Source organism: Papaver somniferum, unplaced genomic scaffold, assembly GCF_003573695.1.
Source record: "Papaver somniferum cultivar HN1 unplaced genomic scaffold, ASM357369v1 unplaced-scaffold_115, whole genome shotgun sequence".
Taxonomy (NCBI): domain Eukaryota; kingdom Viridiplantae; phylum Streptophyta; class Magnoliopsida; order Ranunculales; family Papaveraceae; genus Papaver; species Papaver somniferum.
Genome location: NW_020620492.1, coordinates 2,613,736 through 2,664,459, shown reverse-complemented (window position 1 = coordinate 2,664,459; position 50,724 = coordinate 2,613,736). Strand labels below are relative to the sequence as shown.

The 50,724-nt window shown below is 36.5% G+C and overlaps 5 protein-coding genes, 1 non-coding gene and 3 pseudogenes across 7 annotated transcripts; 7 read left to right on the top strand and 2 right to left on the bottom strand.

Moving 5' to 3' along the window:
• Window positions 1-11,477: 11,477 nt before the first annotated feature.
• On the top strand, window positions 11,478-12,909 carry LOC113329124 (annotated as a pseudogene).
• Window positions 12,910-13,332: 423 nt separating this feature from the next.
• Window positions 13,333-14,360, top strand: LOC113329162 (BURP domain-containing protein 3-like). The gene is made up of 3 exons (XM_026576128.1): window positions 13,333-13,392; window positions 13,494-13,606; window positions 13,732-14,360. The coding sequence occupies exons 2-3, from the start codon at window positions 13,513-13,515 to the stop codon at window positions 14,358-14,360; spliced, it is 723 nt and encodes a 240-aa protein (XP_026431913.1). The 5' UTR covers window positions 13,333-13,392; window positions 13,494-13,512.
• An 8,391-nt stretch (window positions 14,361-22,751) lies between these two features.
• Window positions 22,752-24,505, top strand: LOC113329001 (BURP domain protein RD22-like). Of its 2 annotated transcripts, none has more exons than XM_026575979.1 (4): window positions 22,752-22,854; window positions 22,936-23,041; window positions 23,168-23,254; window positions 23,384-24,505. In XM_026575979.1, exons 1-4 carry the CDS (start codon window positions 22,813-22,815, stop codon window positions 24,337-24,339), a joined length of 1,191 nt encoding a protein of 396 aa, XP_026431764.1. In that variant the 5' UTR covers window positions 22,752-22,812; the 3' UTR covers window positions 24,340-24,505. The 2 variants fall into 2 exon arrangements, with proteins under 2 accessions (XP_026431764.1, XP_026431763.1); XM_026575978.1 differs by having other exon boundaries at window positions 23,168-23,260.
• A 45-nt stretch (window positions 24,506-24,550) lies between these two features.
• On the bottom strand, window positions 24,551-26,074 carry LOC113329279. The gene is made up of 5 exons (XM_026576237.1): window positions 25,914-26,074; window positions 25,657-25,818; window positions 25,344-25,565; window positions 25,097-25,242; window positions 24,551-24,958 (listed from the first exon to the last, which is right to left on the bottom strand). Exons 1-5 carry the CDS (start codon window positions 26,024-26,026, stop codon window positions 24,765-24,767), a joined length of 837 nt encoding a protein of 278 aa, XP_026432022.1. The 5' UTR covers window positions 26,027-26,074; the 3' UTR covers window positions 24,551-24,764.
• Window positions 26,075-32,138: 6,064 nt separating this feature from the next.
• On the bottom strand, window positions 32,139-32,495 carry LOC113329161 (uncharacterized mitochondrial protein AtMg00810-like). Its single transcript, XM_026576127.1, has one exon. The coding sequence runs from the start codon at window positions 32,493-32,495 to the stop codon at window positions 32,139-32,141; it is 357 nt and encodes a 118-aa protein (XP_026431912.1).
• A 9,576-nt stretch (window positions 32,496-42,071) lies between these two features.
• Window positions 42,072-45,391, top strand: LOC113329224 (40S ribosomal protein S4-3-like). The gene is made up of 5 exons (XM_026576186.1): window positions 42,072-42,205; window positions 43,903-43,980; window positions 44,061-44,241; window positions 44,393-44,490; window positions 44,758-45,391. Exons 1-5 carry the CDS (start codon window positions 42,203-42,205, stop codon window positions 45,190-45,192), a joined length of 795 nt encoding a protein of 264 aa, XP_026431971.1. The 5' UTR covers window positions 42,072-42,202; the 3' UTR covers window positions 45,193-45,391.
• On the top strand, window positions 43,232-43,395 carry LOC113329296 (annotated as a pseudogene).
• LOC113329346 lies at window positions 43,535-43,613 on the top strand. Its single transcript, XR_003349847.1, has one exon. It is a non-coding gene; the product is annotated as a small nucleolar RNA snoR14 (small nucleolar RNA).
• Window positions 45,392-45,809: 418 nt separating the features above from the next.
• LOC113329295 lies at window positions 45,810-45,952 on the top strand (annotated as a pseudogene).
• The last annotated feature ends 4,772 nt before the right edge of the window (window positions 45,953-50,724 follow it).

Below are 50,724 nucleotides of genomic sequence, written 5' to 3'. Positions count from 1 at the left end.
TTTTTATGTTTTTGGGTATTTATCTTGTGTCTACAGGTTCTGGATCATAAAGAAAATTGAGCCTAAGAGTTTGGTGATTTCATAAAGACTTGGAGCTAAAGATTAAAGCAAAAAGAACAGAAAAGAAGACAATTTTATTTTCGACAATTTTAGTTTAGGGTTTGTTTATTTTCTTTTAGAAAAAAAAAAAAAAAAAAAACTATATTAGGATTTATTATTTTTGTAATTTTTCTTTTCTTTTTGGACTTTTGCACTTTGGGACTTTGGGACATTATTTTTTTTATTACCCTACGGAAGGATACTTTAAATATAAACTATTTGCAGAGAAGGAAGACAATTACGATATTGTCTCTGCACCTTGGGTTCGTACACTTGACATCGGAGTCAGTGGCCCGAGTTGACTACAACCAATTCATCCCCCGTCTGGAACGGAAGGTAAGATTCTAAATACTCGTGAATCCCCTGTCAGCGAGTTACTGGACTCCTTCGTATGCATATATGTTGAGGACTGAATACAGACATTTATTTTTCTAGTAAAGGGAAAGGCCTGGCCATACAAGATAAGGGTTCGGATTTCATCATCATTCTCTTCTTGCCCGCTTTAGGAACACGTAACCTACGCGAACCTAAGCTTAAAATTTTTACTAGAACGATACCGATAGGGTAACGAGCTTAACAGGAAAGTCATTCGAAAAATATTGGTTACTCTTTTAAGCATACTTCGAAGTTCATGACTGTTTCTGTAAGTTGAATGCGTGACTGCGCCGCCTTGTAATACCGGTGAGGCCTTGGGTATCAAAGCTCCACCGAGCTTCCCTCGCCTCTATTCAACTTACTTTAACTCGGATGGATTCCAGAGGGGTTTGCTTAAATTGTAACGAATTCCCGTTCGAAGGATTAGAAGCTGGTCTAGAAACAATCTAAGTGGAGTCATCATGCTTTTTGTTTGCTAGAAATCAATAGGTTTGATTTGGTTGAGTCGGCCTTGATCTGTGTTTGCTTACCCTTCCAATTTAGAAAATTCTATTGTATGCCTGAACGTAAAAGAGACGCACTAGGTAGATTTTTAAAGAGAAACCTAGTAGTTCTAAGCGTCTCGATTACCTTAATCTAGAGAGTACGACTTTTGAAGAGTCTTTTGAACGTCCTTTGACTGAGGAGAGAATCCATGTTGCTCCGATAGCGCCAGAAATGGCAACTTTGAAAGCTTTGTTGAATCCAACTAGGACTACTCGTCCCTCATGTATCAGGTTAGCTGAGACGGAAGCAACTTATGAACTTAAACCTGGGACCTTACAGCTGCTCCCAATTTTTAGGGAAAGAAAATGAAAACCCCTATTTCCATGTTAGGGACTTTGAGGAAATTTGTAGTACCCTCAGGATTAGAAACCTAGATGATGATGCTTTGAAACTTAGGTTATTCCCCTTTTCCCTGAAAGATAAAGCTAAATCGTGGCTATATAGTTTGGCTTCCGGGTCAATCGAAACGTATGAACAACTTACATCTGCCTTTTTGAACAAGTTTTTCCCTAGGCACAAAACATCGTCTATTAGGACGCAAATCTGCACGTTTTCTCAACAGAGGGAGAAACTTTGTATAGGTATTTGGAAAGGTTCAATGATTTATTAGCCCAATGTCCTCATCATGGTTTAGAGAAGGTTAGGTTAGTTCAGATCCTTTATGAGGGTTTAGATTATCCCACCACAACCACAGTAGAATCTATGTGTACTGGTGGATTTGAGAACCAAACAGTTGATGACGCGATGACATATTTGCATGAAGTCGCCGAAAAGACCCAACAATGGGAAAGTAGTAGGGGACCCCAGAAAACAATTCTTCTCGGCAGAGGAAACGTTAATAGGGTAGAAGGAGGCTATGAATCAGATGCCAAAATTGCTGCTATAGCGAAAAGGTTAGAAGCTTTAGAAGTGGGTAACACTAGTGGTAGATTGGAGCCTTTTTGGGAAGGCCAGAATAATGAAGAGCAAGCCAATGCTCTATATAATAACACTAGGTTTGATAATCGTCAGAAGTTTGACCCATATTCAGAAACCTATAATCCTGGTTGGAGAAACCATCCGAACTTTTCATGGTCTAAGGGCCAGAGTCAGGGTCAGTCTAATAATTCTAATGCTCCCCCAGGTTTTGGCTACACTAGGAATACATCAGGCCCAGAAAATAAAACGACTAGCTTAGAGGAATCTATTAAGATGTTAGCAAAAACTCAGGAAATGTTAGCACAGAGCCATGTTAGTTTTCAACAGGAAACCAAGCAGAATTTTCAAACTAATGCTCAGAGCCTTGCTAAGTTAGAACTTCAAGTCGGCCAAATAGCTAAGACCTTAAGTGAGAGAGATAATGGTAGGTTCCCTAGTCAGACTAATCCCAATCCTAGAGGAGTTCATGAAGTAGGTACAAAACCATCGAATCAATTGAATGCTATTAGAACCCTTAGGAGTGGTAGAATAGTAGACAATCAGGTAACCATGCCCGATAGTGAACATACTGTAGTTCACCCCTCAGACCACTAGCTAAGGAAACTGATAAAATTTCTGATGATGCCAACTCAGTTCCTGAGAGGTCTGATTCTGTGCCTAGAGCCCCATTTCCTCAGCTATTAGTACCAACAAAGAAGGAATCGAACTTTAATGACATATTGGAGGTTTTTAAGCAAGTTACCATAAACCTTCCTTTATTAGATGCAATTAGGCAAATTCCTGCTTATGCCAAGTTCCTTAAGGATATGTGTACGCGAAAGCGAAAACTTAGCGTCCATAAGAAAGCCTTTTTAGCTAGTCACGTAAGTTCAATTATTCAAAACACTACAACTCCAAAGTACAAAGACCCAGGTTCCCCTACCATTGCTTGTACAATAGGTAAACACCGGGTAGAAAAAGCTTTACTTGACTTAGGAGCCAGTGTGAACCTACTTCCGTACCATGTGTACTTACAGCTAGGACTTGGTGAAATGAAACCTACTCAGATAACACTGCAGTTAGCTGATAGGTCTGTTAAAATTCCTCGAGGTGTTATTGAGGATGTCCTTATTGAGGTCGAAAGTTTATCTATCCAGTGGATTTCGTGGTCCTAGATACTCAACCTGTCCCTGACCCAGAGAACCAGATACCTGTGATTTTAGGTCGCCCTTTTTAGCTACGTCGAATGCGATCATTAACTGTCGAAATGGTGTGATGAATTTATCTTTTGGTAATATGACTATAGAGATGAACATTTTTAATGTCAGTAAGCTACCTTATGAGCTAGATGACACATGTGTTGAAGAGGTGAACATGATAGAAGCCTTAGTTCAGAAGTCATTACCAAACATTTTATTTGAAGACCCATTAGAAAGTTGTCTATCCCATTTTGGTTTAGATTTTGATGACGATAGCACTATTGAACAAGTGAATGCTCTATTAGATTCTACCCCTGTGTTAGACACTGATAGATGGAAAGCTAGGTTCGAACCGTTACCAGTTTCTGAGACTACCCTAATTCCTTCTTTAGAAGAGCCCCCAAAGTTGGACCTTAAACCACTACCCGATACTCTACAGTATGTGTTTTTAGGCCCATCTGAGACTTTACCTGTGATTGTAGCTTCCGATTTGGATAGTGATCAGGAAAGTAGGCTAGTAAAAGTACTTCAAGACAATAAGGAAGCTTTAGGGTGGACTATAGCAGACATTAAGGGTATAAGTCCTACTGTGTGTATGCATCAGATTCATTTAGAGGAAGACTCCAAACCTTCTAGGGAGATGCAACGTCGACTGAACCCTAACATGAAAGAGGTAGTTCGAAAGAGGTGCTTAAGTTGTTAGATGCGGGTATTATTTACCCAATTTCAGACAGTAAGTGGGTCAGCCTGTTCAGGTTGTCCCCAAGAAATCAGGTATCACTGTAGTCCAGAATGATAATGAATTAATCCCAACCCGAGTGACCACGGGATGGCGTGTGTGTATTGACTATAGCAAATTTAACAAGGTCACAAGGAAGGATCACTTTCCTCTTCCTTTTATCGACCAAATGCTAGAGCGATTAGCTGGACATAGTCACTATTGCTTCTTAGATGGCTACTTCGGTTATAATCAGATCGTTATTGCCCCAGAAGACCAGGAGAAAACCACTTTTACCTGTCCCTTTGGTACCTTTGCGTATAGATGCATGCCTTTCGGGCTTTGTAATGCCCCTGCGACTTTTCAGCGTTGCATGATGAGCATATTTTTTGACATGGTAGAACGGTTCTTAGAGGTCTTTATGGATGATTTTTCAGTGTTTGGTTCATATTTTGATGAGTGCTTGCATCATTTGACATTAGTGTTGACTAGGTGTAAGGAAAAGAATTTAGTGCTTAATTGGGAAAAATGCTATTTCATGGTTGAATAAGGAATTGTCTAAGGGACATCGTTTCTTCAAAGGGTATAGAGGTAGACAAAGCCAAAATTGACCTTATTAAGACTCTACAGGTCCCAAAAACCGTAAAATATATTAGGTCATTCTTAGGGCATGCAGGTTTTTACCGTCGATTCATTAAGGATTTTAGCTTGATTTCTAGACCTCTTTGCAATTTTCTTGCAAAAGATGTTAAGTAATTCTTTGATGATGCTTGCTTAAAGGCTATTGATAAGCTTAAAACTTTACTCACTACTGCCCCGATAGTCCAGGAACCCAACTGGAACCTACCCTTTGAGATCAGGTGTGATGCTTCAGATTATGCTATAGGCGTTGTGCTATGTCAGCGAGAAAACAAATTACTCCATGTGATTTACTATGCTAGAAAAACTCTGAATGATGCCTAAATGAACTATACAACTACCGAGAAGGAATTGCTAGCCATCGTGTTTGCCTTGGATAAGTTTAGATCCTATTTATTAGGTTCTAAGATCGTAATCTATATTGATCATGCTGCTTTGAAATACCTTTTTTCTAAGAAGGATACCAAACCTAGATTGATTAGATGGATCCTTTTGTTACAAGAATTTTGTCCAGACATTAGAGACAAAAAGGGTGCAGAGAATGTGGTAGCAGACCACTTGTCTAGCCTAGTTGTTAGTTCCCCTAATAATTCCCTTCCTATAAGGGACAGTTTTCCTGATGAAAAATTGTTCTATGTTTCCCAATCACCTTGGTATGCAAATATAGTGAATTATCTTGTTACCGGTCGAATTCCTCAACATTGGGGTAAGCAAGATCATTCTAGGTTTTTAGCCGAGGTTAAGCATTTCTTTTGGGACGATCCTTATCTGTTTAAGTATTGTCCGGACCAGATTATTAGGAGATGTGTATCTGAGAGTGACCAGTCTAGTATTATCTCCTTTTGTCATGAACATGCATGTGGGGGTCATTTTAGTGCTAAGAAGAATGCTGCTAAAATTTTGCAGTGTGGATTTTACTGGCCTTCGTTGTTTAAAGATTCTCATAGTCATTGTGTTTCTTGTGAGAGTTTCCAGAAGTTAGGAACCATTTCCCGTAGAAATATGATGCCTTTGAACCCTATTTTAGTGATTGAGGTCTATGATGTGTGGGGCATTGATTTTATGGGTCCATTTCCTATATCGTTTGGCTATCTTTACATACTTATCATTGTAGATTATGTGTCTAAGTGGGTTGAGGCGGTTCCGTGTAAAACGAATGACCACAGGGTCGTAGTCCAGTTTTTGAAAGAAAATATACTTACACATTTTGGTACGCCGCGAGCTATAATTAGTGATGGAGGTTCACACTTTTGTAATAGATTTTTTGCTCTTTTAATGAAACAATACGGTATTACCCATAAAGTAGCAACCCCATATCACCCTCAGACTAGTGGTCGGGAAGAGGTTTCCAATAGGGAAATTAAACGTATTCTAGAGAAAACAGTTAATCCAAATAGGAAAGACTGGTCGTCGAGGCTTACTGATGCCTTATGGGCTTACTGTACTGCGTTTAAGACACCCATTAGGAATGTCACCATATCATTTAGTATTTGGCAAGGAATGTCACCTTCCTGTTGATTTAGAGCATCGATCCTATTGGGATATTAAGAACTTAAACTTTTCACTTGACAAGGCAGGAGCTCAAAGAAAGCTCCATCTCAATGAGTTGGACGAGATTCGTAGAGATGCATACGATAGTGCTAAGGAGTATAAGAACAAAATGAAACTTGTGCATGATAGAAATATTTTACGAAAGTCATTTTCTCCAAGTCAAAAAGTTCTTCTATATGACACTCGGTTGCATCTATTCCCCGGGAAGTTGCACTCTCGATGGACCGGTCCTTTTGTGGTCCGTACTGTTTTTTCTCATGGCGATGTTGAGATTGAGACACCATATGGTAGTAGTTCTTCGCAGGTTAACGGTCAGCGATTGAAGCCCTTTATAGATCCTTTTCCTACAGGTGATGTTGAGGAGGTCCCTCTGGAGGACCCTGTTTACCTTGATTGACCATCGAGGCGATTTTGTATGTTGTATATTATTTTTGTAGGTTTTTGGTTACACTTCACCCAGGTACTATCTTTCCGACTTCTCTCTTTACTATTTCCTCATGTTACTTATATTTTTGGTACTGTTCTTTAATTAGAAACATTGAGGACAATGTTAGATTTAAGTTTGGGGGTGGGGTAGAACTTTTTGTTACCTTTTCGTTGCAATAAATAAATTCCAGAGCCTAGAAATTTATCCTTATTAAGGATGGCACTACCCAATCTAAGTGGATGGAAGCATTTTGGTTGTAGGAGTTGAGGGACCAATCTGATTAGATGGAAACATCTAAAGAGTTTATTCATAAAAGCACAGAGCTCAGGTGTTAGAAATAACATGGTAGTTTCGCCATGTCTCATTAAGTCCTTTTCACTTCTATTTTTATTTTTTTATTTTTAAAATATGTTTCTCTAAGTGATTAGGTGGGGCTCACGATTCAAGTTGTTACCATTGCTAGGGTGAAATAGAGTGATAGAGATAGCCATAAAAAAAAAAAAAGAGAGAAATTGAGACCAGACCATCAGACCAACTGGAATAAATTCAATAAAGTTGACCACTGGAATCCTTGTATATGCCAGTTGTGTTGACCTAGAGTTAGGATTATCGACCACTGGTACCCTTGTATATGCCAGTGTGTTGATATTAGTCAGACCGGTGTCTCAGTCCATTAGGATAGGTTCATTATGGCAGTGGCCTTCAGACAGATATGAGAAACACCGTTCACCTTAGTCAACATCAAAACCATCTATGTTTTTCTATATCCATCTTCTTAATCTATCCATGTGATTTGTTTGATTCTGAGTTTGGATGCGACTATCTGAGTAGAGCTCTGTCACTTTATATGAATTTTAGTATGCTTGAGTGTGAACTCGTGTACATCAATTGGAATTTCACATCAGGGTACTTCCTCCTGTAGTCAGTAAGTATGCCAACCAAGGAGATTCTTTAGTGCCTTCTAAGGTTCTGTGTAAATAGCTAGGGTCTGGAGTATAAAGGTTTTGTGGGTATACCTCTGGTAAGCCCTCCGGAGACAACGCTCCGCCACTAGAGACACCTAGGGGTTTAAATTAGGGTTGTCAATGGGTACCCATTACTCGGACCCGGAACCGGACCCGGTATATTTGGGTCCGGTTAAGGGTCCTAAAGTTGGACCCATTAGCTACTTAGGACCCGGCGGGTAATTACCCGATTGGACCCGAATTTAAACGGGTCGAAACGGGTAATACCCGTTGGATACCCGCGGGTATCAGGTACCCGTTTATTCACTCTTTTATTCATGTTTTTAGCAAAATTACAAGTATTTTTGCTAGTTTTAGCTTTGATATTTTACTCATTTAAATTTTTTCTCTTACATTTAACCTTTATTTAGTACATTAATAAGAAATAATAATAAATTTTTATAAAAATTACTTAAATCCAAGCCAAAAAAAGAAATATATTAAGTTTTTGAGGTTTTTTAAATAGTTTTATTAAGACCCAATGGGTACCCGGAACCGACGGGTACCCGGGTATTTAAACGGGTCCGGTTCTGGGTCCACAAGTTTAGGAACCGGATCCGACCATTATAAGTAGGGTCCGGGTCCGGGTCTAGTGATACCCGGGAGGACCCGGACCCGTTGACACCCCTAGTTTAAATGTTTATTGCATACGCTAAATGCAATCCACGATGCCTGCGACGGTGAGTTAGGATTTTATTGTTGATTTACTCGAGGACGAGCAAATAATAAGTTTGGGGGTGTTTGATAGACACATTTTCGTGTCTGATATGATCTCAATTCTATGTATTTTTAATGCTCAATTTTGTATTTATTTGGCTTTTTATGTCTTTGTAGGTGTTTTTGGAGAAATAAGCTTTTGCGGCGAAATTGGCTCGAAAAGTGTTTTTTGCGCTCGTGGGAGAAAATTACTAAAGGCACACAAGAGGAATTGCTAAAGGAACCCCTCAGTTGCATAAGGGGCAACTCATTTCCATGGCGACTACTATCGGCACCCCATCAGAGGATAGGGGGCGCCCCATCTTCTTCCCAGCTTTTTGGCGGGAAAAGCAAGTTTGAATTTTAAGTTTTCTGCGAAATTTTCGGGGCAGTTTCTGATCAAGATTTTCATGGATTCGGTATTGGATATGGGTCGCTTTGGGCATGTACATCAAGAAACGGTTTCTACTAGGTTCAGAATCAAAGAGATAGAAGATTTTCACGAAACAGGGATAACGATTCTCGGGATACATTTTCCGAGTTATATATGGTAGTTACGTGGGAATTGAGAGGAGAGTTTCACGGGATTTAGATTGCTATTAACTTGTTACCTCAAAACAGAGTGTCTACATGTGTTGAAGTCGATCAGAGAAGGAAAGTATCCATAGTTATCTCGATGAAACATGGGAGGAGAGTTTTTCTCGTGTTTGGTTTTTGTTATTTTTGGAATGGAAAGTACGTGGAGTATCAGTGAAGACAGTATATGCTGTGAGATTTGATAAGGTTAGGAAGTTGTAATTGAACGGGAGCCGCGTAAGAAAGAGAAAGAGAGAAACTTCCGAGACTTTTGCTCAAAGAAAAAGAGAGATATAATCGGTATTTCTTTGCCATGTATGATATAAAAAAGAGTTGTTCGATTCCCACAGAGGATAGTAGCAGAGAAGCGTAGGTGAAAAGTTGCAGCAATATTCACCTGCTGCTGGTGAAGAAGAGAAGCTGAAGAACATCGGACAGAGGAGGACAGTCGCGGAGGCAGTCTTATTCAAACAACACAACAGAAGTATCGCTGTTCAACAGATCTCATATATCACAAGCTTCTCATCTTTTCTCTGTAACAGTTCAAAACCCATTGTAACAGTCTGTTTGTAACGCCTTTCTAGCGTTGTAAACTGACTGTTTTATTAGTTTTATCTTGTTTTTCACACTTTTGAGCTATAAACACCTATTTTGAGAACGTGAATAATATGAGGAGTTGAACCCCATTGCTGAGGCGATAGAGGAAGCTATTTTTCCAACAAAAAGCGGTACAATCTATTTTATTTAATTTATTGCAATTATTATTATGATTATTTGCCTTGAACTATTATTGAATATGATTTTTATTTGAGTGATTGTGATCTATTTTGATGGAGTATGCTTAATTTATAGACTCTTGATGCTTCATACTTGGTATTTACAATTATTACTTTTGAAAATCTATTAGTTGCAATATTTTAGAATCAAATTGAACGAGAAAATTGCATGAATATAAATTTTTGGACCAAATCACTTTGCACTTGGAAAATAGTGGAATCTCAGCCTCAGTGTTCTTTTAATATTGATACCAACTTTGTCGATGTTTGTTATAATTATTAGCGAGTTTCTATTTAGTTTTGAATTTAAGTCTAAAGTTATCCTTCACAAGTTCGAGAATCGAATCACTTTTTACCACTATCTACAAATCACATCAGCTTCCAACTAGTTAATGTAATACACTTTATCCAATAATAATAATAATAATATTTATTAAAAAAAATTCTTTTGTTTTTTTTCTTCTATTTTTCTTAATTATTTTTTTTAAAAGTAAAAAAAGAAATATTAAAATTTATTTTTTTTATTTTTTTCTACCATTTTCTTTAAAAAAATAGTAAATATTTTTAAAATAAAAGGTTTTAATTTTTAAAAAAAATTTACTTTTTTTAAAAAGAATTTAATTTAAAAAGGAAAACAACAAAAGAAAAAAAAGATATAAAGTTAAATAAATTTATTTTTTCAAAAAAATCTAAATGACAAAATAAATAATAGTTAAATAAGTTAATAAATTTATTGAGGGTATTTAAGTAATTTATATATCCTTGAACACCTTTATCACCATACCCTAGTGAGGGTAATCATTTTGTAGGCCCTAAAATTTTATTATATGCCCTGAAACATGGTTGATGAAAGCATGAGAACGAACTTGTGACATGACTAGGAAATTGCTGCCTCAGATCATCCAGCCGAAGCATAATATGTTGTGGTTGTTGTATGTCCAGCAATAAATGAACTTATAGGACAGTTTTCCGGGCTTAAACTAGGCCCAAAACCCCATACTATTAAAACTTCGACATTTACAAATGGGACCATTTCCATATACGCCAATTTCCCAAAAACCAACAAATGGGACAAAAACGTTACCACTTGTTCCCATCCTCCCACTGATCTTTAGTCTACATGCATATGTAATGTAAATGCTTGCAATAGCCAAAACAGGTATGTTCATCTTCTTCGGGGCCTCCCAAGCTGCAACTTGATGTACTACTCCCTCGTTCCACTTTAGATAAGTGTTTAGGTTATGTTTTTCTTCCACATTACTTGAGAGTTTTCATATTTTTCTCGCAAAACTATCAACAATACCCTCACAATTTTTCTTGGAACCATAAGTTTATTTTTTTAAATACACTAATAGTAATTAATGTTTGAAGACTTTTATCAAGGACATAAATAGAATCTTTTTTATATCTCTCTCAATTTCTTAATCTACGTGAAAACTCTCAAAACATCGTCTAAATTGGAACGGAATGAATATTTTTCATGCATTCATGCATATCCAATAGAACCGCTATTATTACACACACATGAATTATCTACAAGTATTTTCTTCTTTTCTTTTCTTTTCCTTTCTTTTCATAAATACAGTGGGTCACAATTTATGGATGTTGCCATTGGACGGTCACGTATGCATTTAAATATGAGACTTACATTCTGACACGCTTTGGCATATTATAGCAAGTAGTAGCACACTTCTAATATGGAACTTATTGGCCATTTTGATGCTCAGCAAGTTGAGTGCGTGTTAGCACTATTCATAGTCCTTAGAATTGCAAGACAAGGCTTCTTGGCCTTATTTCAATAATACAACTCAGTAGGTAGGACCTTCGATGGATTATTGCATGTATGGATCTCAAAATATCAAGCCTATAAATTACTCCCCAAATCTTCTTTCATATCATCATTCAATCAATTGCTCTCTGTTTCAGAAGTTTCATAACATGGAACTGCTTCTTCTTCTACTCATCTCTGCTTCTTGTATCTTGGTGATCTTACTTACTTATATTTTTGTTTTTGATACAATATTGGGAGTCTTCTTTTTATATTAATGCGGGGTATGCCTGTACTGTTTTAATTGCATGGTGTTGCAGGTTGGAGTTGTAGGAAACCATGCTGCTGCTCTTCCTTCTGAGATCTACTGGAAAAACAAGCTGCCAAACACTCCCATGCCCACTATACTTCATGAACTCTTGCATCCAGGTTTGATTCTAAACCTCACTTGAAAATTTTCTCAAAAATCATGCATAATACTTTAGTCTCTTCTTCGGTCTTAAGTTCTTGAAATATTGTGGTTTGACAACAGATCAAGAAGGCAAGTCACTGAATGACAGAGTAGGAACCTTGCGCGTCTCGGATAATCTCTACGATGTTAAATACAGCCCAAATCACAAGCCGGTGACTGACAGAGTAGGAAGCTTGCGCGTCTCGGATATGTTAAATACAGCCAAAATCACAAGTCGCTGACTGACAGAGTAGGAAGCTTGCGCGTCTCGGATAATTTGTACGATGTGAAATACAGCCCAAATCAAAAGTCGCTGACTGACAAAGTAGGAAGCTTGCGTCCCTCGGATAATCTCTACGATGTTAAGTACAACCAGAAGCACAAGTCAGTGACTGACAGAAATAGGAATCTTGGATAATCTCTATGATGTCAAATACAGGCCGCCTCTCGGGAAAAGCACCATTCCCAACGGGGAAAACCTCAATGCTGCAATGAATAGTCCAGGCGCGTCTCGCTTCTTCTTAGAAAAAGATTTATATCCCGGAGCAAAAATGAACTTGCACTTTGTTGTAAGTACTAGTGGAACTACTTTCTTACCACAAAAGCTGGCTAAGGTGACCCCATTCTCCTCTAGTAAATTGCCAGAAATCTTGAACCAGTTTAACATCAACCCGAAATCACAAAAAGCTGAATTTATCAGTGAAATCATTATGGTATGTGAAAAACCAGCTATGGAAAATAAAGAGAAGTACTGTGCAACTTCATTGGAATCACTTGTTAGATACGGTACGTCCAAATTCGGGGAAAATGTTAATGTGTTTACCACGGTTATTAGCGGTGATAAAGGGAAGAGAACACGAGCGGGGAAACAACAATATGTAGTAGGGTCAGGAGTAAGACAAATTGTTAGTGATAAGTTGGTGTGTGCCATAGCCTACCTTATCCATATGCAGTTTTCTTTTGTCATGCAACTGCAGCACATACAGCACAAGCTTCAGTGGTGCCTTTGGTTGGTGCGAATGGAACGAAAATCAAAGCCACGGCCGTTTGTCACAAAGACACCTCGAAATGGGATCCTGACCATGTAGCTTTTCAAGTCCTCAAGGTGAAGCCTGGTATTGTTCCAATCTGTCACTTCCTTACTGTGGATACTCTTGTCTGGGCTGGCAAGAACAAGGAGAATTGAGGATATGGGACGATGATGATGAACTGCATGTAATATGCCTAATGTGCATGGTGTATACGTGCGTACTATTGCTTATGTATTTGTATATATGTATGATATGGGGATTGAAAGATTGTATTTGATGTTTGATCGGTTTCTTAAGGTGTAAAACTAAGGTATCTAATGAAATAAATTATGTTGAGTTTTTCTCTAGTTGGGAGTTTGCTTAAAATATACTCCACATGTTAAATTCACACTCTTTCTTCCATCAAAAGAATAAATAAAATATTTTCACCTACCTCTGTAAAAGAATGTGCACTATTGACATTATTTCAGTAAATACATGACCGTCCATTTTTATGGCTCTCCAAATATCAAGCCTATAAATTACACTCAAATTCCTTCTCTCATTTCATATCATCATATTCCATCTAAAACTCTTTTTCACAAGTTTCGTAACATGGAACTGCTTCTTCTTTTACTCATCTCTGCTTCTTGTCCCTTGGTGAGAATACTTACTTACATTTTTGTTTTGATCCAATATCAAGAATTTCATAGGTTTTTCTTCTTATATTATAATGTGGCTTGTGCCTATTTCGTTTGCAGGTTGGAACTGTAGGAAGCAATGCAGCCTCCTCTTCCTTCTGAGATCTACTGGAAAAACAAGTTGCCAAACACTCCTATGCCAAATATGCTTCGTGATTTCTTGCATCCTGCTGGTTTGATTCAAAACTTCACTTACTAAAAAAATTCATGCAAAAGCATATTTTTCAGCGCACCCAGCACTTAAATCTCTTCTTAGTTCTTAATATTCTTGATATGTCTCTTTTTTGTTTGATAACAGATCTAGAAGGAAAGGCATCGATTGACAGAGCAGAAAGCCGCAACATCTACACCCTAACACAAACAAAAGCTATCTTCGAACAGGAAAAATCCCAAGAATACTCAAAAAAGCTGCCTTTGCAAAAGTTAAACCTAAGCCAGCCTTTGCAACAGTTCGCGCTCAGCAAGTACAGCATAAGCACCATTCGAAATGACAATGCTGAAACAAATAGACAACTCATAAATAGTCCAGCCGCGTCTCTCTTCTTCTTAGAGAAGGATTTATATCCTGGAGCAAAAATGAACTTGCACTTTGTTGTAGGTACTCCTAGTGGAACTACTTTCTTACCGCAAAAGCTAGCTAAGATGACCCCATTCTCCTCCAACAAGTTGCTAGAGATCTTCAACCAGTTTGCTATTAAACCAAAATCGGAAGAAGCTGAACTTGTCAATGAAATTATCATGGACTGTGAACAACCAGCTATAGAAAATGAGGAGAAGTACTGTGCAACTTCACTGGAATCACTAGTTGAATATGGTACTTCCAAATTGGGGAAAGATGTTAACGTATTGACTACAGTAATTGTTGGTGATAAAGGGCAGAGAACAAGGAGGAGGAAACAAGAATATGACTACAGTAATTGTTGGTGATAAAGGGCAGAGAACAAGGAGGAGGAAACAAGAATATGTAGTAAGCTCAGGAGTAAGAAATATTATTAGCGACAACTTAGTTGCGTGCCATAGCATGCCTTATTTATACGCAGTTTTCTTTTGCCACGCAACTGCAGCACATACTACAGGGACTTATATGGTGCCTTTGGTTGGTGCGGATGGAATGAAAATCAAAGCTACGGCCGTTTGTCACAAAGACACCTCGAAATGGAACCCAGATCATGTAGCTTTCCAAATCTTCAAGGTTAAGCCGGGTACTGTCCAAGTCTGTCACTTCCTTACTGAGGATAGTATTGCATGGGTTGCTAAGAACAAAGACAATTGAGAATGACTATGAAATGTAATGTAATGTGTTGTGTGCTCAATAAAATCTTGTAACCGCTTAAAAGTGTTTGATAATGAAAGAGTACGAACCATAGCTAAATCTCGACCTCGATAATTACCACCATATCTTTGTTTACAATTAGTGTCATCAAAGAACTCCCCAAACTCATCGATAATAACCGCTCCCAGGAACGTCCGCCCTTCATTGTTGCAATGCATATGAAATGCAGCAAAATATTTCTTAATCCCTTCATCATCTTCCACATATCTAATTAAACATAAATCACACCATTCACAACATAAATTGCAAGGAAAACTACATGGACAGAAAAATTGGAAAATGGAGTCGGTTATATTTGTTTGGTGGTACTTACTTCATTTTGAAATTTTGAAAGATATCTGAAGAAGGATCCAAACCCTGAGACAAGAATGGTGGTTTTTTCTTTAATCTGCGTTTCCTGTGTAGTTAATTTTGAAATTAATTTTGCAACTACATCCATATAGAAATATGATCGGAAATCTAAGTAATCATGGTGGAAATCATAGAATCATTCATTAAAAACAACAACGAATACCAAAAAACTTTGAGGCGTACAAAAGGAATAAGCCACTGTCTAAGCGGATACCCATAAATTTTGAGGCATACAGAAGAAATAAGCCAATAAGGAACTACCTAAGGTGTGGTGATAAGGGGTGTCCTTGATTTTTTAATCTTTATTTGTAACGTTGATTTATTTTTTCTTTTTTCTTTTCCTTTTTTTTTTCTATAGAGTTTGTCACATGGTTAAGTATGGGAGAAGCACTAAATTTTGGCACGATTGGTGGTTGGAGAAAGCTTCTTTAAAGGAGAAATATTTGCGTCTGTATAAAATTAGTAGACAGAAAAATGACACTGTAACGGGTATGATGAATATCCATCTTTGTCTTTTATTTTCAAGGGAGCCAGACCCCGCAGAAATGAAAGAATTGTGGGAGATCAAATGGTTATTTTTTTTCTTTTTTCAATTAGCATATAAATGCTGATTCATGTACACTAAATGAACCATAAAAGATTAATGTTAGAAAGAATAAACAGATAATAAGAATCAAGTGAACATTAATCACAGGGAGCAGATATATAAGGTGGGTGGTGACGAAAAATTCAATTACACAAATCAATTTAAATTTTAAGATAACAAAAAGGAAACGAAATGGAAGATGTTACTAGAGTGCAAAGTGGAGTAACCCAAATAAAGTTTTAAGATGCTGAAGTAAACTGGAAAAAGAAAATGCAGATTTACTTTATCGGAGGTTGATTTATAGCGAAGAGACAAACCTAAGTACGGTTTCACTAAATGCGGATTTCAGATGCGATTGTCTTCACGTATGATAATGCACACAGTTCAGCAAACTAGCCTCCGGCTACATGTGGGTGAGCCCTTTACTTCTTAATCACCTCTATCTAGATCAGATACACTCACTGACTTGAGGTTACATTTTCGGACATCGTCTCTAATTACTCTTCATGTATCGATCTCAATCTCCATATCTTAGATACAAGAGGAATAACTTTTCAGTGTAGTGAATTCAATACCAAAATCCTAAGCCAATGAGTGAACCATTTGAGTATCTGATATTGAAACTTTAGGTCGCTGCGGCTAGCTAGATGAATTATTTGCATTATGCATGTATAACGAACAATTCAGTAAAATTTAGGTACACATAAAAATAATCATTAAGGATCCCCACCTTACACCCAGTGTTTAAGTCTTAAGAAACCTCGCTCGAATCACGTGGAAAGTGTGTGTTTCATTAAATGCAGCAAATACTCGGTCTCAGCACAATCATTGGCACTCTTCACAAAAACATGTTTGTTACTGTAGCCAACCACGAGAACATATATGATTTTCTCAAAATTTTCAGAATTAGGTAATCAAAGTACCATAATTGCACGGGACAGTAAATTTATAGCGGAGACAAATATTAGAAATCAACGGTTATCTGGATTTTGTTTTTTTATTTATCTTTTATTTGAAAGAAGATTTATTAATGAAGCTAACTTTTAAAACAACATAACAATAAGATAATATTGTACAACAAACTAAACTACGCAAACCGCCAAACTAAACTACTTAAAAACCATGTAGAGAGAGGAAGGGTGGCCGCCACCGTACCAGGAACAGTAGTGGTCCCATTTTTTGTTTTGTTTCTCTCCACAGGGTTTTAGTGTGGTCTATTTAGACTGTTCATCAAGAGTTTGTACTTAATAGCATTCTCTTGCGTATTGTCATAGGTTTGCACTCCCAAATGCAATACCATCCTTGAGAATTGTAACTATGCTCCACAACACAATTTCAACTAATTTTTACTTAGTAAATACTTCAATTTCTTGACTATTTCTTGACTAGATCTCTATTCATTCCATGACAAATAAAGGCTCTGACTCACAAATTTTTCAAGCCTTCAACCAAATACACACACTCCACTTCATGCATAAGCAGTAAGCCAAAAGAAAAAGACAAATGCACCAACGGAGCTTAATTTTAAACTAGGTCGTATCCATTTATTTATTGCACACTTAGGGGTTACACACTCTTCTTGTTCCAGATTACCCGATTCCTTTACAAAATCAAGCTTTTATAGCTTTACAAAATCTATATACAAGTAACTGTCAGGCAATTACAGATTTACTTTACAAGGCAGTTGGCCAACTGTGCCAACTTTCCTAACTATTCTCCTAAAGCCAAACAGGCCCTTCCAATCCTTTCAGAGAGCATAAAGTAAAAAAACTTCCGTGTAACCAATTCGAAACCGTCAAGGTCATGTGCTCGGCACATGTCATCCATCCTTGTTGCACAATAATTGTGTTTGCTAGCCAAAGTCTCGCAATCATTGATAAGCATCATTTTCCCAATGATGCAAGTGTGCTAATGCAAGTCTTCCTTGCATGCTTGCACGCCTCATGTATACAGTTCACATGCCAAACTCATTTAGCATCTTTTGATGCTAATTTTGCATCTTTGGACATGTCCAAACCCCATATGCCCTGCATATCTAACCTTGGCCAAGTTACTGATAATGCGCAATTGTTGTGCATTTCCACTTGCACAGCCATGTCATAGACCTTCGCCACCAGCTGAACTTGACGTCCTTTTCGATTTTTTTTTGCTGTAGGTAAGCCTGAATTTGTTCTTCAAATTGCCACAATGTAGTATCCTTCTTCCAAGAAGATTCGGAGTTTGGAAAACCATGGCACTTTATCAAATAATAAGTTCTCATATTTTTATTGCTTTTCCGCTAACCTCGATCATCAAGTATAGCCTCAACTTGTTAGTCGAATTGTGATCTGATTATTGGTGGTGCACGCTTCTCTTGTTGTCTCGAAGTGTCCAACAAATCAGGATGGTACCTTTACAAGAAGCTGACATGAAAATAGGGATGCACTTTCAAGCGTTCCGGCAAAACGAGTCTGTAAGAAAACTTACCAACTCTTTTCATCACTTCGGAAGGACCATCGTACCTTGGAATTAGGAATTTATGCATTTTCTTGCTAGAAATCTTCTTTCAAGTTTAGGGCGTTAACTTCAACAACACCATATCTCACACCTCAAATTCCACATCTCTGCGAAGTAAATCAGCATATTTCTTCACCCTTATCTGCGCCTTTGATAAACTATCACGCGCTTGCTCAGTCATCTCCGATTTAGACCTTGCATAGCGATATGCAGCTCGACATTAGCCTTGCTTCTTAGCCTTTGGCACCTCATTAGGTGTTAATGGTTGCTTCCCTGTTGCTAACTAAAAAGGACTCAACTCTATTGATGAACTCTTGTAAAAATTGTAACAAAATTGGGTCGTATCCATTAACGCCACCCAATTTTCCTAGCTTGCAGTCACATAATTAATCAAATACTCTTTTATAAATGCATTTATCCTCTCCGTCTGACCATCGGTTTGGGGGTGATTGCTAGTAGAAAACTTTAGTTCAGATCCAAGCAATCGAACAAGGCAGTCCAAAATCTGCCTGTAAACCGTGAGTCTCTATCACTCACAATATCTTGAGGAAGTCCCCAATACTTCACTACATTCTTGAAGAACTGGTCCTCTGCAATGTATGCATTACAAGAATTAGGACAGGGAATGAATGTATCAGACTTAAAAAAACGATCAATGACGACAATTATCGAGATAAAACCTTGCAACTTTGGCATCCCATTGATAAATTCCATCGACAAGCATTTTCATGGCTTTTCTGGAATCGGCACAGGCTGTAGCAATCCTGCTACACTTCTCCTTTCCGTCTTATCTAGTTGACACACTAAATATGTATTCACATACAACTAAACATATTCTTCCATCTTAAGCCAATAATAGGAACGAGCTATCAAAGCATGCATTCGTTTCATGTCTGGATGACCATCCCTAATGGAATCTTGTGTCTCTCGTAAGAGTTCCCTTCTCAGTCCACTTGAATTAGGTACATAAATTCTTCCTCCTTTGGCATAGATGACTCCATTATTTATCCAATATCGACGAACGATCCCATCATAGATCTTCTTAGTCAGTCACACACATGCCTGATCATTCTTCATATCTTCTTTGATTCGAGGAAGCAACTTTGTCTCAATCGCGAGTGTTGTCACATATTCTGCCACCAACATTCTGCTTAATGCATCAGGCACATAATTAAGCCTTCGTGGCTTATGCTCGAAATTATAGTCGAACTCGCTCAAAAAAGTCAAGCCACCTTGCTTGTTCTGGCGAATGTTTCTTCTGGCTGGAAAAGAACATAATGGACACATTATCCGTCCTTACGATGAAATAGGTTCCCAATATATAATGGCGCCATGTTCTTAGGAAATATATCAATGCTAACATCTCTTTCTCATGCACAGTGTATCTCTGTTCAACATTATTACGCTTACGACTCTCATAAGCTACCGGATGGCCATCTTGCACCAAGACTCCCCCTAGAGCCATAACTGAAGCATCAATCTGCACTTCAAATGGTACTTCGAAGCTAGAAAAGAGAAAAACTGGTTATGTTGAGACCGCTTCCTTTAATGCATCGAATGACCGCTGATACTCGTTAGTCCATGCCCATGATGTGTCATTCCTCCACAAATCTGTCAATGGGGAAACTTTCATTGAATAGCTAACTATAAAGCGCCAGTAATAGTTAATTAAAACCAAGAAAGAACGAATATCTCCTAGATTCTTTGGCTCAGGCCAATCCATGAGGGCCTCTACCTTTTTCTGGTTCATATGCACGCACCCTTGCGATATCACATGGCTAAGGAAAGTTATTCTGCTTTAGAAAAGCTCACAATTTTTCTTCTTAACTTACAAACTTGCCTCCTTCATCTTTGCAAACACTTTGCAAAAACACATCACATGCTCTTCAAAAGTCTCACTGTAAATAATTATGTCTTTAAAATATACTACTACAAAGCGGTCAATATACTCAGCAAACGCATCATTCATCAAGTTGCAAGAAATCGCAGGTGCATTCATCAAGCCGAATTGCATTACACGGTGCTCATATGAGCCATACCTGGTTACTGTTGCAGTCTTTGGTTCATCTCCTTCTACTATGCACACTTTGTAATAACTTAAGCGCAAATCCAACTTGGTGAAGAACTTGGCCTTGGCTAATCGATCAAACAAGTTTGCAACTAGCGTAGTTGGGTACTTGTTCTTCATAGTTAGCTTGTTCAAAGCTCTATAGTTTACACACATACGAAGCGAGCCATCTTGCTTCTTCTGGAACAGAACCGGAGCACCAAATGGACATTTCGACGGTTTTATATAACCTTCCTCCAGTAGTTCATAAATCTGCTTGCGCATTTCCTCAAGTTCTAGCGGTGAATACGATATGGTGCTTACACAGGAGGCCTCTCCCCTGGCACCAACTCAATCATATAATCGATCCTACGCTGTGGTGGTAGCGTCTTAGAAAGTTATGTAGGCATCGTGTATGCAAACTCTTCTAAGACCCCATCTATCCCATCCTCAATTTCAACTACCTTTCCTGGTTCGACCTCAACCAACACATCGAGGAAAGTATCCAAGCATTGGAGCATACCTTATTCACCTGTATCGCAGACAAACATGGCTTAAGTGTCTTGTCTGGTTCACTTTTCCTCTTACCCTTGGGACAAAGCATGGGTATTGAGGGTGCTAAATCAATATCCCATCTCTATGAGGTAATGGTGACGCCTTCGCCGCGCAAAAGAAATAAATACCCACTATCAGGTTATAATTATCCATGACCATCACTAGAAAATCTAGTTTTCCTTTCCATTATCCAACTTGAACATCTGCATAGCGAATTTTCCCTTGACTGGTTTTGGATCCGCGTTAACAGTTTGATGGTGTTACCCGCTCTAGTAACTGTTAAATTCAATGCCAAGCGAATGTCTGGATGAATAAAGGACTTTGTAGCACCGATATCAGCCATCGCTAATACCCATTTTCCATTGATCTTCACATCAATGTACATCAGTCCAGAAGACAGTTTCTTCTTGGCATGTGCTTTTCTCCCTAGCAAATGACTGATGTTGCGATGTTGGCCCCTGCCAACATCATGTTGAACCTTCCCAGCATCGTGTTGTTTCTCATCAGCACTTGCAGCGTCTTCGGTACCTTTAGTGTAGGTCTGATATGTAGAAAAACTCGTTTCACCCTCATCAAGTTTTTTCGAGGACATCCTTCGTGTCTGATTATTGCTTGTAGGTTCTTGGATATTGGGTTCGCATACCTTTAACGCCAACCTTTAGCTTGATCTTCATCCCATCCTTTCTATGCCTTGTATTTTCTATGTGGATCCTTCACTTGAAATACAATTAACGGCCAACTTCAAGAACAACAACAAACTCAATCTGCCTTTTATAATCCAACGTGAACAGAGAGACCTTTAACCAGGGCTCTGACACCCTAATTTTCACAGGTATGTACTCCCCAAATGCAATACCACCCTTGACAATGATAACTATGCTCCACAGCACAATTTCAGCCAACTCGCACTTAGCCAATACTTTAACTTCTTGACTAAATCTTTATTCAGCCCATACTAAATAGAGGTTATGCTCACAAATCCTTCAAGCCTTCAACAAAATACACACACTCCACTTGATGCACAAACAATAATCCAAACAAAGGGATAAATGCACCAACAAAAATTAGCTTTAAACTAAGTCATAGCCTTTTCTTTATTGTACATTTAGGATTACGCACTCTCCTTGTTCCGGATTACCCAATCCCTTCACAAGATCAGGCTTGTATAGCTTTACAAAATCTATATACAAGTAACTTTAGGCAGTTCGACAACTGCGCCAATTTTCCTAATTGTTCGCCTATAGCCAAACAGGCCCTTCCTAGTTCCTACCATTTAAGAAAGCATAAAGTAAAACAACTTCCGTGTAACCAACTCGAAACCGTCAAAGCCATGTGCCGGACACATGTCATCCACCCTTAGCTTGTTGCACAATGATTGCGTTTGCTAGCCAAACTCCCGCAATCATTGTTGAGCATCATTCTCCAATGATGCAAGTGTGCTAATGCAAGTCTTGCTTGCATGCCTGCACGCCTCACGCATATAATTCGCGTGCCAAAATCATTTGGCATCTCTTGATGCTAATTTCGCATCTTTGGCCATGTCCAAACCCTGTTTGGCACATGCCACTGTATAGCTGCAACTCAGACAGGTGCCCTGCATATCTGACCTTGGCCAAGTAAGTGATAATGCGTTACTATTGTGCATTTCCACTTGGCCACTTGACAACAGCCATGTCATACCTATCAACTATTCCATATGTACACACTCCCACAAAAAAGTAAATAATTTTCTCTTTAAAAAAAAAGACAAACTGACAAAGGCTTCCTGGCATTATTTTCAATAATACAGTTAGTTCAGTAGGACCTTCCATGCCCATTATTGCATTTATGGACGGGTATCAAAATATCAAGCTTATAAGTTATAAATTACTTCCAAATATCAATGCAAAGGTAGGTGGCTGATAGCCCAAGTAGGACTATTGGTGGGCATCCAAACCATCACTGATTGGCTTACTCCCAATTCCCAAATTCTTCAATCATTTCTCATCTCTTTCAGAGGCTTTACAACATTATGGAATTGCTTCTCGTACTCATCTCGGCTTCTTGTCTCCTGGTGAGCTTAGATTTACATTATCAGGAATTTCATAGGTTTTTCTTCTTTACAATGTAATGTATGTCTGCATTGGTGTTGCAGGTTGGAGCTGTAGGAAACCATGCTGCTCTTCCTTCTGAAATCTATTGGATTAACAAATTGCCAAACACTCTTATGCCCATAATGCTCCATGATCTCCTGCATCCTGGTTTGCTTCTAAAACTTTAGTCTGATTTATTTTGTTATTTATTTTTTTATTTTTATATTGAAATGGGACTTACATCTCTTTTCATTTCTTAATATTCTTGAAATGTCTCTTTTGGTTTGCAAACAGATCAAGAAGGAAAGCCACTGACTGACGTTAGAGCAGCAGGACCATCCCCAGGAAGCAGATACACCCCAAAGCACAGAAACACCATAGGTAGAGGTAGCAAACATTGCTCAGCAAATAAAACAAAAATCAAATGATACCAGAACTAAAAACTTGCCAACCCAAGACTTTTAGTCTCTTCTTAGTTCCTTGAAATGTCGTTTTTTGGTTTGATAACAGATCAAGGAGGAAAGCCATCGACTGACGTCGACAAAGCAGGAAGCAGCTTTCGAAACAACGCTGCAACTTTTTCCAATGACGTCGACAAAGCAGCTTACCCAATACCTACTGTACGCTACTCCTCCAAGCACAGAAACACTATTCAAAACCAGTTCAACCTTACTCTCAGCAAAAGCACCATTTCAAACCAATTAAACCTCCAGAAATACTCAAAAAACCCGCCTCTTGGAAAAAACAGAGTTGATAATAGACAACTCCAATATAATCCAGGCGTGTCTCTCTTCTTTTTAGAAAAAGATTTACATCCTGGGGCCAAAATGAACTTGCAATTTGTTGTAAGTACTGCTAGTGGAACTACTTTCTTACCACAAAAGCTGGCTAAGGTGACCCCACTCTCCTCCGATAAGTTGCAAGAGATCTTGAACCAGTTTGCTATCAACTCAAAATCAAAGGAAGCTGAATTAATCGATGAGACTATCACCAATTGTGAAGCACCAGCTATGGAAAACGAAGAGAAGTTCTGCGCAACTTCACTAGAATCACTTGTTGAATACGGTACTTCCAAATTCGGGAAAAATGTTAATGTATTGACCACGGAAATTTACAGTGATAAAGGGCAGAGAACACAAATGAGGAAACAACAGTATGTAGTGAGCTCAGGAGTAAGACAAATCGTTAGTGATAACTTAGTTGTGTGCCATAGCCTGCCTTATCTATATGCAGTTTTCTATTGTCATGCAACTTCAGCACATACATCACAAGCTTATGTGGTGCTTTTGGTTGGTGCGGATGGAATTAAGATCAAAGCCACGGTCGTTTGTCACAAAGACACCTCCAAATGGGATCCTGACCATGTAGCTTTCCAAGTCCTTAAGGTTAAGCCTGGTACTGTTCCAATCTGCCACTTCCTTACTGAGGATACTATTGTCTGGGTTGCTAAGAACAAAGACAACTAAGGATGACGATGAACTGTAAGGTATTATGTACCCGTTCAATAAAATCTTTTAACCGCTGAAAAATGGTTATTGGTGAAGAACTAGTGAAATTGCAGGAACTATTGTTAGCTTACAAAGAGATGCTATACTGAATATAGAACTTGTCTGACAGGCAGACTAAGGTTCCACTAGAAACATGAAATTGTTTATCTAATTTCTACTAATTACGAGATTTCTAAAAAAATTTTGCCATAATCCACCTTCAACTAAGCATACTCAGCTTCATTATTTATCAATTTCAGTTACAATAGATAAATTTTGGTAGAGAAACAGATACCTGGTTCTACCCCATCCACAATTTCTCATTAACTACACATGGACATTAACAAACGAAGGAAAAGAAAATTGCGTACAGAGCATTACCAGTAGTAATGGAGTTCTGTTTTTCAGATAATAAGATCTTCCAACATGAGATACTGAAGAGCAATCGAATACTTGGCACAACCAGCAGTTTTCTTCCTTCCTGCCGCTGATACAGTTGTTGATGCTAATGCCTCCAATGTCGCCCCTGTTGAGCTGATGATACCTGCACTGGTACTGCTTGTAATATTGTTAAGTAGGTATGACCCAGATCCATCACCTGTAAATGCACAATAACAAATCAAATTAGAGATCAACCCAGAATAACCTTAAGACCCTAAATGCAAGTGGGTCTCGCTCGTACAGTATCCCAGACATTCTTGGTATGAATCAAATGGTATGGAATAGCAGTGCAGACCTGGCTTAATTGTGAAAATGGAAGGAACCCATCTCTTATAGATGAATAAAGACCTGGGTGTATCCCCAAGATGAGTATCCGAAATCAAAAGCTTGCAACTATACTTGTCTCCTCCTACTAATGACGATTCGAGCAGTAGTCTTTCACTGTATGATAATGTTGTTATATATGTGAGGCATTGCTATCGTCAGTACTAGCTACAATATCATACTGCTAAATATCAGCTATCAAATGTTGGAATTCTTACTTGGCGTGGAGAATCGCGTCACGACATAACGCAAGACTACGAACCACAGCTAAATCCCGTCCTCGATAATTACCACCATATCTTTGTTTACAATTAGTGTCATCAAAGAACTCCCCAAAATCATCGATAATTACCGCTCCAGGGAACGTTCCCCCTTCATTGTTCCAGTGCATATGAAATGCAGCGAAATATTTCTTAATCCCTTCATCATCTTCCACATATCTAATTAAACATAAATCACACCATTCACAACATAAATTGCAAGTAAAAACTACAAAATTTTGGAGAAATGGGTTTGGTTGATAATTCTTACTTCATTTTGATTTTCTGAAAGATATCTGAAGAAGGATCCAGACCCTGAGATAAGAATGGAGGTTTTTTCTCTAATCTGTGTTTGCTGCATATAAAAATCACATCTCTTCCTTGTTCTAAAACATTGTTAACTGCAAACTGGAAGAGAAGTGATGTTTTGCCACTGCAAATGTACAAGGAAGAACACAGATATCCATCAGTCCTGTAATGTTGAAGCTAGTAGAGAGATATTTAGAGAGATAAGGAGAGAGTAGTTACCAAGAAGGAGGACCAGAGAGAAGAGTGATTTGGGGGTCATTATTGTGAGAAGCAGCAGAGTCGTTGTGCTCATCAACTGTTTGTTGCTTGATCCAAAAGAACCTCTTTACCATTTTAAAGGAAACTTTATAAACTCCAAATTTGGGGGCGGGGACAAGGTTCGAACCTACGTTTCATCATGGCGCAACTTTTGGAACTTGTCTTGGTATTTAGACGTGAGTTGATAGTGGGCTGGGCCTGCCAGCTAGTATAACATGCCATGAACAAACACTTTTCGACCGAGTCGGTATGAATCAAATTTTATAGATGCTGGACAACTTTTTATTTTTTGTTTTGCTTTTCAAATTTCTAACTCCGTTTATATTTTTTGGTGCAACGTATTTGAATGAGGTACAATGTTTCACTTGTTTATTGAGTCGTATATTTAACCTAATTGAAACTTTTTCTATATCTATCTTACAAAAACAAATGTGTTTTGCCCAATCCGACGGTCTTGAATTGGACTTTTTAAGAGATCAACGGTTCATATTTCTTTCAAAATGCCTAAAAGTGCTAAAGACAAATCTCGGCTGAAAATGCACCCTGTTTTAAGCCATCATCGGACTCCTTAAATCTCCCAATTCAATGGTATTAATATCACAGTTATTTCTCATTCATGGGTATTAACGCCCGCTAATTAATCCCTTACGTTTTCAATCTTCTTCCTATTAATTTCTTATCAGAATTGATTAGTAGATGTACGCATTCTTCTAAGCATGTAGAGAACCAACCAGAAGACAAATCGGTGCCAAAACGTAAGGTCATTTTTCTAAGTCGCTTTCTCCCATTGTTTAATCTCATCCATCTTTTTCTTTGCTTTTGTTTGAAGTTAGGTGGTTATGTTGCTTACACTGGTGTTACGGTGATGGTGGGCGTGATTGGGAGGTGCTCACTGTTAATATTTCAGTGTGATTGCTCACAGGGTTAGTTATTTAGTTTGAAAATATTATTTAGTATTTGTGTGATTGTTAAATTTATATCACAATTTTTATATCACAATTTTTAATTAGTAAAAAGAAGGGAATACTCTTCAAATCCATAATCCAGGAATCAGTTTTATAGATTACCAAGGTATATATGTTGATTCACGCCTTCACCTACTGAGTTGATTGATGATCGTTTGTATTTTTGTTTAATTTTGAATGTTCTTTTTGTTTTTTCCTATGATATAGAGAAAGAAAGAAATTGGGAATGATGGAGATTTATATATATATAACAGGAGTGACGATGATACTAATGCAGACATAAAGAATGCATTATTATGGCATTTCCAGTTTCCCTCGAGGTTTCTTCTGATTATTTATTCTTTAATTGGAATTATTTGGTTCTACTGTTAGTATAAAATAGATGCATAGATTGGTTAAATCTTTCATTAGGTCTGCAATTTATCTGATATCTTCGTTGTATAGGATAGACATAAGGGATGCGTACTGTTTGCATTCCTTAGTAGTAGTGCGTTTATGAGATTAAAAATCGGGCAATATGCATGTCTATAGTATAATGGTAGACTCACTTATTGGAATTGGAGACGGTTTCATTTGAAACATGTATGTTGTCAATGGTATAATGGAATTTTTGATGTAGTGCCATGTAATTTGTGGCTCAAATTTTGTAAAAGGTATGCAAAATTTGCTTGACGAAGATGACTTAGTGGTGCTTCTTGCTGCACCACATAAACCTCGCATGATTGAGTTCATCTATCAGCGCCTTCAATTGTTATATTCGAGGAGTCAAAGCGCAGTCTTAAAATTTCTATGCGATGATTCTTTTACTATTATTTTATTTTGCAAGATTTGCTATTTGTTTTGGTTATATTTTAGATAAAAATTAGTATTCTCATTTTTTTCTACATCTTGAAGATTAATTACTTAGATTTTTTTTTTAAAATAGAGGGTTCTCCATTTCATTCTTCACCATACTCTCTCAACACTGCAAGGCCACTACTCTCTTAGTTTAGTTTGATTTTTTTTTTCTTCTTAATTTAGGCGGGTTGTACTTTTGCAGATATTTGTTGCGGAAAAATCACTACCATCCATCTTATGTAAATCATTAAGAATCATTACCCATCTTATGTTGTTGCCTTTTCTAGTTTTAAATTGCCAGTCTGGAAATTATCGATTGTTTTAAATTTGTGTAGGCCAAAAAAGTTTGATTGAAAGTTTGGATTCTCTCCTGCAACATGCACAGCTCTTTAAGTATGTCATTTTGAGATAGAGATGATAACCATATCTTGCTCATTTTGTAACTTTTTTAATCTCCTAAATAGTTAGTAGATGCAATGTTGTTTCTTGGGGAACTTTGCACTAATTCTATGTTGGCATATCTTCTCTGTGATTGGTGGCAGATCTTCTCTCGGATTATATACCTTTATGGTGGAAGATCAAACTGATATCAAATATTCCTTTACCTCTCTCATTTGCGTTAACAAAAAATTTCATTACTTTCTCTCCCGTTTAGCTCTTCCCAGATTTTGATACCATTTATTCAGTCTGCTCCTAATGATACAGCGGCCGATTTTGATAAGATAACCTTTTGCATTTGTAGTTTTATCATAGTTTAGATAGTAATAAATATCGGTAAGTTAAAACTCCGATTTTAGATATCACAATTGTTTATGAAAAATCAACTTTAGATGAGTAATAGTTAATCTTTGGAAGGTGAGGGTGTGATGAATTTGGGTTGAACTATTAATCCCTTTGTTGTTGTTAGGGATCCATATAGTGCTAACGTTAACAAAAGTGATATGGTTGACACATTTATATGAAATGAGAATTAATATGGTTTTCTCAATCAACTAATGTTAAGTTTACTTGGACTTATTTTGTTCATCTCTCATGCAAGTATTAGAAAGTGTCGACCAATATATCTATATTAATTATGTAAAATGATAGGTGATAGTATAAAATAGATGCATGGATTGGTTAAATCTTTTATTAGGTCTGCAATTTATCTGATCTCTTCATTGTATAGGATAGACAAAAGGGACGCGTACTGTTTGCATTCCTTAGTAGTAGTGCGTTTATGAGATTAAGAATCAGGCAATATGCATGTCTATAGTATAATGGTAGACTCACTCATTGGAATTGGAGACGGTTTCATTTGAAACATGTATGTTGTCAATGGTATAATGAAATTTTTGATGCAGTGCCATATAATTTGTGGCTCAGATTTTGTAAAAGGTCTGCAAAATTTGCTTGACGAAGATGACTTAGTGGTCCTTCTTGCTCACCACATAAACCTCGCATCATTGAGTTCATCTATCAGCGCCTTGAATTGTTATATTCGAGGAGTCAAAGTGCACGGTCTTAAAATTTCTATGCGATGATTTTTTTACTTTTTTTTTTGCAAGATTTGCTATTTGTTTTGGTTATATTTTAGATAAAAATTAGTATTCTCATTTTTTTCTACATCTTGAAGATTAATTAATTAGATTGTTTTAAAAAAATAGAGGGTTTTCCATTTCATTCTTCACCGTACTCTCTCAACACTGCAAGACCACTACTCTCTTAGTTTAGTTTGATTTTGTTTTCTTCTTAATTTAGGCGGGTTGTACTTTTGCAGATATTTGTTGCGGGAAAATCAGTACCATCGATCTTAGGTAAATCATTAAGAATCATTACCCATCTTATGTCGTTACCTTTTCCAGTTTTAAATTGCCAATCTGGAAATTATCGATTATTTTAAATTTGTGTAGGTCAAAAAAGTTTGATTGAAAGTTTGGATTCTACTGCAACATGTACAGCTCTTTAAGTATGTCATTTTGAGATAGAGATGATAACCATATCTTGCTCATTTTGTAACTTTTTTAATCTCCTAAATAGTTAGTAGATGCAATGTTGTTTCTTGGGGAACTTTGCACTAATTCTATGTTGGCAGATCTTCTCTCTGATTGGTGGCAGATCTTCTCTCGGATTATATACCTTTATGGTGGAAGATCAAACTGATATCAAATATTCCTTTACCTCTCTCATTTGCGTTAACAAAAAATTTCATTACTTTCTCTCCCGTTTAGCTCTTCCCAGATTTTGATACCATTTATTCAGTCTGCTCCTAATGATACAGCGGCCGATTTTGATAAGGTAACCTTTTGCATTTGTAGTTTTATCATAGTTTAGATAGTAATAAATATCGGTAAGTTAAAACTCCGATTTTAGATATCACAATTGTTTATGAAAAATCAACTTTAGATGAGTAATAGTTAATCTTTGGAAGGTGAGGGTGTGATGAATTTGGGTTGAACTATTAATCCCTTTGTTGTTGTTAGGGATCCATATAGTGCTAACGTTAACAAAAGTGATATGGTTGACACATTTATATGAAATGAGAATTAATATGGTTTTCTCAATCAACTAATGTTAAGTTTACTTGGACTTATTTTGTTCATCTCTCATGCAAGTATTAGAAAGTGTCGACCAATATATCTATATTAATTATGTAAAATGATAGGTGATAGTATAAAATAGATGCATGGATTGGTTAAATCTTTTATTAGGTCTGCAATTTATCTGATCTCTTCATTGTATAGGATAGACAAAAGGGACGCGTACTGTTTGCATTCCTTAGTAGTAGTGCGTTTATGAGATTAAGAATCAGGCAATATGCATGTCTATAGTATAATGGTAGACTCACTCATTGGAATTGGAGACGGTTTCATTTGAAACATGTATGTTGTCAATGGTATAATGAAATTTTTGATGCAGTGCCATATAATTTGTGGCTCAGATTTTGTAAAAGGTCTGCAAAATTTGCTTGACGAAGATGACTTAGTGGTCCTTCTTGCTCACCACATAAACCTCGCATCATTGAGTTCATCTATCAGCGCCTTGAATTGTTATATTCGAGGAGTCAAAGTGCACGGTCTTAAAATTTCTATGCGATGATTTTTTTACTTTTTTTTTGCAAGATTTGCTATTTGTTTTGGTTATATTTTAGATAAAAATTAGTATTCTCATTTTTTTCTACATCTTGAAGATTAATTAATTAGATTGTTTTAAAAAAATAGAGGGTTTTCCATTTCATTCTTCACCGTACTCTCTCAACACTGCAAGACCACTACTCTCTTAGTTTAGTTTGATTTTGTTTTCTTCTTAATTTAGGCGGGTTGTACTTTTGCAGATATTTGTTGCGGGAAAATCAGTACCATCGATCTTAGGTAAATCATTAAGAATCATTACCCATCTTATGTCGTTACCTTTTCCAGTTTTAAATTGCCAATCTGGAAATTATCGATTATTTTAAATTTGTGTAGGTCAAAAAAGTTTGATTGAAAGTTTGGATTCTACTGCAACATGTACAGCTCTTTAAGTATGTCATTTTGAGATAGAGATGATAACCATATCTTGCTCATTTTGTAACTTTTTTAATCTCCTAAATAGTTAGTAGATGCAATGTTGTTTCTTGGGGAACTTTGCACTAATTCTATGTTGGCAGATCTTCTCTCTGATTGGTGGCAGATCTTCTCTCGGATTATATACCTTTATGGTGGAAGATCAAACTGATATCAAATATTCCTTAACCTCTCTCATTTGTGTTAACAAAAAATTTCATTACTTTCTCTCCCGTTTAGCTCTTCCCAGATTTTGACACCATTTATTCAATCTTCTCCAAATGATGGAGCGGCCGATTTTGATAAGGTAACCTTTTGCATTTGTAGTTTTATCATAGTTAGATGGTAATAAATATCAGTAAGTTGAAATCTAAGACTATTTAAGATTTTGGTTTAACAAAATAAGAAGTAGACAGAGATAGGTTTAACAGAAGATAACTTCTTTGATTATTTTCGTACACAGTTTATCAAAAGAGATACAAAGTATATATACATAAACTTCCTTGAACTGCAAGGTAAGAGTGTTTCCTAACTAAACTTGATTTCCTAAAATACAATTTGCTTGACAAACAGGGTATCATGTGTCATGTTGCACGCGTACCAGATGATGAGTTAACACCCTCCCGCAAGCGTAACGGGTTATCCTGAACCGTTAGCTTGAATCGTAAAAGAGAAAACCGATCTTTAGAGAGTGGTTTTGTAAATATATCCGCAATTTGATATTTAGATGATATAAAACGAACATCAAGAAGTTTGGAAGCAACCCGATCACGAACAAAATGATAGTCAATTTCTATATGCTTCGTCCGAGCATGAAATATAGGATTGACTGTGAGATAAGTTGCACCAAGATTGTCACATCATAATATGGGAGGAGAACGTGTAGATATACGAAGCTCCGAAATGAGCGACTGAATCCACATAATTTCAGCAGTAGCAATAGCGAGTCCCCGATATTCAGCTTCAGTACTAGAATGAGATACTGTTTTCTGTTTACGAGCACTCCAGGAGATAATATCTCCACCTAAATAAACACAATATCCACTAGTAGAACGACGATCATCAAGAGAACCAGCCCAATCACAATCGGTATATGCACTGAAAGATAATTGTAAATAAGGTGATGGCCGAAGAAGTATACCAAAGGTACTTGTACTCTTGAGATAACGAAGAATACACTTAACTAAACCCCAGTGAAACTCGGTAAGAGCATGCATAAATTGACAAACTTTATTGACAGCATATACAAGATGGACGAGTAAATGTTAAATATTGCAATGCTCCAACAATACTACGGTATTCAGTAGCATCAGCTAATAAAGTGCTACGATCAGAAGAAATATCACCAGAAGTACTCAGTGGAGTGGTAATTGGTTTGACTCCATCCATTTTTGCGCGAATAAGAAGATCATGAGCATAACGTTGTTGGGAAAGAAATAAATCCGAAGAAGTACGAGTTTCCTCGATGCCAAGAAAATATAATAATTGACCAATATCTTTAATTGCAAATTCTTGTTGTAAACGAGTGAGAATAGAGGTGATACATGTGGTACTGGAGCCAGTATCAATAATGTCATCCACATAGACCAAAAAATAAATAGCACCATAAGTGCCATTGTAAATAAACAATGACGTGTCACACTTCGAAGTAACAAACCCAATTTGTAGCAAAAAGGTACTAAGTCTGTGGTACCACGCACGAGGAGCCTGTTTAAGTCCGTAAAGAGAACAATATAGTTTTCACACATGTATAGGAAAACGAGAATCCACATAACCTGGAGGCTGTTTCATGTACACCTCTTCTTGAAGTTCTCCATATAAGAAGGCATTCTGCACATCAAGCTGATGAATAGGCCAATTGGAAGATAAGGCCAATGTAAGAATAATACGTATAGTACATGGTTTAATAACCAGACTAAACGTTTCAGAGTAATCAATCCCCTCTTGTTGATTGTAACCTCTTTGCAACCAAGCGAGATTTACGACGTGCAATTGTACCATCAGGATTGTGTTTGATACAAAAAAACCCATTTACATCCAATAACGTTCATAGAAGGATCATATGGTACTAGTGACCATGTACCATTTCGAATTAATGCATTGATCTCGTCATCGGAGGATACACGCCAATCCGGATCTTTATGATCCTGTGAAATACAAGTAGGTTCACTAAGGGAATCACATACCAGTGCGTATTTAGAGTTGGGTTTAAAAATGCCATCCTTATACCATGTCACCATTGGATGTGTCGAAAGAGTAGGTAGTACATCAGAAGCTGAACACTAGAGTCTGTTGCCGTATGTGTAGATCCTAAGACGTCAAAAGAATACACAGGAGTTGGTGCTGGAGACTGATCATTAGGTGGAAAAAAATACACTTGGGAGGCAGGTGTAGACAACATTCAATCTGAGGTAGTATCAACAGTTTCATCTTGAACTGGTTGTGGATTTAACAAAGACCGAGGAGCTGTAGATGACGTCAATTGCTGAGTAGATGGAGACTGCGGTGCAGGAGACTGAGAAGACACCAATTGCTGAGTAGATAAAAGCTGCCTTGTTGGAGACCGAGGAGAATTCAGTGACTGAGCAGATGAAAGTTGCCTTGTTGGAGACCGAGGAGAATGCAGTTGCTCGACAAGTGGAGATGAACGAACTATAGACTGTCTAACAGAAGCTGTGCGATCTGACAGCACCGGAGGGACAGTGTAACGAGCAGAAGAAACCATAAGTAAAGAGACAGATAAGGGAGAAGATGGAGTTACCTGTGAAGTAGTCAGATGCCGGAGAAGGTGATGATGCAGATGCGAAGGAAAAGGTAGTCTCGTAAAAAACAACATGACGGCTGACGTAGATTCGACCCATAGGAATATGAAGACACTTATAACCTTTGTGAGCTGGACTATAGCCAATAAAAACACAAGGAGAAGAAAGAGGATCCATTTTTTGAGACCTACACGGATGCAAGTGAGGATAACATAGAAAACCAAATACACGAAGAGAAGTGTAATCAGGTGGGAGACCAAAAAGATCTTCATATGAAGAGGAATTATTAACGGAAATCAAAGGGACACGATTCATTAAATAACAAGCAGTGTAAAACGAATTATACCAGTATGAAGACAACACAGAAGCCATATTTAAGATTGTAAGACCAGTTTCACGAATATGACAATGACGACGTTTAAACAAACCATTTTGCTCAGAAGTATGTGGGCATGAAAAACGATGAAAAATTCCAAGTTTCTGGAGATACGGAGTAAGTTTGCGATACTCAACAGCATTGTCAGACTGAAATATTTTTATCTTTCGATTAAAAATATTTTCAACATGCTTTTGGAACAAAAAGAATATAGAAAAGACATCAGATTTCTGAGACATAGGAAACATCCAAGTAAAACGACTATACACATCAATAAATATGACATAATATTTGTAACCTTCATTAGATAAAATATGTGAGGGTCCCTATACATCCGAGACAATTAAATCTAATGGATTCAAATAAATAGTTGTACTAGATTTAAATTGTAACTTATGACTCCTATGCTCATGACAAGATGAACAAAAACTAATAGTTTGGTTTGAAATCGAAAGAGAAAACTGAGAAATAACTTTGCGAACTGTGCGCATCATTGGATGCCACATTCTAGCATGTCAGGCTTGTAAACTAGCACGTTCTCCTATACAATCTTTAGGAGATTGAGACGAGTAACCGAGTTGATAAAAACCACCCTTCCTACTGCCACGAAGAAGAACCTTCCCGGTACATCGATCCTTCACAAAATAAAAATTTGGATGAAATTCAAATAAGACATTATTATCAGTAGTAAGACGAGAAACAAATAAGAGGTTGTGAGAGATTCGTGGTGCAAAAAGAACATTGCAAAGCAGCAACTTATGATTGTGAGTTCCCAAAATAGAGGAACCAACATTAGAAATTGGTATAGAAAAACCATTATGCAGTTGTATTTGGTCAGGACCAGTATACTTAGTTGGAAATTGAATACGAGAAAAATCATTGGTGATATGATCTGTAGCACCACTGTCGGGAGTCCACGAGGGTGATGGTAGTAAGCCAGGTCCATGAGTAGCATATGCGCGTGGTGCAGATGATGGTGGTTGACGCCTAGGTGGACGGAAGCTTCTGTCAAAACGGTTCCAATAATCTTGGGCTTCATGATTTTTACGCCCACAAAGCTGACAGGGTACTTCAGAACGAGAAGGCCCACGTGGAGGTTGTGGTCTGTTATTTCCAGAGAAACGAGATGGAGCAAACATCGAAGTATTTGGTGCTGCAGAGACAGTTGGTGAAGCAAAACGTGATGGAGGCTGTCGAGATGGTGCATCGTTATTAGCCACAGGTTGAACATTCAACGTTTTGGTCTGATGTTCCATTCGTAACTCAAACGTAAGCAGAAACGTAAGAAAGTCCTCGACTGTAAGAGAGCTCATAGTGGTGGTGAGAGATGTAACAATAGCATCATAAGAACTGTCTAAACCAGCAAGAAGACAATGGCGAAATTCTTTATCTGTAACCTTAGTGTTAGCAGCAGCAAGACTATCGACTAAATCTCGAGCATGATCAATATATGCTCGCATGGTTTGATATCCTTTCGTAAGTGCTCGTAACTCGCAGTGGAGATGATGAATTTGAGCATCGGATTTAGAGGCATACTGAGCTTCAAGAGAGTCCCAGATTTCTTTGGAAGTTATGAGACGATGAACATGACGACAAAAAAGCAGGTGTAAGAGACGAGAACAACCAACTTACCAGGATTTTTATCCTGTTTTATCCACGAAGCAAACGCCGGATTGGGAGCGTCATCAGCAAGAGCAGGTGTAGGACAGGGTTTGGTACCGGTGACATGGCCATCTAAATCATAGCCTTGGAGATAGGGTAGAAACTGAGCACGCCATAGGGAATAATTGTTTTCATCGAGTTTAACTGTGATTACATGGTGAGGTTGAGAACACTGAACGGAAACCATTGTTGAAGTTTGTGAGGGTATAGAAGATGAGATAACTGCAGAGATTGTAGAAGAAATTGTAGAGGAAACAGTGGAGGATTCGATAGACATAGTTTTGGGGATCTAAAACCGCTCTGATACCAAGCTAAGACTATTTAGGGTTTTGGTTTAACAGAAGAAGAAGTAGACAGAGATAGGTTTAACATAAGAGAACTTCTTTGATTATTTTCGTACACATTTTATCAAAAGAGATACAAAGTATATATACATAAACTTCCTTGAACTGCAAGGTAAGAGTGTTTCCTAACTAAACTTGATTTCCTAAAATACAATTTGCTTGACAAACAGGGTATCGTGTGTCATGTTGAAGACGTACCAGATGATGAGTTAACATTGAAATTCCGATTTTAGATATCACAGTTGTTTATGAAAAATCAACTTTAGATGAGTAATAATTGTTGGAATCTTGCAACAATTGAAGAAACGTCAGATGTATCAAACAATAAATATAAAGAACAGTATCAAACAACTCTACCACGAACAAATTGATGAGGGCAGAATCACAGGTTCAACAAGCTGTCCTTAACACATTAGTTCGCGGGTATACTCTGAAGTAATGCTAAACCCCAACGTGCGAAGATGTGTCCATGATAAGACTGCCCGATATAACTTGAGTTAGCACAACGCAAGTTACCCACTCTTGAACTCAGCAACAGGGATGGAAGCAAAACGCCGCACAAAATATAAGAAGAAGAAGAAAAGTAGACCTAGAGATAGTCGCTGCTTGTGTGTTTTTAAAACAGAATTTCGAGTCATATTTATAGGATGAGATACTTGCAAATCAAGTTAGGTTTTTTGTTTTCTTCAAAAACTCGTAAAAAGAATTTCCCACAAATAAAACTCTTAAAAAATAATTTTTGAATTAAATTCCTAAAGAAAAAATTCTCCCAAAAATAAATCCGTGTAGGAAAGGGACTTGGTGCATGGTATACGCGTATATCGCATGGGTCAAAATATGTATGATTATATAGTGGAGCTCCTCTTTAGTTTTCCACAATGTGGGACTAAAGGTTCCACTTCATTCACCCAAAAATGAGTGAGTATCCTTAGACCTTTAGGTCATTAGATCAAACCATACGAAGACCATAAAATCTTTTTAATTAAAACTCATTTTCTCCAACAATAATTTATCTTTGGAATCTGAGGGTGTGATGAATTTGGGTTGAACTATTAATCCCTTTGTTGTTTATAGGGATCCATATAGTGCTAACATTAACAAAAGTGATATGGTTGACACATTTATATGAAACGAGAATTAATATGGTTTTCTGAATCAACGAACGTTAAGTTTACTTGGACCTATTTTGTTCATCTCTCATGCAAGTATTAGAAAGTGTCGACCAATATATCTATATTAATTATGTAAAATGATAGGTGATAGTATGATACAGCTCACTAATTAACTTTGCAAACAGCTTTTTTGGAGGAGTCGTTGATGCACATAATTTTCTCCAATTACCACCAGCTCCATCTTCGGAAGCCAATAGCTTTAGTAGGCTTACAAGTGGTACGTCGTTTGGAATATGCTGATGTTTCTCATCAACCTCTTGAAGTTGTAGTTACTACAAGTGGAGCTTCTACGCTTAGACGAGACATGCCCACATCTTCTGTTGGTGTATCTTATAAAATCACCCATAGAAAGTTATCCTTGAAAACTTTTCAGAGATTCTGGTGGTGAAGGCAAGATTGAGATTACATCATAACTTCTAAGGCAAAGTCTTGGATTATAAAGAAACAGATTTCATGGCCATGGAAGGAAATAAACCAGAATATGATTTTGAATAGTAAAGTAAGCTGCACATCTAATACGGTAGCAGGCCTCTTCGTAAGTTTGATAGAAAAACAGATTTGTTGTATCATGACATATTCCTTTTTTGAGAAGAAAAGGTAATACTATTCATTATGACATCTTGAATTCTTGACAGGGGAATACACGGATTTCTAATCTTATCAAAAAACGAAACAGATTCTTTGACATCTTGATAACGGTCATTACCTTTATTTTCTTACCGTAATTAATCATCATGCAAAGATGGGGTGTTTCCAATAACAAACCGATTATGTTTGCACTATTATCAAGAACAAAAAATTGGGACTGGCCGCGGTTCCTGGCTACCTGACAGTCCCTGTGCTGCCGTCTGCATCTACATATAATACTATACATTATCATCAAGATATAGAGAATAAAACTTTCATTTTGAAGCCCAAAGCCATGCCAAAGCCCACTCCATTAAGGTCGGGCTAGACATGCCAAATAGTGAAATAGAGTTCCTACCTGGAGTTGATTTTAAAAAATTCTAAAGTAATAATTGGAATTTGGATATTAAGCGGGTTTTAAAACAATTTAAGTATTAATCTTCAAGATGTGGGAAAAAAACGAGAATACGAATTTTGATGCAAAGTATAAACAACACACAAAGCAAATCTTGTAAAAAAAAAATCATCGTATAGAATTTTGCTAACTTGCCCGTAATTTTGAGAAGTATTTCAGAAAAATTAATCAAATAAAATTAGATAAAGGCTTAGTTTGGTAGTGCTGCGGTTTTAGTGAAAGCATTTTTCTGTTGTGCATTGTTGTGCTGTGTTGTGAGAAAAACGCAGTTAGACGTTTGGTAAAATATTAATTAAAGATAAAGCTTATTAAAAAAAGAAATCAAACTGTGTTTGACAAAATATGGCTTTGTAGCAAATGAAAAAAAACAGACACATTTCTGAAAATAGTATTATTCAATTTTATTGGGTTTAAAAATAATTAGTTCTTTTACTATAAAATATAAATATATATAATATTAAATTTACTAATTGTTATTATTATTATTATTTTGAAAAATGTTATTTTACTTAACCACTTATTAATATATGTACAATTTTCAAACAAAAATCAAAGTTTTAAATTTTATTCTTGACAAATTAAATGAAATGGTATATAAAATATTTTGAAAATAAAAAATAATAATATTTAAAGAATAAAATATTGATTGTATATAGGTTTAAGGGTAACTTTTGTCATTTACAAAATAAAAAAGATAAATGAAGCATTAAATTTAGATGAGACTAAAACTTATATGCTTTTATAGCTTTTACAAGCTTCTCTTCCACACATGAGGAATTTAGAAAGTGTTTTTGATAAATTGTGCTTTAATTTTTTTTTACTAAACACTAATTTCAAAAATTATTAACATATATAAGTTTTGAAAGTGCTTTTATAAAAATAAAACCATTACCAAACCGAGCCAAAATCTCTTCTGATAAGACATGGAAAGAAGAATCAGATGTTCCCCATATATGTTCTCATCGAGGTTTTGTTTCAACAATTATACAATTAACCAAGTTATTGGACAGTTACCAACCCATGCTATTTGCAGATATACTAGGCTAGCCTATTAAACTTTAGGGAAAGTATGAATCTTCCAATTTACTAATCGGGTTGCAACATTCTTTAGACTCCTATGAGTACATGGCTGGGTCGGGCGAGTATATGCAAATCGAGTATTTTTGAGTATTATTTACATTCTTCAAGAATATTAGAAGCCAAATCCAGGACCGTTACGACACGGGTCATATACTAGTGTGTTTGAATAAAATATAATGTTACACGGGTTTGTCCGGATATATGTTTGACCGAAAAGCTTTTTCTATAATTTTATTATCCTTAGAGGCGAACATGATTAGTCAGGTGCAGATTAGGATATACCGAGTCAGATTTAAATAAGTTGAATCTTTCTATGGACTATACAGTTAAATCTCACGGTTTCATTTTTTTTTATTCATATTTCGGATGACTCGGTTATATATTTGTTCCACTTCGTATTTGAGTGACGTATAATTTTATCCTGGATAAATTGGGACCTATGCAACTTAATTGGGGCCTATAGCTACATGATAAAATAGGGTCATTAAGAAGTAATTCATAGAAACCCCTTAACCAATTATTTTCTTAATGGATAATTTACCTCTGATTAATTAGTGTTAATTCAGGTGATTAGTGGTAAAGTATAGTGTTAGATGTGAAATTAACTTGTGTTAATTAATCATGTGAACATGAAAAATGTTGAAAATTTGAAAATTTTTGAAGAACACCAACTCAGAATCGGTATATGTATGTTGTCAAAAACATATACCGATTGTAATCTCAAAAGCATACAGAGATTTTTTGAAACTAGCTTCTACCCAGAATCGGTTTATATGGACATGCAAATCAACCGATTATCCATAATTGGTTTATCTTGGCATGAACGTAAACCGATTGTGGGTAAATTTTCTCTTTTTTATCTGTGAATTATGTGTTGTTAAACATCAAATAAAATTAAAATTCATTCTATACCCGAGTTTATGTAATGAAATCGAGTATGATTTCATACTCATTTTATGATCGAGTATTAACTGAAAAAATGGGTTAACCAGAATCGGTTTACACGATACATATGTAAAAACCGATTCCTGACATTGCACATCTGGAATCGGTTTATAAGAATGCTCATGTAATCCGATTCTAACAAAAAAAAGATAAAGAAAAATCGAGAACAACAATCGGCTTACTCGACACATATATAAAATCCGATTCTAACATTATACATCAACAATCGGTTTTTATAAGTGCTAATGTAATCCGATTCTGGTTCAAATTTCTCGAACCAGAAAAAATATCAAGGGCAATCGGTCTTTGTGGGCATGAACATAAACCGTTTCTATTTGCATTCGGATCACATATACATTAAGGTTAACCGATTCTGATAAACCAAGAAAAATTTGATTTCAAAATTTTCAATTTTTGAGTAATTTTAATTTTATAGGATTGGGTTGAGAAGAAAAGAAGAAGAATCAGTTGAAGTGGAGATGGAAATGAATTGGATTTTGATTTTAGTTTTTAATTTTATGATTTTAGTTTTATGATTTTGATTTTGATTTTTAATTTTTATGATTTTGATTTTAGTTTTTAATTTTATGATTAGGGTTTGACGGTCACAAATTAGTAATATTAATATTTGATAGAGGGTTAAACGGTAGTTTCATCAAACTTAGACACCTCTTATCATTCTTTATGTGGTGGATGAAAAAAATCCATATACCTCAATTTAGCCGGGAATTTTATACCGATGTTGGACTGGACTGAATACTTTCAGGGTGTTAGTCCTCAAGGGAGTTGGGGGAGTTGGGTGTAGTTGTTTTTTTTCCCGTTAGTCGTGAGGGAGTTCGAGGGAGTCTCTCAAAATCCCTGTTAATCGTGGGAGAGTTTAGAAGAGTCTCCCAAACCCTAAAAAACCCCGTTAGTCGTGGGGGAGTTTGAAAAAAACTCTTAAACTCACTGTTAGTGGTAAAAATTAGAATGATAGGGAGTTTGTTTTTTTTTGGGAGTTCTGGGGAGTTCAAGGGAGTTTATAGTGTATCTTTGCCTCACTCCAAATCTCTCAAAAAAGTAGAAATTTTGGGAGGGTCTCTCAAACTCCCTACACTCAACACACCAAACTCTCTCAAACTCCATATACTCTCTTACACTCACTCAAAATCCCAAAATTTAAAATACATTAAACTCCCTTCAACTCATTCGTGGACTAACCCCTGTTTTTATATTCCATAATTCCACTATTTCTGAGTCACATATAATAAGCTAATAAGCCAGACTCAAATAAAACGAGTCATGAGCCGGATTCCTCCGACTCCACACACTTTTATCTTATTTGGTCTTTTTATGCCACTCTTTTTACACCGGTTCTCTACATGTAAACCCTAGGGTTATATTCGTCTCTCCTGCGAAAACTGTTATAAACTCAGTTAGGGTTTTGAGGCTTCTTTTATTCTCAGAAACAAAGTGGCGGAGGAGGGTTAGCTCCAGAGGCGGAAGAAGAAGAAGGAGAAGAAGATTAGGTTAAACCTAATTTACAGTCGAAGAACTCAATCATGGTTCGTAATCTCTCTGTATTTCAACTTTTTAAAGTTTAAGAATCCTTCTTCCAGTTAAGATTTTCATTTTTTTTTAATCTCGCACTGATGTTCTGAAGCGTTCGTCTTGTCTTTAATTGTTGAGTGATGAAGTTTAATTTGAGGTGCCGGAAGTATGATTTGCTTTGTGATCATCTCATTTGTGTAGTTTAGTTGAGATTTTGATTGTGGATTTGATTGATATTAGGGATTTGTAAAGTTTTACATTGTTACACTTCCTGGTTGTAGATTTTTTTTTCCTTAGGACAAATCTTGGTTTTGTGTGGATATGCAATTTTTTGCTAATTTTTTTTGTGGATTTACTTGTATTCTGGATATTTTTATATGTTAATCTTTGAATCTGAATAGCTAAAAGGTTGATATATATTGGCAGTATGACCTAGTAGGATGAAAATCTGGATGTTTGAATGAATTTGAAGAGGCATTGTAACCATGGTGGGCACTAGGGGAGTTAGACTTGTTTGGCTAGTTCTCCCCTACGGCCACTATGAAGTCTTGACTGTCTACTTTTTCATTAGATTGCTGATTCCTCAACTATTGGCTGGTTTCCTGCAATGAGCTTATGTTCTTCTTTTTGTTCAGTTTCATTTCTAGATGGACAATGGAGAAAACATCGCCAAAACCCTTACTCTTAATTGGGAATTGGGGAACACCCAATCCCATGGGAGAGTCGGTTTTGGTGATGTTTTTTTCATTGTTTGTAAGGAATTGTTGTTATATAAATGCCTCTCAGAGTAGCCATATGAGTTTTTGGGAGATTTATTTCTTCTAATTTTCAGTCTCATATCTGGTTTAGTGATGAGGCATAAATTGACTCAGTCTTTTTCTAGTTCTTAGAAATTGATCTTTTTCAGAGCTTTTTGATTTTGGACTTCACAGAAAATTTTATTGTTTTCAATCTGGTCCTTCAATCAGCTCTGATACATCTAATACTTGCATTGGTCCTCCATTTTCTGATCTATATTTTGCTTGGGTTATTAATTAAGATTTGCCTTCGAATAACTGGATGTGGAAAATTCAGACCACATTCAGTTCAGACAAGTGCATAGAATAAATATATGAGGGGATTGTGTTGGAATTCTTCACCTTCCTTTTAAATCAATCTTAGTGGGAAGGAATGATTTTCCTTTCTTATGATTGATTCAACATTTAATTTTTTACTCTTACAAATGTGTGATTGATAGTTGTCAAGGTTAGTAGAATGAGTGTGTAATGTAAGTTACAGAAAGGTGTATGCAGGTTCTGAGACTCTATACTTGCCGGGATCCAATCTAAAATTCTAAACCCTAAGCGAAGTGACGATAAAATTCATTGCTCAATCCACTGAATTCTGTGATGTTACTCTTGAATCTCGACAGGTTCTGATCGCTCTGGGAATTAGATAAACACCCGATGTTAACCCGAGGTCTAGTGACTGTTATCAATTTGGGTGTTAAATGAAATAAATCGATTAAGCATGGTATCTAGAAATTCATAACTCTGTAAGTGCATTCCAATAGAATGTCCCCTGTTATTGTCCAATGTAATTGCATTTGTTGTATTTCTGTTGATGTTGTGAGTTTCAAGGATGTTTGTATGAATTGCTGAAAATGCAAAGGTTCCTTACACTTGTAGTACATTCCAAAGATGTTGTATCCTAACTGTTCGATAATTCTCAGGCGAGGGGATTGAAGAAGCATTTGAAGAGGCTTAATGCCCCAAAGCATTGGATGCTCGATAAACTTGGAGGCGCATTTGTAAGTAAATGATTGATTTACATTTTTAAGTTTACAAAGGATGCAATGCTTACTCGCTAGGCGAACTTTCTGTTGTGCAGGCTCCCAAGCCATCATCAGGTCCACACAAATCTAGGGAATGTCTACCCTTGATTCTTATCCTGCGAAACAGATTGAAGTACGCCCTTACCTACCGCGAGGTTATTGCTATTTTGATGCAAAGGCACATTCTTGTTGACGGGAAAGTGCGAACAGACAAGACCTATCCATCTGGATTCATGGGTACGTGTGCCTAATGTACTCCTTCACTTGCTCTATTTCTTCATTTTAGTCTGAATTTTCTTAACATGTTTCCATAGAGAAATGCTATCTATGATCATAGTCTTAAAAGTATGTGAAACCCTGATATTGCTTCTTTGTCAACCTTTAATAGATGTTATATCGATTCCCAAGACAAACGAGAACTTCCGTCTTCTGTATGACACCAAGGGTCGCTTCCGTCTCCACTCGATCAAGGATGAAGAAGCTAAGGTTAGTCCTTTTATGCTCATTTGTTATGCCATGCTTGTCTGTTGAATGTTTCACAGCTCTAATACTTGGTTTACTTTTACTAAAGGCTATACCCTCCATGTATATTACCAGTTATTTTAGTCACCATATTTCCCTGTCTATGTTTAAAGAAAATTTCCTCTCCATGTAGATTCCCAGTTATTTATTTTAATCATTGCGGTGTGCAGCCTCTGTTAAATGAAAATTATTTTTCTTGATCTCATAAATGAAAAATTCTCCTCTTTGCAGTTCAAGTTATGCAAGGTTAGAAATGTACACTTTGGAAGTAAGGGTATCCCATACATTAACACCTTCGATGGTCGCACCATCCGTTACCCTGACCCTCTCATCAAGGCTAATGACACCATCAAGCTAGATCTCGAGAGCAACAAGATTGTGGATTTTATCAAGTTTGATATTGGTAATGTCGTCATGGTTACTGGAGGTAGAAACAGAGGCCGTGTTGGTGTTATCAAGAACAGAGAAAAGCATAAGGGAAGTTTCGATACCCTTCACATCCAGGACTCTACAGGCCATGAATTTGCCACCCGTCTGGCCAATGTGTTCACCATTGGTAAGGGTACCAAGCCATGGGTTTCACTCCCCAAGGGCAAGGGTATCAAGTTGTCTATCATAGAAGAAGCAAGAAAGAGACTTGCTGCTCAAGGAGCTGCAACCGCTTAAAGCTCATGGAAGGTGTCAGCCATCATGAGGTGTAATGTTTTGAGGCTTATTTAGTGAATCTTAGCTTAAAAAAAAACAATTGCTGTTTTAGTTTATCCCTACTTTATTGAACAAAATTTTGAAGCTAACTCTGCTTTGCTGAGGATGTTATAGTTTGATCTGCTTTCTTTAGTGTCATTTACTCTTTTTCTGATGTTAATACTTTTTTTTTTCAGTTCTGCATCATTCAATCCATCTTTAGCTTCAAAAAATGTATGTTCAGATGCCATAGGATTAGTCAAAACAGGATTCCCATCCTTGTTGAGGAACTTTTTTATTTCGCATTTGGATACCATGCAGCTTCGGTTTTTGTGATGGATGAGTTTTGGGAGATTCTTTCTTCCAATTTTCAGTCTCGTATCTGGTTTAGTGATGAGGCATAAATTGATTCAGTCTTTTTCTAGTTCTTAGAAATTGATTTTTTTTTCAGATCTTTTTGATTTTGGACTACAGAAAATTTTATGTGTTTTTCATTCGAGACATTCAATCAGCTCTGATACATGATAGAATACTTGCATTAATTTTCCATGTTGTGATTTGCTTTTTTATCTGGGTTGTTCACTGAATTTCTGTTCTAGTTTGCCTTCGAATAACTGGATGTGGAAATTTGAGATCACATCCGGTTCAGACAAGGGCATAGAATAAATTTACGAGGGGAATGGTGTTGGGATTTATTTCTTCACCTCCCTCTTGAATCTATGTTGGTGGAAAGGAATGATTTTCCTTTCTTAGATTGTTCCCCAACCGAAATGAGGATAAAATTCATTTCTCAGATGTTACTCTTGGATCTCCGACAGTTCTGATCTCTCTGGGAATTAGAAAAGTGAAAAATACTAGACCCCCTATTATATGGGTTTAATATATAGAAGTCCGTTAAATGGATCCTCCCTTATCATCACTTTTTAATATTTCTAGGTCCATAATTTTAGATTTCGCGACTTGGTAATAAAGTTTAGGGTTTGCGGAAAATTCGTAATACCAAAAATACCCTTTACTATATATACCTAATGAAATAGGCTAAAGGTTTCATTTAACGATTCATTTTCATTTTCACTTTCTCTCACTTCTCACTCGTCTCTGTTCTGAAGAAGATTAGGGTTCTTTTATCAAAACGAAGAAAACAATTGCAGAGAGCAAGAAAACGATTCTCGCTCCATCGATCTTCGCTGAGGACGTTTACGTATTACAGAAGAACGAAAGCAGGAATGAGATAAATCTCAATCTAAGAAGATCTTAAGATTCCAACAAATCCTAAACGTAGTTCGAGCACCGCCGATCTTGATTTTGTAAGAAGAAATCTCAATCTAAGAGGAGAATCAGAAGATTACGATTGAACCACTACAATTTCATCATCAAATCTAAGAAATGAGATAATTTTTTCTCCTAACCTCTGTTTTCTCTTTAGAGTGATAATTTTGTTTTGAAAAATCAGATTTACGGCGATAAAATCTAATTTCTAACCAATTTTTTTATTCAATTTACAATTAGAGTCTATATTTGTGATTGTCTCTCTTTAATCTTTGTTTTGAGACAAAAGAAAATTTAGAAGAAGTTACGCAAAAATAAATAAATTAGGGTTCGAGATTGACATTTGATCGATCTCTCAATCCCCTATCCTGATTAAAAATCCAACTTCAGATTAGTAATGAGAACATCTAAATCTCCATTATCCATCTAACCTTTTCAGGTTTGAGTTATTCTCAATTTTTTCCCTAACCAGGAACTTCTGAAATTATTATTACAGCTTCAATGAAATGATTGCAATTAGTTGTTCCTGTACTTGCAGTTAAGAAACAAGGTTTGTAACCTATGATTTCCAGTAACTGATGAAGAAAAACAATTCGGAATGAGTTATTGAGGATCAATTCAATTGTTTTTAACTCTTTAGTATTATATACAGATTGTATCAACTTTATAGTCTGAGTTTACTGTTCTCTTTTTCTTCAGAATTAGATACATGTGCAATTTCTTACAGAATTCAATATTACGATTTGTCATCCCTAGCTTATTTGTTCTTATGAATATATTGTTCTTGAACTTCACTACAGAATCTAAAAGTTTCAAAAGAAAGTTGGTCTCTCCTGCATCAGCAAGAGTAATTACAACTTTGAGAAACCTTTCTTGTGCCTCACGAGGATGCTTGCAAGGTACTATCAAGTTTTCTATACTTGCTCTAGTTTGTTCAGTTATGAGATAGATTTGACTGTTCTGTATACACTGGTTTTTGATTTTTGAATGTCCTGTTTTATTCATTTGTATGAGAAGTGTTCTAGCTTCTACGGTACTAATATCATTTGCTTTTCATGTAATTACTAAGAAGGCTGACCCCAAGGTGCTGGCTAACAAAGCTGCCAAGGCTGTCAAAGCTGGAGTATTGGCAGTGTAACTACTAGTTACACATACTAATTAGATGTGTAACTTCTAGGTACACAAGATAAATGAATTTGTATCTACTAGTTACACATGAAAATTAGATGTGTAACTCATAGTTACACATGCTAATTTGATGGGATATGCATATGTAACCTAATATGAAACTTATATCTGTTAACTCTTAGTTACACTTGTCATATGCATGGTTATTCTCTTGATTTCTTGCGTAATTTTGTATGTGAATCTACAGACTATAAAATGTTGCCGATGTTTTGGTCTGAGGTAAAATCCTTTGTTGTTTCTCAGTAGTTGTGACTGAGTTATTTTTTTATGGTTTAGGCACTTCATTTTCGATGTCCTGTAGCCAATATTTGTTTGCTTTGCAAGCGCATGAATCTTATAATGTTTATGTTTGACTGAGTGAAATTATTAATATGAAGAATATCAACGGGCGTTGGTGGTGTAGGTGCAGGTTTTGGAGGAGAATTTGTAGACGGTGTTGAGTGTGCCGAGTGTTGAATATACTTTTTTGAGTATGTTACTATGTATGTCATTTAGTAGCGTATGGGAATATAGGTGAGGACATAGATTTTGAATGGTTGTTTGCTTAACTCATTTCCGTCTTTACATCAGTTTAAAGTGTCTTTATTTCTTAGCCAACCCGGCAAGGATGTGACAGTTCATAAATTGACCTCATCGTTCTATGTTTACTCTAGCCATGGCTTTGATGCAATCCATCATTTTCAAGGTAGTTGCAAAGACAACAGATTCATCAGGAACAAGGAACGTAATAACACCCTCAAGCATGTTACCCAGTACAAGAAGCGTTAGGACAGTACCGCTGCACAAGGAAAGTGATGTTATGACCGTAAAAAAGCAAGTTATAGAGGACAGAACAAGCATCATTTCACAATGAGGTAAACTATATGTCATGTCTCACTTATACTACTTGAAGTTAATCACATGAATATTTGAAGTTATTCATTTTTTAATTATTGATATTTTTTGCTAGAGATACACAAGTGGATTTCGCAATTGCTGAGTACATAAGTCATATCTATGTGTAACTAGGAGTTACACAACACATATGCACGTGTAACTTTCAATTACACAAGCCATATGCACGTGTAATTTCTAGTTAAACTTTTCATATGCATGTGTAACTCGTAATTGCACATGCTAAAATGAAAAAAATCGTGCAATTTTTTTTACAGTACTATGATTCAACTATTATATGATGCTCGCAGTCCTCTTGCTGTAATATATGGTGTACTATGGTTCAACTTATTTTCTTAAAATGAAACTGACTGACTGGTAAACCTGACATTGTAGATGGTCAATCTAAATAGCATCGTTGCGGACATTGAGAAAATGACCGCTTATTTATTGAGAAGGTATATCCTATAAACCATAAACTCATCTTTATTACAGTGCTGAAGTTCTTTTGTGTATATTATTATGTTTATATGAACTTTATAAGATATTGTGCTCCATGTTCGTCTTTTATGAGCTCTAGGCATTGGATATAGCGATATAAGGTGATTCCTGCTAGTATAACTTGATGAATGGGTATTGTGTTCTAGGCATTCGATTTGTTCTTCTAGTATATTTTTATACTATACATACATATGTGTAACTCATAATTACACTTGCTTAGATAAGTCATTAAGTGTCTTTACGTGATCTTTGTTATTCGCCTGTATTCTGTCGTTTTCTTCTTCTTTTTTTTCATCCAACCTAACCCGTGAATGTGTCTTTTTCCGCAGATACATAAGCATTTTGGAATCGAGGAAGATAAGAAGGGTAGTGAACATTTTGATTAGAAGATGTCGTAACTTATTTCTAGGATTTCGTTTTCTGTATCCAGTGTTTTTAACACGTTTATTGTGTTCAATAACAACCGACTACTATAATTGATAAATGGAGAATTTTTTATAAATGAATACCAAAGCAATACATGTATATTTTTTATGTTTTTTTCCGGATGTGTAACTTCTATATACACATGCGATATGCATGTGTAATTTCTGGATACACATGCGTAACTTTTGCGTACACATGCGTAACTACTAAGTACACAGCTATATACAAGTGTAACTTTGCATTACACATGTCATATGAATATGTAACTCCTGGATACACATGCCATATGCATGTGTAACTTCTATATACACATCCATATGTTGGTGGTGGTGGTGGTCGGCGGTAGTTGGGAGTGGCAGGTGGCGGCGGCGGTTGTCAGTGGTCTGTATAAGAGAACACTTCCATTATTATTAGTCATTTCGTAAGCAATAAACAGTTATCCAAAAGGACTCATGGCGTAGACAACATCCAAACGCAACCTAACAACTGAGAACGAGCTTAACATACATGTTCTATACAACAACGGACCAATATTTGCAAAGAAATAACAAAATGACACATTACACATTTTTACCACACTGTTAAATTAGCTCATTTAACAAAATCCAAGAATGAAAGTTTCTAGAATGCCAATAAACAACCTACTACCAAGTGAAGTTACAAGTAAAGAGGACAGCGTAGCAACCAACCAAAAAAACTTCCGCTACCATTGTTGACCACTATTACCAGTAAGAAAATCGACCACAACTAAGAGAGACATTGTCCTCACTAATTAGCTACTTCACTATTTAGACGTCACTTTAAAGGTTTTAGGAGACAACAACACTATCAGAAGGAAGCTAAAACAAAATGAGTTTATTATGCGTCTGCGCACTTTGATTGATGATCGGGTATACAGGCTATATGATATAACAGTGTTTTTGTTAGCAAATTATGAAAACTATATGTACGTAAGACCTATAAACTTCAGACAAAATGTTTATCACAAAATGATCATTTCCGCCTTTACTTAAACTTCAGTCCTAGGTATCACTTTATTCTTATTTTTTTCATTTTTTTTTAATTTTATTTTTTAACCAAATAAATTAAAGTAATGTGGGGGCGGACTTATAGATCGAGTCATGCGATCTAAAAATTGATCTACTACTTCACCTGAACATAGTTTAAGCTATACTAGAAAGCCAGTAGAAACAGACACATTAAAGGATTATAGAATCAAGACATGCTAACATCAAAGAAGTGGAGGAATAATCGTCA

Excerpts from the sequence above, each read along its gene's own strand:
- LOC113329162 (XM_026576128.1), top strand. The coding sequence starts at position 13,513 with ATGCAGCCTCCTCTTCCTTCTGAGATCTACTGGAAAAACAAGTTGCCA. Across the intron at positions 13,607-13,731 it reads TGATTTCTTGCATCCTGCTG|ATCTAGAAGGAAAGGCATCG; the intron begins GTTTGATTCAAA and ends GTTTGATAACAG.
- LOC113329001 (XM_026575978.1), top strand. The coding sequence starts at position 22,813 with ATGGAATTGCTTCTCGTACTCATCTCGGCTTCTTGTCTCCTG. Across the intron at positions 22,855-22,935 it reads TCTCGGCTTCTTGTCTCCTG|GTTGGAGCTGTAGGAAACCA; the intron begins GTGAGCTTAGAT and ends TTGGTGTTGCAG. Across the intron at positions 23,261-23,383 it reads CAGAAACACCATAGGTAGAG|ATCAAGGAGGAAAGCCATCG; the intron begins GTAGCAAACATT and ends GTTTGATAACAG.
- LOC113329279 (XM_026576237.1), bottom strand. The coding sequence starts at position 26,026 with ATGGTAAAGAGGTTCTTTTGGATCAAGCAACAAACAGTTGATGAGCAC. Across the intron at positions 25,566-25,656 it reads TTTCAGAAAATCAAAATGAA|ATATGTGGAAGATGATGAAG; the intron begins GTAAGAATTATC and ends ATGTTTAATTAG. Across the intron at positions 24,959-25,096 it reads CATTTTCACAATTAAGCCAG|GTGATGGATCTGGGTCATAC; the intron begins GTCTGCACTGCT and ends GTGCATTTACAG.
- LOC113329161 (XM_026576127.1), bottom strand. The coding sequence starts at position 32,495 with ATGCATGCTCTTACCGAGTTTCACTGGGGTTTAGTTAAGTGTATTCTT.
- LOC113329224 (XM_026576186.1), top strand. Across the intron at positions 43,981-44,060 it reads ATAAACTTGGAGGCGCATTT|GCTCCCAAGCCATCATCAGG; the intron begins GTAAGTAAATGA and ends TCTGTTGTGCAG. Across the intron at positions 44,242-44,392 it reads CTATCCATCTGGATTCATGG|ATGTTATATCGATTCCCAAG; the intron begins GTACGTGTGCCT and ends AACCTTTAATAG.